General features: G+C 39.9%; 1 protein-coding gene across 5 annotated transcripts; it reads right to left on the reverse strand.

The window, feature by feature from the left end:
* Window positions 1-1960: 1960 nt before the first annotated feature.
* On the reverse strand, window positions 1961-55299 carry PKIB (cAMP-dependent protein kinase inhibitor beta). Of its 5 annotated transcripts, XM_021547108.2 has the most exons (4): window positions 54790-54906; window positions 54218-54287; window positions 6494-6668; window positions 1961-2800 (listed from the first exon to the last, which is right to left on the reverse strand). In XM_021547108.2, the coding sequence occupies exons 3-4, from the start codon at window positions 6639-6641 to the stop codon at window positions 2715-2717; spliced, it is 234 nt and encodes a 77-aa protein (XP_021402783.1). In that variant the 5' UTR covers window positions 6642-6668; window positions 54218-54287; window positions 54790-54906; the 3' UTR covers window positions 1961-2714. The 5 variants fall into 5 exon arrangements, with proteins under 5 accessions (XP_021402783.1, XP_021402782.1, XP_021402781.1 ...); XM_021547107.1 differs by lacking the exons at window positions 54218-54287; window positions 54790-54906 and adding an exon at window positions 55213-55299; XM_021547106.2 differs by lacking the exon at window positions 54218-54287 and having other exon boundaries at window positions 54790-54908.
* Between the last annotated feature and the right edge of the window lie 5726 nt (window positions 55300-61025).

The raw sequence follows: 61025 nt of genomic DNA on the forward strand, positions 1-61025 counted from the left end.
TTGGTACTAAAATGAAGTTCTTTGCTTTATAAAAGCATAGAAGTGCTGTAAGATGATAAAAAAGATGCTATTACATGTACCAAACTTGCTGGAATGGAAATTTGGATTTATGCATTATAATACCAGATTAGCCTTAATAGAAGTTTGCTGCTGTCATTTATCAAGGTAATTAAGTGTGTATCTAATTTTAGGCACCTAAGTAGTTCTATTGACTGCTGTGAAACACGTCTGCATTTAAAGTTAAGCATATTTTAAAATACCCAGTTGATTCAGGGCCATAACGTTGTGGCCATATGAGCCAAGAGAATGCACTGTTCTCAATTACCCATTAGTTGAACTAAGGGAGGGTGGTACAGCCCGCATGATGGTTGAAACTGGACAAACTGGCTCACTGACAAACATACTCAAAGCACTTCATTTGCTCTTTGCAGACTCAGACAAAGTTTAGTAGGACTATTATCTGTCTTCAGCACACCAACAAAATAATTAACCAAAGCTTCCCCAACTTCAGCTGTGCTTAAGACAGAAGCTCTGCCCAAGCCCCAGAGTACTGGACAGCATGGCACAAAGCCTTCCAGACAGCCTAAAGGGGTGAGTTCCCTTCTGCCTGAGTCAAGAATCATGCACAACTAATAAACTCTACTCCAAAGACCAGTTTATATGGTACAATGTCTCCCACATCAGTTTGTGAGTCAGTTTATACTCGTCAGAAACATGCATTTGACTCATAACTGGAGAAATTTGGTAAAATCCAGGCATAACTTAATATTCTTACTGCTATAACTAACTGGAAAAGAGATCTGTCTTGCAGTCTAGACTAATACTTATTTAGATACGAACCGTAAATGCACCGGGGTACCAGGGCACTTGCTCTGAAGTAGAAATAGCAAAGGCTTAAACTGTTCTGCCATCTAGTGGGGTTCTGAGCCTGCCAGGTAGGCTGTGCAAGGCAGTGGTGGGAGAAAATTTAAGAGACCTCAAAGTATCTATTCCTGTGACCCAAATTTCAGAGTCTGTATTGTATGAGAGAAGAAACTAAATATATCCAGTGCTGCAACTGTGAAAGAAGTGCAGAATTTTATATAGACCATGACCCAGAAGAACAAAACATATAAAGACTTATGTTTCAGTAATACTCATATACTTGATTTTGATGGGATAACCACAGCTTCTTCTAATTTACCATTTTTGGTAATGTGATGCTATAAAGGAGGCCAGTATAGGAGAATGGGACTACAACCCAGAACAAGAGTGTGTACCACAAATACAGTTACCTCCTAGTCCCTCTCTACTGTGGTTTTCAGCTCTTGTCCTCTAGTGTCAGCTAGTTCACTCTCTCAGAATTTCTTAAGCCACCTGTTTTGATTCAGTGGAGTAAGTTATTTCCAAATCTGAAAAAAAATTTAGATGTTGCACTTGTTAAATTAAAACAGATTTAAGAGGTGGGAACTAATTGTCAGTTCAGTTGAATTAAACTGAATCCTTTATTGAATGGTCCCCAAAAGCCAGGGTATGAGTAAATGCATAGTAGGAATGAAAGTTGTGCCTTGCAAGCTCTCTTGTGCTCTTACAAGCTCTCTGCCAGGTTTAGATTACACTAATATTTCATAGATGGAATGATGTCAGACACATGTGGGATGTACCCATCAGAGATGCTTCTGCTATATACATAAGTGGCTGCTGCCCAAGAAATCATGAAGGTTCATGTCTGTACCTGAATCTTAAGTCTCCTACAACAATGGAGTGAATACCAAGTATTTTCAGGAGCATGATCTCCAAAACAAAACAAGCCCTTTCAGTAGAGAAACAACTTTGTCTAAAATCTTTGCAAAAATCACAATGATTGAAACATCTTCACTGTCAGCAAACAACAAAGCAAAGCCCAGATGAAATAAAAGAAATATGTATTACTGGGCTTTAAATTTTGTCCTACAGGAGAAACAATAAGAAATCAACCAAAGACAGAAAAGATTATAGACATTTAATTTCCACAGTGAGATTAAACAATTTTCATCATATACAAACATACCTACTTTACTTTAGATACACATGAACAGCTACAATATTCAGCATGAAAAAGAATGGCTGAAGTGGCGAGACTGCTAAGAGTGGGATAATCAAATAGAGGTAAGGAGAGTCTGAAAATAAACACTGATGTTTAAGTAGTTTATAAAATCTTCTGGCGACAGGAGCAGGAGAAAATTTTATTTTATGTATTTTTTTTTTCTCACACTCATCTACATATGTCTAATGAGAACAAAAATCTCAGGAGATAAATTACAGATAATGTCTGTAATCTAATATATATCATGTTGTGGGGAGTGAACGCACCTCTGTGTCAGAGAGAAAAAAGCTGGTTTGGGAAATCAAGAAACAGGATTTTTATTTTGAAACAATGTTTAGTTCCTGGTAGACATATTAATTGGAACTGTCAAAGAAGATTAGTTAGGATGAATACTATAACCAAAACAAGAGAGAAAACTGAAAACAAAGAGATGCATTCTTTAGTTCTCTTCCTGTTTGGATATGTAGAACATTGCTTTTGAAGGATGACAGTGGAAAGAACTGTATGCCATCCACATAATCATCTAGGTACAACAGTGTTGCAAAGTCATGTCTGTGATGCTAAAGTTGCTACCACACTTCAGAAGGGGTGACACAGGGAAACTGGGAAGTCTGTTGATGCAATTCATTAACCCAGAAGTCCTTAGGTGTTAGGAATCATTGCGTTTTCCTTCTGCCTCTTGACTTTCCAGCAAGGCTTTGGATGATGACACTTCTCCACCCTCTGCTCCTGCATCTAAACAGAGACAGAATTAAACATTTACACCACACACATTCTTGCAGCTTTTTTTAATGCAACCAAGTATTTGGGTTCACTGATCATCTCTGTTTTGCCTAGTTCTTTACTACACAGTCATCGGTGCTTTAGAAAGAGAGATTAACTCAAGAGATAAAGAATTTTGAGAAGCATATTCTAAAAGCTGCTGCCTGTTGGTGTTGCTTTGCCTACTTCTTGCACAGGCTGATCAATGTGAATTTGGCTGTAAAAATAGATTGGAAATAACTTTGTATTACTGTTAGTATTTTTTTTCAAGTAAAAATGTTGCATTCCTTTGTGCATGGCTTATGGACATGCCAGTGTTCTGTGTGACCTTCTTTGACTAGAAATACCTACATGAATTTACCCTGTCTTCACAAGATGGGGGATTTTTTATTGCTCTGAGTTGGAAGTTCACTTTTCTACAGATTAGAGTAGAATGCTTACATGACTGGTGTAAATAAAAACTTCCCAGTATCTCTGGTCATTATATGTACTGTTCCATGTTGTTTCTTTTGATCAAGTTTACTCACTGAGAAGCAGAAACTCCTCTTTCCTTGATTTCCTTTTAAACCATAATAATAATTTTCATATTACCTTCAAGACCCACATGGTAACACCAGCAGTAATAGAAAACTCAAACCTATGGCAGTCCATAGCTTTTGGGGACAAGGAGAGGCCTGCTCAGCACATCTGGCTGTACAGTCCTTCATTTCATACTCCATCTCCTCCACAGTCATAATCTAAGGGGTATATTTTCTGACTTCCTATAAAATATCAAAAACACCCAAAATAGTTATATATCTTGGTCACTACATATCACAGCAAATATATAATGCTGTACACAATTCATCAGCTAAAGCACTTGGCAGAAACTGCTTGATGTTTTAAGTCTGCTCAGAGATTCAAAGGCCTTGGACTTCTACAGCAATAAAGAACTGAGTTACTTGACACCCTCCATCCTTATGTAACACACCACTATTGTGGAAAGGGTGACAGAGCAATCTCCTCTATTGGCTGTTTCTTTGCAGGTTGGACATCTAATATCAGTGGAGCCTTTCAGACAGGATAGAGGAAAACATTTTGTTAGAGGAAGTCTAATTTCATACTGGGGGACACTTAGGTGTGCAATAGGTGATAGTTAAGCTGCTGAATGTTATCAGGAGAATGATGCCCTAGCACAGGTTACCAAATGTGGAAGACCAATATAGCTTCTTGCTTTCAAACTTCTTGCAGCCTCCTCTTCAACCTTTGGATCATCAGTGACACCAATCAACTATTCAGTGTGGTTCCAGACAACCTGTGGAAAGTCTCAGCACTCCAAAACTTGCACACCACCAGAGGAGGATCAGATATAACACAGAGAGTCTGCATTTCAGAGTTAGGCTCCAAGATAAATAGCTGGTGTCAGAATATCTCCTGTTCATATCACATGAACATCAACTTCATGTGGCTTGCAGAGTACATGGACATTTTTATCATATAGGTACAGTCCTTGTGTATTCATTAAAAAAATAGAGCAGTCTCTTTTCTCTTCTAAACCAGCAAGTATTAGCACATCCTGTTCCTGACTTCTCACTATGACGGTAGCTGACAGCATTTTAGAAAGAGGAAATGTATGATCCAATGAGCATTAGCTAAATTTGAAACAAGATGGAAAGAGCCCTCACCATTTCCCATAATCTTCACTGAACCTGAATTTGAGAGTAGCAACAAAATAGGGCATACTTTATATAGCCACATGTCCAATCTTCTCCACTTCTCTCATTTATCTAATTTCTTCGTTCTGAGCTGCAAATTACTTTCCTTTTTTAACAACTTATTGTTAAAGTCAGAAATAGGCAAAAGAGATGTTTGTTAGAGCCCCTAATGTTTCACAAACAGGTTCCCTGCCACAGCATTTGAACTTCAAAACTGTCTCTCCGTTTTGATGAATCCTCCTTTGTTTGCTTGCTGTTTCATGAAAACTTTAACTTACCACACACTGAAGCTGAAATTCCCATCTGATACTTGTGGAATTCCCATCCCCAGAAAGCACCCAAGCTGTCAGAGTGGAGCTAACTGCATCCTGTTTATCCTTATTATCACCACTGTAAACTGATAACAGAATGTGCTGCCTTCCAACATGTTCTGGCACAGCTATATGTAAATTAAAAAAGCCAAGGACAATTCCATGTTCTTAATTGTTCTAGAAATCCTGGCAATGCTGGTCCTGTATATCTAAGAAAGCATCAGAACATTTTGCTAAAACTAACACAGCATAGTGTTTAATTTCTTCTTAATGAATTGGATGGAGACCAGGAGAGGAGGACTATTGTGTCATCTGGAGGGGCTAGATATTTACCTTATGCCATGCTGTAAGTTTTCTTATAAAAATATTTACACTCTTTTCTGTTTGTTTTGTAGGGACATAATTTTCACAGTCATAGGGAAAAATGTCTCCTCAAGACAAAATAATACCTTCTTCCAGAATCCATTCTGGATTCTTAGTCTTATTTTATTTTCTTATTTTCCTTGCTTCTCCAGGTTCAGGTCAGGATATGGTCATTCCACCCTTCTCACTCCTCCAGGAAATGCTCTTTCTACATGCTCATCTGTCCTTTGATAGGCCTATGTGGGGTTTAGATTACAGAACCCCAAACACATGACTATAAATTAAAGCACCAAAATAGTAACAATTTGAGAGCAAATAAATCCTTCCCCCTGGCCTTCATGGTGCTTTAGGAGGCTGTACACCTAGCATCCTGTAATTTCTCTGGGCAATGTAAAAGAAGACTATGCATCACTGGAAACTAGGAATCCCTTTAATGATCTACTTCAGTTCAGATTCATGGACTGTTCACACCTCAGCACAGGCTTGCCTTCCCCTTTGCTGCACTCACACCATCACTGCTCCAGGATGTGGGACCATCTGTTGTGGTGGCACCACAAAAACAGTGATGGGCATGAGAAAAAAAAGCTTTCTGAAAAGCATTCTGATTCAGATTAAAAAAAAGTAGGGACAGACCATGCTCAGGGCCAGTCTATATTTTTTGTTTCTTAAGCATTAGAAATCAGATTTTTATGAATCTGAAAATTCCGTGGAAGTCACTCCGAAAGTAAAAAAAACTCACAAAGCTGGTGTTGATTAAAGCTGTGCTAGATCAACAGAGCACCTTATCAAATTAAAGGACATGGCAAAATAGGCCACTGATCTCAGACAGCAAAGTTGAAAGCCTACTAAGCAGGAGTAAAATACTATGAACTCTACTCTTAAGGTATATGCCTGTATATTCTGAGAGCTGTCATTGTACTAAGAGCACAGCTTTGTTGTCTTATGCAAAGTTATCTCAGTGCAGTACTACAGGAATTTATAGCTGGAATGATGTGTTTTCCAAGTTGCCCGGACATACATATGTGTTTTCTCGCCCTTAAGGGAACTGGAATTCAGTTCCCAGCACTGAGCTGTTTCCCTAAGCTGCTAACACTGGATCTGTGGATGGATATGGGTTAATATTAACTTGTCAAATCAGGAGGCACAAGTGATAACTGCTTTGGAAGGTTGAATTTAATTCTAAATGATAAAAGAAATATTAGTATTCATATCAAAACTACATGGTGGTGGAAGTCTTAAAAAAAAAAAGCAAATGACTACTGCATATAAATGTCCTCTTCTGAATGCCCAGCCATTACCTTCTGAAACAGAGAGCTCAGCCAGTTTGTGTGGCAGGTCTGAAGTCCCAGCACCAGCAGGAGAGCCCAGGATATCTGGTAAGGCGTTTCGGCGGCCTGACCGTCCTGATGAGGCAAAATCTGTGACCACAGGCTCCACATCAGTCATTGCTGACTCTCTTCCTCATAGCAACATCTGTGTACAGAACAAACAGAAGAAGAAAACAACTGTAGCCTGATGGATGCTAGTCACCTGCTCAATGGTACAACAGCCAGAGGCTTTGCCCAATGGTTCTTTTATTATTAAAAAACATACATTTCAATATTTTGTGTTTAAGCTTTATTTCTGCCCCTGAAGAAAACAGAAGACTGTCTGTGCATGTCCTTACCGTGCCATTTGCACATCAACTTTGCACCAACAAGAAACCTGTGAATAAGGTCAGCAATAGGCCTCTCTGTCAGCTATCTGTATGTCCTTTTTTGACCTATTCCTTCTTTTTAAGCGGTTTTGCCATACAATCATTTGGAAGAGAACTTAAGCTCTGTTGTCATACAGTCTATGTGAAATGAAACATTGTTTTCCTTATTATGAATCTTGTTCAGATCCTTATTTAGAATCTTGTTAGAACAAACTCAGGAGCAAACTATATAAAATGACCTCTCAAAATACAAACTGAAACCCTTTGTAGAATTTCTTTATCCTTCACATATCAAATCACTTTGTTTTCCTCTGCTAGTGGTTAGCCTGGTTTAACCTTCACGTGAGCATGTGCCTTTTATCTAATAAATAACTGAATCCTGAAAATATTGGAATGAACCATATTCTGCTCCTGTGATCCCTGCCTCAAAGCCCATTGAACTGAATGGGAAAACTTCGGACTACAATGGGCTTTTGATCAGGCTTAGAGATGCTTGCATGATCACAATCAACAGATGAAGTGTAAACACCTAGAGCAGAAGGATACTTGGCTGCAAGTGGCACACAGAGACAGTGTGAAAACTGCCCTTAGCAGTCACAAAAGGCTATAATACAATAATTTACACAATAATGTGATAATTATCAGAGCAATTTATAATAATTAGGCATCCATTACTCAATTAAAAACAATAGTTACTTGCTCTATATGAATGAAGTTCTGTTTGCAATGTGGGAGCAGGAATGTTGTCTCTATGTAAATCTGGTCAGTGCTTTGTGTGGGAAGGGATACAGATGGTACTGGAGACCAATCTGACTGAAGGCTGTCAGCTTTTGGTTGACAACTGGCTGTATTTAGACTAAGAACTAGATATGGAAAGTGTCAATCATGTTAGTGTTGTTCATATAAGAAGCAGATCATCACAGTCCCCCTTTAAAAATTCTGCTAAGCTTGGAAAATATTACTACTTTCATTTCATGGGTAGAAAAAATTATAGAAATAGATACCAAACCTGACTTGCTCTGATGTGCAGGAAGGAAGAGGCAGAACTTTGATTACTGATGCTGACCTGCCATTCTACCACAAACATTTTCTTTTCTCCATCAAAGTGCCTTTCAGCTGTATCAATCCAAAACCAAGAAGAACTATTCTTAATCTTCTTTGTATCTCTAAGTACCTTGTAATAGAAGAAATTAATCCTTCTTGGCAAGAAAGAAAGGCACAAGTAGGACCACTAAGTCTGAAAGGTGACATAAACATGCAAATAAACTGCTTGCTTTAACCAAGGGCAGTAGGTAAATGGTCTCACCCGGAAATTCAGCAGAAGGTTTCTGTTCTGCAGGAAAACAGGTTGAATACAAATGAAATTATTCCATCAGTAGCAAAAAGTTGAAACTACACATGGACATTTGAGAGTGACATTTTTCAGAAAACACATACAAATCATGGAGTCATCAAGGTTGGAAGAGACCTTTAAGATGATCCAGTTCAATGGTCAAACATGCCTTGGCATTCTCAGTTAGATTTAGAATTGTACTATCAGAGGGTGAGATCAGCACTTGGAATGAAATATGAAAAGAAGGAGAATGAATCCATGTTTATATACACAGTCTCATGGCTTTTTGAGGGTGTTCATATTTATTAAACTCTAGATGTCCTAATTGCTTTTCCTCATATGTTCACCACAGTGAGTAAGGAGACTGTAAATTACACTTCAGAACAGAAAACGTTTGGGGTCTTCTTTTGTTTAGTAACATTGTTAAAATTAATCTCAATGCCAAAATACCAGCATGCTTGCATTTCTGCCCATTTCATTTCAGCCATTAATATGGTGGAGCCAGAAGTACTGTTGTGAGTAAACTGTTGTTCATGTAAGATCTACAGAATCTCAAGCTTGTCTTGGGACTTTTCCCCTCCCTCCTTTTCTCTCTTGCATGGATGTTTTGGCCCCTAAATGGTTACTTTTTAAATGGAGAAAATCTGGTCTACAACTCATGCCATATGAAGCTACTCTCTTCTGTAGTACAGTTTTCACTTTTGCACTTGTTTTAAAGCCTTCCCTTTCCTCTCTAGCACACCTCTTTCTCCTCTGATGTAATCTCCCTTCACTGCATAATACTAGACAACCCAGGAAGATGATGAAGGACACAGTCTGATGTGCCTCTATGTAAGTGAATTTTGATTTATGCACTTGATTTAAAAAGTATGCAAATCTAGACAAATCTAGAACATCTCTGTCAGACAGCAAATCAGCTGATCATTATCCATCTGTCTGGTGGCCATAATTCAAATTTGGCTATCTAAAAATAGATCCTTTATATGCATAACATTTACCATTAAGAGTTTTACCTTTGTTTTTTTCTATCTACACTGCACTAGCACAGCATGTTCTCTAAGTACATTTGAAAGATGAGGAACTACCCCAAAAGGCTTAGAATTAACACTACAAAATGTAAGTCCATTTATAGGTACATATAACCCAAAACTTAAGCTCAACTCCCAACATATGACAGACATTATTCAAAATAGCTTGCAGCTGTACTTGAGATAAATGCCATTTTGTTTGTTAATGTTCTAAGGGATTTCTTCCATTTCATTCTGAGGCTCTCTTTTATCAGTATTTTCTAAGGCCTGTCACCGCAGGCCCCCAGCCAGGTAATAATTAGTATTGACTCCATGATTGCAGAAGGATGATCAATTGCTTTATTATACTATTAACTACTTTATTATACTATCATACTCATCTTATTCTATATTACACTATACTTATTAAGAAACTTAGTAACCCTTACAGCCAGACCTAATTGGTCAATCCATCCAAACACCATCCAGTGACCAATTAAGAAATCACCCTTTGGTAAACAAATCTCCATGACACATTCCACATGTGCACAACAGCAGGTGCAAGTGGAAATAAGAATTGTTTCTCATTCTTTTTTCTGATCTTTTCACAGCCTTCTCTGGGAAAGTCTGTGCCTGCTCTTTGTGGCCAGAGAGCTGCAGCCACAAAGGCCTACGTCCAAGTAAGGATACAGAGTTTCTCTGCTCTTCATCTGTTTCTACTTTTACATTTTTTAACACATTCATTGGAAAATATCTACCTTTCTGGAATCTCCTTCCATCTGTTAAGCTCAGTCTTATTCATGCCTCCTCACAGAGTAAACAGTAATTACAATGTGCACAGCATCTATTTTTCTCAAATCCACTCCTCCTTCTGCTGCCAACATCTTCTTCCACTTCACTGAACTCATTTTGCTCTAGCCTGATTCAAGATAAAGATACTCACGTGTTGCAAACACCTGTGTGCAGTTGCTTCTGAGTTTCCAAATTACTGTTGTCATTTCTCTCCTGTGTGACTCCTCAGCAGACTAATGGAGCACAGTTCCAAAAGAACAGTGCCAGATTTCCAAATCACAAAGTTCTGTACTACCCCAGTTCTCTTTTTGCCACAGCAAAAGCCCAGTCCACCCAAAAGTATAAGGTGATTGGGTAGAAGAGTTGGGCAGGGATGGAGGCTGTCTGCAAAGGATCAGTAGTAGGAAGGCAGTGTATGTCCCAGGAGGGCTCACCTACCAGTTAAGAGACTGAAGGCTATGGTTAGCAGCCCAGCTAGCACTTCATCACCAGGACTAACTTTGCAGCTCACTACTGGGCCAAGACAGTGTTAAGTAGGCTTTGGGAGTATTAGATGAATCCTCTCATATATGCCTCTGACATGCCTGCAGGATCGCCCAGAGTGCACAACAGACAACTCAGGTGTGCATGGGGGAAGGAAACATTCTGCTTGTGAAAACTGACTACAGTCAAAAGCAAAACTCAATTAATGATCTATCAGATATTCAGGTAAGTGTCCCAAGACAAAACAATGGCAAGTAAACTACCAATGGCATTTTCTCTAAAAGACAACTAGTTTGTTAATCTTTGAGTCTTCTTTTGCTGACAGCATAACCATTCCTTTGGGGGAAAATGAGTCACAGAATCTGGTGAGAATTTCTTTAAGTAAATGACAGGAAAATAACAAATAATTCTTCTGAAACAATTTGTGTTGAGAATCAAGGGAAATAATCCTTCAAGGTGCTCAGTTGTAGCAGGTGCCACAGTCCACATTTAATGTCAGTGTTGTCACTTCTTCACTCTTATCTGTTAGAAAATAGATAAATCACCACCTTAAGTATTTGTGAAACCTAATTTTGCTTCTGATCTTTCTACTGTCTAACACAGACAAAACACCAGATTTGTTCTGCTTGGAAGGACAAACTATTCCTCAATAAATATCAAAAGGTTCCCAACATTGGCACTGTGGCAACTCCACTCCATGCAGGAGCCTGAAAGACCAAACAGACCCTGCTATTCAGGCACTTTTGTCAAAAACATATGAATAGTGTCTGCTTGTGCTGTCAGAGAAAGCTACATTTCCCAAACACTGTTTGTTCTGAATGCCCTTTAGCAGAAACAAACTGGAAAGCATGAAATCCTCTCACAAAACAAATGAAAAATTCAATACCCAAGTAGCACTTTCAGAACCAGACTGACGGATTCTTTGTCTTGCAGGTCTATTATTGTAAGATGCATTTCAGCATCTTAATATATTCAGAAAAAACTTTAGTCCTTCGAGTGGTGTTTAGTTTGTCTTTATTTACTTGTAATGAGTTTTCTCCATCTACCTCTACCCCAGAATCCTGTAGGTTCAAAACTTTCTAAGTAAGAACAGAACATATTGAAGGATGTGCTTCCTACTGTGCAACTGAGATGAAAACCACGTCTTCTTGCTGTGCAGTGGTCATGCTTTCATATCCACTTCTGCTGCAGCTGCATCCTCATGTCTTTGTCTCCTCTTACCAAAGGTCTCAAAATAGGAACATTCTCATTATACATGCTTACATAATCATTATGCTTTATCCTGAGTCATTTCTGGACCACAGAAAAGAAAGACCTAGGAACATCCATGCTTTTAAGGAAGACAGCCTAGAGATTATGATGATGACTAACAGTAACCTGGGCACTCACATAAATTTTATGAGAAAAATTTATCTTATGCAGTTTTTTTACATCAGGAGCATTTGTTACACACTGGCAATCCTACTGCTGAGAAGCATACAGAAAGATAAGCAATTGTTCTTCACTAATATACCTTTGCCATATGTATATCCAAACACAGGGGTCTTGATTCTGTTTAAGGCTTAGGACAAGAAATCACACATTTCTGAGTACACAGAAACACTATAATAACTATATGAAAGTTAGAAGTGATCCACTAATGAAAAAAAGTAAATTTGTTATTTTCCAGGTTTTTTAATGTATCAATAAACTAGAAACAAGAGTACTTTTTGTTATATCATGTTAGAAAGATGATTTGGGTTTCCTGTACCAACAGTGTTGACTTTTCTAAAAAAAAGTTCTCAGAAAATTTTTTTGTTTTTCTATGCAGGGAAAATACTTATATCCCATCTCAGTAAATCTCCAGTGAAGAAGCATGTTCTTCTACATCTGTTTCAGTCTGTTGCAGCCCATATAACACATGATATTTTTGGGATGATATTTGAAAGTTCGGTATATTGTATAACAGGTTTTCCCTTTTGCTTCTTTGCAGTGTACACAGCTGTACAGACATTTTACACAAAGGTCTTGTGTATTACTTTTGCTCTGGGTACATGATATCCTCTACACTCTTGCACCAGAATCAACATCCTTATCAATAGTAAAACCAGCTTCCATATATGGTCAGACTGGGACCATTCCTCCAATTCCTGCTCTCAGAAGCACTGAATGAATACCCAAGATCTTGATCTTTTTTTTCAGAAGTCCCATCATTTTAGCACACAGAATCTGAAAAACTTAGCCAAAGCTGTAAGACTGTTTCTTCCTCAGAATTGAACTTTGAAACTTTCAGTTAAATTTTCTGATAATTTCCATGAAGAAAACATTATCCTCATGGGAAAGACAAGTGGGGGAAAAAAGGAACATAAGATTGATCCTGCTGCCTTTAAGCTTCTGGAGAATGTGCATATACCAATGGTGCAGTTCAACCAACAACACATACAGAGGAGAAAGCTTGACTGTGAGCTGTGTCTGACCCTGGGGTATGCAGTGCTCTCATGCACAGGAGAACACATTACAGAACTAATAGCAGCTCTAAATAATGGCACAAGTTTCTCTTTGTGAAAGAAAATAAGGGAGAGAGGAGAAGGGGTCATGATACTGACAACTGAATCAGAAGTTATCTGCAGTGAATAATAAATGAAGTGACATTAGCTGAAGGCAGTCAATACCAGACAACCAAGCATGTCACTTTCCAAATGCCTGTGAGTGACCAAGAGCAATGAAAAATAAATGTTAGTCAACTTAATGGGAAACACAGTTCAATTCTAACTCATCAGCCATGCTGGGAAGAAATCAAACACATTCCCTACTATGGAATGAGAAATTAAGCTCAGTGGTAACAAAACAATTGACCAACCTAATTCTTCCTCTTATATTTTGTCCATCCATCCCCACTGAGTTTCCATTTCCTGTTGCAAATGCACATATCACTTTCTGAGTTCAGCCACACAGTTCCAACCTGCTAAATCCTCTCTTAGAATCTGCATCTGGCCTGAAATTCAAGAGAATTTTTCCCCCTTTCAGGAATATGTATGAAAAGTAATTTCAGAATTAGAAATAATTTTTACAGTTAGTCTTGCCTTGCTGAGTCCCTGAAACTACAACATTGCAGCTCAATTTTATTTATGACCTTTTCCACTGCCAAGGTCACACAAGGAAATGAGTATCCCCAAACCTCTTCAATCTCCTTTCTCCTCAGCCATTCAACTGGGAATTCCTCAAGGAAGCATCAAGCAAGATTTCCCCTCTGCTTTGGTATCTGCTGCCCCGACATCCCACAAACACTTCTGTATCACAACTCTTCTACATAAACCAGCATATGTACATCAATCTGTATTCTTTGTTAGAAGAAGCAAGGGATTTGGCTCTTTACTTGCCAGCTCTGTGGAAGAAAACTATTCTGACAAAACCATAGGAAAACTGAGGCAAACAAAGAACTTGAGGCATACTGAAGTCCACTTACACAGTGCACTCCAGTAAAGGAATCAGCCCAGTGAAATGTAAAATGCTTTTGTGAGAAGAGGAATTTATAATTTAGCAAATATATGAGAATGGAACAATCCCATGCACATAACCAACGTGACCATGTGCCTAAAGTCTCTCACTGGAGGGGGGAAGGCCCAAATCTCCTTGAGATACTACTGACATGAATGAGGGATATTTCCATCTCACTCAGTGAATCCAAGTGTACCTGTACATACAGTATGTTCCCAGGAAGGGAAGTCCTTGTGGAAGGGCTTACAGAAGAGGAGTTGTGAAGCAAGAGGAATTTCCTGGTAGCAACACGTGGGCACAAAGGGTTGAAAGCTGGGAGCACAAGGCTGACAGAGAAGTAAAAACCACAGGGAACTGTAACTGTGCTTCTACATAGAGAAGAGAGATTGCCTGAGGGTTTGTGTGACACAAAGAAATTGCACGTGAAGCTAAAGGGACACAGGAAGAAAGGAGAACTCTGGAACCTTACTGAGGAAGAGGAATGAAATCAGTAGTGAGGAGTTTCTTTGGAAGGCAAGCGAGATTGGAATAAGAAGCTTGTTCAGTTCTGGGGAACACTGCAGGAGACCAGCTCTGGTGCAGGATGAGCAGAGAGATGGGCACAATGGAGACCCTACACTTAGCAGCAGATGAGCTAGATAACAGTATAACAAGTTTGTTTAATTTTTTAACTTAAAAAATGTTTACAACACCAAGGATCTTTCTTTTCAGGTTTTTTTTTTTTTTTTAAAGGGGGATAAATTATTGCATTAATATGACATGTGCTACAACACCTTGGCCACCACATATGTAGTATTTGTGACAACCTTTACAGACTGATATTGTTTGGAGCCCTCAAAAGAACAAGCAGCTCAGAGAAGTGCATTTTCTTTGCCCTGCAGGCAGCACCCCTCCTAGGAGAAAAGTCCCTGTTTATTTCATATTGAGACCTCCAGAGTGTCCCTTGGAGGTAGAAGTGGGTTTGATGAAAGGGTTACCTTTCCATTATGAAATTGGTGAGGCACAGAATCTTGTGCTTCTTTCCATTCAGCAGCTGGGTGATGATAACAGGCTGGCAGCAAGCAGGAATTGCAGTGTGAATAGCTGCAGGCACCTTGCTAAGCTCATAAGCCTTCAAAGCATGGGACTGAGACCATCTCCATTAAAAAGCAAAGACAAGCTCTTAGAAGTACTTTATTGATTTAGCTATGCAAATAAGCTAGGTAACATTCTATAATTATATATAAAGCCAGTTTAATTTTATTTTATTTTATGATTATTCCTTCTTCACACCTACAAGCTGTATTTTTTTAGCCTGGATCAGACCAGGAGACCATCCCATCCTCTTCATGGACTACTTCCCTGCTCATCTCAGTTTCACCTGACTGATGTGGAAATATTTGGGTTTAGCCAGTTTTGCAGCCACATCCCCCATCATTTCTTCACCTGAGCATAGAAGAGGATACTCTCTATCTTATAATGATATAGTTTCTGTCTGATGAAAACTTCAGAAAAGCTAAAGCCCAACCAAATCCATGCACCATTCTTTTCCTTGAGTAAAACCTTCCTATATAAGTTTTTAATTTCTGCCTTCTGGTTTCATAGTGCAAGCACACACATGGTGGAGTAATGATTTCCAGAACAAGAATTACTCATAGCAGTATGTTCTAATAAACAAACAAACAAACAAACAAACAAACAAATGTCAACCCAAAACAAACAAACAAACAAACAAAAAACCCCAAAAAACCCAAAAACAAACCACAGCAAAAATCCCAACACAAACCAAACCAAAATAAATTAAGTGAAACTTAGTATTAAATTTCTACTTAATCATAGAGGACTGGAAACAGCATTTAAAACAAAGTAAGCTTAAATCTATTCTTTATGGAGTACTAAAAGCACTAACATACTAATAAAGGCTAATTTCATTTTCTTTACCATGGAAAGCTGCAATAAACCTGCTTATCTTTGTCATAAGCAAGTCTGTAAATCTAACACTCCAAGTTTTTTATTATTCTGTTTGCTTCTTTAAGCACCAGCCTGACAGATAAAGCAGTTGACAACTTCAGCTGTTTCAGTAGTGCTTATTGCTGATGGGAACACCTCTATCACTCTCTTCAGCAAATATCAGTCAGAGCCACTCAGATGTCTTGCAGACATTACCCCAACACTTCTCTCAAACACTGTTCTTGGGGTCTCAGTGCTCTTTGCTTTTGCCATGAAACTGCATAACTATTTCCCCCATAATTATTCATCTATTTCTCACTTCAGTTGTGTCTCATACTCCTCAAATGATCTGGGCTTCCTGATCTATTCTTCTGGTTCATCTAAGAATACTCCTGGAAATCCATTCCAAAATACCTAATTTGCCATTCTTCACTGAACAGGATAGTGGAAAGAAAATAATATTTGCTCAATTCAATAAATACTTAAATAGTTAATAAATTATTATTTTATTAACTCAGTTCAAGGGCAGTAAAAAGTCTTTGATTTTGCTTCTATAAGTGAACTATTGCAAGATAATTCTATAAAGGTCTCTCTGCTGATCTACTCAAAGCTTTTTCCAATTACATTTTTGTAACTAATAAAAGATAATTTTTTTCTCTAAAAATTTTGTCTTGACCATATTCCTTAGACCACCACATGTGCTTGAAAATTCTCCAAAATCATTCTGGTTCAATTTGCCCTCAGGGGAAGATGAACCAACAGAGAAGAGAACACTGTGCAGTGCAGACTTAATCTGGTGACTGTTAAAGTAAGTGATCCCAGGCAGGAAACAGCCATTTGGCAAGTGAAGTCTAATACAAGGAAAATGGAGCTAACCTCCAACTGCAAGTCAACTGGTGCCCTGAAACAGCCTTTAATGAGTTACTTAAGTTTCCTACTGCTCTCCTTGACATGTCAATGACTTTAACATTCACAAAGATGAAAAATCAATAGGACATATGGATACATTTTGAGAAGTTATATGACTTTGCTGTACTGTCTTCAACAATTGCATTTTAAATGAGGACCCTTAGTTCCTTGCTTGGTATGTTCCATTTATACTATATTTATGCTTTAACATAATTTTTTTTTTGCCTCAGAAATAGTATTTATTCAATATTCAATGAATAATCCTTCATTTTAATTTCATTCTCCAGCATACATCATGCTTACTCTAACAGAATGTCACTGACATCACAGTTTACCTGTTCAATCTTCGCAGTGGCCCTATTTACTGATTTTAATTAAATTACAGCTAGGAAAATTTGCCTCCTCTCATGATGACTCATCAAGAAAATAGACTGAGATTTGAGAAATCCATCTTCTTTTAGGTGTATAATTTAAGTTAAATAATGACCTTGATTCACAAGACTTTCTCAAATATATTTACAACAGACTTTAAATTGCAAGAAAAAAAAATAAATTGAATCAATTACAATCCACTGAGACATATCCTGGTAGCACAGGTTTACAATTTGACTCTGCAGTTCCCCACATACTTCATCTAATTGCAAGGCTTGTGTTGCTTTCACTGAAATTTGATAATACAGCCAGGACACGGTACTAAGAATGAGTGCTTTGACATTCAAGAGCAGATCACTGAGTCAGATTTGGCCCACTCAGATTTGGTGATTGGAGTCATCTCCAGGGGATAGGACACCTGATGATACAAAGGATCAGAAGAACAAAACCCTTGGACTTAATCTCTGCCAGAATGCTCAGACTGGGGGAAAAGCTTTTTCCACAGAATAAGGAATATAAAGGCATAGGTATTTGAGAGCATCTTGTTCTTAAATTTTCTGGACATGAGCCAGCTATGCACTGCTCCAGATTATCACCAATGAAAGAAACTAAATAAATCAAAAATCCACAATCCCACAATCTCTTGAGGAGTAATGAAGGAAACAAATATGATTATCCAAAACATGCATTAGGAATGTTTTCCTTAGAACTTATTTTGGATTAATTTTATACTTCAGGTGAAGGGTTTAGCTGCAGTACTATACTTGCTTCCCCCTTCCTACTTTTAGATTACTCTATTTGTTACCTCTGCATGTCTGCTGAAAGGATACCATAGATCACAGCAATTTATAAACCTCCCTGACTTTCATGCTGTTTCAGAGTGTCTCTTTTTCCTAGGAGAATAAGTCTAATAGGTAAAATTCATAGTAGTTACAAGCCTAAACAAGTCAGTAAAATACACATGGGATTAATTTGGTTTAATTTCTTTAGCCTTGCAATATACTTCTATTTTATGAAAGTATGAATCATCCCTATTACCCTCTAATGACCTTAGCCTGGGATACTAAACCAGCCTTCCTATCTTAGAGCTTCACAGTTATAGACTAGTTTCATAAATAAGAATATATATTTCTATCAAAATTCTACTAAAATATGCTAAGGAAATTATTTCATGGTCTCAGCAAACTTGGCAATTAAGAAGAATTATTGTTTCTCAAAAAATCTATGCCCTAAAAGCAAATCCCCACCTTCAATTATTATAGCCTACCATCTTTTGAATAACAAGAACCAAATAGACCTTTCCAAGGCATATATGAGGCTGGCAGACAGGTCATTTCCACACAGTTGAATTAATGTATTTTAAATTAATTCAATTAAAATCATCTCTAATTAAGGCAAATGGCTTTCAAAGAACCCTTTCCATTTGATAAATAATCCTTCAGTAAACATGCCCTGCTATTGAAACACCTGGATTAAGTGCTTTAAATAGGGACCAAAAAAAGATGTATTTATATCTCAATTGATAAGGAGACTGTGAAGATCACCAAGATTTAAAAGATGACAGTAGAAGGTTTAAGTGTGCTTTTTATAAATTATTTGAATGAAATACTCAGACTTTCAGTACTGAAAGGGGGCCTAGAATAAAAACTTTTAGCAGGGCCTGTTGTGACAGGACAAGAGATAATGGTTTTAAACAGAAGGAGGATCGATTTAGATTAGACATAAGGAAGAAGTTTTTTACAGGAGGTGGTTAAACACTGGCACAGGTTTCCCAGAGAGATGGTGGATGCCCCATCACTCAAAACATTCAAGGTCAGGTTGGATGGGGCTCTGAACAACTTGATCTTGTTGCTGGTGTCCCTGCCATTGGCAGGCGCATTGGACTAAATGACCCCTGAAGATCCCTCCCAACCCAAACCATTCTATGATTCTAAGTATGGCTGGACCCTTAAGCTATTTTAGCTGGGATACCATGATCCACTCTTAATCTGCATGGACCATTGACCCATGGGCTCTCATGGACTTAAGGAAAGTGAAGGAATGAAAACCAAAATATAAACAAGCAATCAAGTGTTTTTCCTATTCATTATACAAACAATATTAAGTGGAAGTTCCACATATTGAATCCTTTGGATTTAAAAGTTTAACAATCAGCTTGCTTTCTCCTCATCTTTTTTAGTTTTAATTTAACATTCAGTCTGCCATATTCTGAGTGAGAGGTGGGTTTAATTTTGACATGTTAGAGCAATGCCGTTCTTCCACAAGAGTAGCAGAAGCAACAAGCAAGGAGCTTGTCTAAGCAAACATTGCTTCCGTTTGGAGCAGATAGGATTTTCATCTTGAAAACTCAGAGGAAAAGGTGAATCTGCACTTCCACTGTGCAGGGATGGTGCCATGTAATTCCTGAATCACATCATTTTAATGAAACTTTTTTACTGGGTCCAGACAAGAGAGAGAGCTCTGACTGCTCCTGAAGAGTTCTTGCCAGTATTCAGGGTTTGGCACAGGGTGGGAGGACAGTCAGCTCTGTTGCTATGGATATGGCGACTACTTTAATCACCAGGTTCTTTGACCCCCCTGAAATTTTCACTTTGTGGTTTCACCCCTGGAGGCCCACAAACACAACTTCACTGAGTTTTGTTGCTCTGGAAAGAGGCCATACACAGCCCCAGTAATACAGCACATTTCCTTCTGCCCCACAGAAGAACCACAGCAAAAGGCTCCACCACGCCTGCAAAGGCTCTTCCCCAGGCAGCACCACAGGTGAATCTCCCCACAGAAAGACACAAGAATGAGCAACACAACCTGCAGAGGGGGAGTCACACGTACCATTTGGAGTTACTCACACCTGCCATTTCAATCCCTTGCTGAAGGCACTCTGCTGCAGGGGAATGAAGAGCCCAAAAGGACTCATTTTCCTTTGTATAAAGATTACTACTCAGCACTGACATTCTGTAGCCTTCAGATTTTATGTTTAACTGGAAATAACAGTCCCCTGGCAAGCTCCTCTTTAGGTTTTGCAGCCTACACGGCATTTGGTCAGAGCATGTACCTGTGTAATGTGTGAATTCAGGGGCTGCAGAATGCTCAGAAACAAATTTTTCCCATCTACTAAGCTAATGACCTCTCCTTAAATGCCTATGAGCTCTGAACATTTCCTTTTTAGTTTTGTCATCATAATCATATTACAGCCTGACACCTGACAGTGTAAATTAATCAGTCTTCTTTTATTTTTTTTTTTTGTTTTCCATGCAGATTCTTCAGAAGTCTTTTTCCCCCTATTTTATCTTATTAAGCACAGAAAAAGAGAAAAGGCAAAAAATATATAGGCATTATAACTCAGTGACTCCTTTTGCAAGCTGATACTTCTGTTTCTAGATAGATTGAAACCAACACCAAGACCACTTTAGAGGACATACTCTGCAAATATATGTCTTTCCCAGAAACACACAGACCTAAGTGCATTCCTTAATGGAAATTCCATAGGAGGCTTTATTGGGCTTTTTTGGTGGAAGTATGAGTTGAACAGTTCTAAAGAAAGCCTGGAAGTGATACTGACAAGTGTAGATCATTGATGTTGTAGTACTCAAAAGACTTACTCCTTGGTTCACATACTGGGATTTAGTTCTACATTAAGACCTATATATTCAAAAGGTCAAAAATATGAAGCTGCTTGTCACGGTCTCCCAATGAGTGCATATCCTTAGAGATGATGGATTCTCTTATTCTAAACTTCACTCAGGAGATGAAGAGAGCCTACATCTCCTCTCTAGAGCCTTGCATGAATTTGGGTGGAAAACTGCAGATGGGGAGATTTCAAGAGACCCTTTCTGCAGATGACCTCTTGTTCTTGAAGAGCTGCCACAGATTACAGGCATGATAACATTTTTCTCTGGTCTTCCCTGCTACATCTTTATGTCTCACTTCAAAATGAGCAGATGAAAGGTTTGTTGTATTTCTAACTTGTGTTTTTCTTTAAAAGAAGTGCAGAAATAGTTCTGCGTTTTCTTGATTGCAGATGAACAGGCACAGCCTTTCACTGAACAGCACCTGGATGCTAGTCTCTTTTTAAAACCGTGGGTCACATTCTGTTCCTTGCGACATCAACTAAACCACTACAGCTTTGTTCAGTGAAATGCAGGAACAGAAGAACACTGTCAGAAAAGAAATCCCTGCAGATACCCTCCACAAATTGCTCATGTATGCTAATAGAGGGGAAAAACTAAGAGCAGCATTTGCTCCGCCTGAGAAGTTTCAGCACTTCTCCCTCAACTGCAGTCCCTCAGATTTCTGATGACTGTGTGAAGGCCAAGGGCAAGCAAAAACAGCTATTCTTGCTCAGTTCAGAGCTCTTTGTGTCCAGCACTCCATCTCAGACTCTTCATGGTCACAAACAGCTCCAGAAACCTGGCTCTGATACAGATGTCTCTTCAGGGCTGACCTGGCAGTCTGCATTTTAAGGGCCAAATAAATAGCTTCACTCAATGAATTCCTCTTCCCCTCTGAAGGAGGAAAAGATGCACCCACAGAAACTGAACTCATCTCTGTACTTCTCAACAGGGAACTCCCTAAAACACTGATAGTCACAGCCAAGAACATAATTTTAACTTATAATATGGAGGGTTTTTGGCTTTTAATCAAACCACATTTATTATACCAAACAACAAGCTAGCTCTAGCATTTCAAAGGAGAGCCTAGAAAGACAAAGATGACTCCCACAGCGTGTAAAATCCAGCAGCAGAAAAACACTGGCAAGGCTATGAACATTTAAAAAAGGGGGAAGTTCTCTGTTTACTTAGTCTGTTCAAAGCAGTAAGGAAAAAAGCATAACTCATTAACTAAAGTTCTGCAGGAATGGCAGATGCTAATAAAACCCTGCCAAAATGTTTTAAAAACAGCTCAAAAGAGGCACAGAATATAATACAGCAAATGAGAACATAAGAGAAAAGCTACTTACAGGACAGCAAAAAGAGGCTGATGAATACCAGAAACACCCAGAAACAACTGGAAAGTGATCTCAATGTCTGTCTTCTCAGCTGACTACAGCAAAACACCAAGGGAAAGCTGAACTGTTGCCAAGAAGGAAGATAAACTTGCATACATTTAAAATAAATGAACAGATTACAAATTCACATACAGAGAGAATGCCATACAGGAGGACTTCAGGACTTCAGCCTTTTCATTCAGGGCACTTCTGGTACAAAAGTAAATCCTTAACAACAGTGCCATTAATAAAGGAATTCTCCATCCTCTCATAATGGAAGGCAAATCCCTCTGCACCAGCAGTGCTGTTACGTTCACCCCAAAGGTGGCAACTGCTGCCTGGACACCGTGTAAGCAACAAGCCGTGGCTGTTCTGTGGCATCCTGCTATCCAAACAGAGAACACATAACTGTGGCATAAAAACTGCTTTCACACTGCTCTAAGATAATATTTTGCCAACATATTTTCAGCAAATACCTAAACTTAAAAGAGTTCATATTTCAGCATCTAAACACGGAGAGTTTCACAGCAGACAAGGAAGCTATCTGGCAATAACCACATTGCCTAATGTTGTATTAGCTATCTGTTGATTTGGATGAAGAATCAAGAAGCCTGCAAGAGAGGAGTCATTAGCAAGGCTTCCTGGCAATCTGCACAATTCTGCCCCTCAGAATGCTAAATACCTTAAATGTTCATGGTTCAGGTATGCCTTCAGCCCTACAGCATGGCTTCAAGAGGGGCCGGCATGAGCTACAGAAGAGAGCCACTACTCAAGCTGTGCCAGCCCTCCAGATTCCACTGTCTCCACAAAAATAACCTGCCATCACATAAGTACAAGAGAAGCAAGTTGCCACTGGAAAAGCCTCTGTGCTTGTAAAAATCAGAAAGGCTGCATCAATTTGAAGACACAAACATCTTATGAGCCATGTACGTCAGCAGCGAAAAAAAAGGCAAAGAAACAATCAAGAAAAATTAACTTCTTGGTTGAGGAAATGATTCAATGTTCTGTACCAAGTCAAGATTGCTCCATCTACAAATGGGGGGGGGGGTCTGAGATGGGGGAGCCTGAGGGGGAGGAGGGGGTTTATTTTCCACTGAATAGGTTTCTTCCAACAAAGAAGACCCAAGATGAATAAAATTCAGCTGCTGTAAATCTAAAGCAATCTCACAGGAGTTATGTTTCTCTAGATGTGAACTGGCACTACTGAGATAGGGGTCTTAACACAAATTGCTCACATCAGTTGATTACTTATCTACCAGAGTGAAAAAGGGATATTTCAATGGATGTCAGTGGACACATAGTTAGGTAGCAGAAAAGAAAATAATTTGCCTACATACATATTCCTTTTTTCGACAGCATCATGTCTATTTCTAATATTTAACCTAGACAGGAAAAAAAAGTTAAAAAAAATAAACTATTTGTTTAAATGGCAATTTATTTAGCCTTCAAACAACTTATGCTTTAATTTGGGTACAATATGAAACCACCCTAAAGTCTCTACCAATGTATTCAACAATGCAACTCTTGGCAAGTATAACCTTTTCTTCCCCAGATTCTGTCTTGGATGAACAACCTTTTCACTGCACTATGTTGAGAAATAATGAAATCACTTGATGAAACACAGTACAAACTTTGTGAAGGGCTAAGAGAACTCCTGCCTGTTTCACAGCTACTAGTTATAAAAATGCTGCTCCAGAAAGTTATTAGAATATTAACAAAGGTCAGCATTTTGAAGTAGAAATGGTTACATCACAGAGATTACTGGATTCCAGAATACTTCAAAATAAGTAGTGCTACTTTTCAGCTTCCACCTCAACATTTTTGCCACAGTTGCTAATACAATAAAGAGAGCATAAATTTACAGGAAAACCACAATCTTGCCTGAAGCTTTTAGCACTCTGTAAAATTAGTTTTCTTCTTGTGCATATCAGTTATGCCTATTTTATTGGTTTTGCTCAATTAACACCATCCAGAAGAAAATTCACTGATGTATCTTTCTTTGGCCACTAGTTACAAAATATGCTCCATTTATTTTATTATAGATGGCAAGGCAAAGCAAGAACAGGTTTTTAATTAAGAACCAGGATCTGGAGAGAGTAATGTGAATAGAGTGAGACATAAAATGTATCAGAGTCACACTACCTGTTCTACAGAGGCAGAAAGAAGGTATGTTGTTGATACCATGCTGATACTCACACAAAGCCTAGCTGGTGATAATGCAATGGTAACAGTACCATTAGCCCTTTTCCCAAGCTGTTGTCTTCCCTTCCATTCCCCCTTCCTTCAGAAATCATGCCTGGTTTTAGCAGGGAAGAATCAAATTGTGACTGTTATCTCAAGTTAAAATGCTGTCTTGTTCCAAGTCTGTTGCTCACCTGAAGACCAAACCCCATGCTTTTACTACATTACTGGACAAATTGATAGTACAGTCAGTGTTTTGAACCACACGCTCAGCCCAAAATGCTTTCTTTGCTCACATGCCCTTTCAAACCTGGCATTTTGTGTATTGATTTTGGCTGCTTTAGAGGTACCTAAGTGCTGAGGAGAGGAAGAAAACTCCATTCACATACAAAAGGTCTGTTGATGCGTTCTCTCTATTCTATTTTGAAGAACAAAAGCATGTCTATTACACATATTTGCAGCTCTTCAGGGATTCTACCAGCTAAAGGCTAGATTTTTCTGAACAGTTACTGCAGCTTCCAAAACTGTGACTTAGAAACAAAACTTTCACACTTGGAAGTTTACTAAGTGGCTTGGTGCCAGATAAAATAATGATCTAAGAGCTTCCTAATATGCAGCAGGATGCTTTAATGAAAGTTTGCCCATTACATATGCAAGGACAGGTTATTTACTGTAAACTCAGATAAACTTTGTTGGTCTTGCAGTAATGAGTGCATTCAGAGTCTCCCAAACAATATACTTGGGTTGTGTAAAGTCCACCCTGGCACATCATCATTTATAAAACCACTTTTGCATTTCAATAAATTTATTTTTCAGATAACATGTCTGAGACTCTTACTTGTTGACTTTTTCTACAATAAGTTCTACTTATTAATTTGCTAACATATGGACAAAGTATTCTGAACTTGAACTTAATGCATTTGAGAAGCTCAGTTAAGTCTTTTTAAAGGTCAACCAAGTTATCTTGTATGAAATTTTTTAAGAAATCAAAATTAGACCATGAAACATATTAATGGATTGATGTCCATAATGTTCTTAGGTTTATAAAACACATATAAAGGCATTTCAGCTTATTTGTAACATGCATTTATTTTGTATTATTAGGTGTGGACATCCCTACACTGATGTCTGAGAAGATGTGTCATCCAAATTCTTTTATTTATGAATGCTCTTGCCATAGCCATTAAGGTGGGGTAACTAGGGATAAGAAGAACTTCTCTGAATTTCATTGGATATAAAACTGTTTGGGGTTATCCTAAAACTAATAAATCAACACCTTTGTCTAAAGTGAATAAAGGTGGGGCTAAGCTCAGTGCAAGTAGTCACTTGCAAAGTAAATAATTCTTGGACTGTTGTGATGAAGGCCCACTACTGTCCCTGGAACTGATCATGCCTTTTTTTTTCATTTCACACACCAAAATTCTTCACAGCATCTGGGTTTTATTCACAGCATCATGATTTTCTTCATTCTTCAGCCAAGAACATGTATATGTATGAGAGGTGCTGTGTCACCTTTGCTTGAGGTAGCAGATCTGCAAAGTACAGAGAAGCCAAACTGCGGAACTAGATGCCAACGCTTTTTCTCCCAAACTGGATGCTTCAGAAAATTATTTCAATCTACAAATTTCATATATGAAGGAAGAGCCACCTGGAACTAAGCAACAGGTAACACCTAGGAGAAGGGCCTGCTTAGGGATCCCACCCATCACAGACTTTACCCTGCTCTGGGTTGCCAGGCAGCACCTGCGTCTACTCACTGCTCCCTTCTGCCAATAAAGAAATCATCACCTCTGCAATGACTCCCTCAAACCACCAGCAATGGCTCATTCTTTCTTTTGAAAACATGCACAGAGGAATACCTTGGGATTTGAAGAAAAACTGCCTAGAGCTGTTTTCTCCTAGGTGAGTGCTTTGATCCCCAGAGAAGAAATTAAGCTGAGCAATTGCACTTTCCACTGTGCAGAAGTATTGTAACTGAAATTCTGGTTTTTTTATGTCAACTCAAGGTTTGCCCTAGTCTTCACACTTTAAGGCAATGCTTTTATTGAGTGAAAAAAAAAAAAACAACCCAACAAAAAAACAAACTATGTCACAAAATTTGGGGGTCAGGACTGGCATTTGTCAGGCCACCACCTGAAATACAAAGGAAAAATATTATTCTTGTAACCTAAATAAACCTGCTTCTGTAATTTATGCAGTTACTATTTCTTATACAATAAGAGTCCTTGGAACCAGACCAACATTCATAACTTTCACATTTCCAGCAGAGCACTGTAATAACTGTGCTTGTTTTCTCCTCACAAGCCATGAATTCTTACCTGTCCTTTTCTTCAATTAGCTCCTAGCTAAAAACTGGAAGTTAAAAATTGTAAGAAGCATAGAGCTTTTAGAAAGAGCTACACCAAACATGAGCTAAACCAAAACAAAATCAAACCAAAGCACTGTCTATTTATTTAAGTAAGATTTGACAGTAATAACATTGACTATACTGCAAGGAACTGCTGAATGTTTCTCTGAAGGAATATTTTCCTTGTATTGCCAATATTACATTACCAAAATACGGACAAAAGACTAAAAAAGACCTCAACAAGACACTTCTCTTGGGGACAAGAGTTGTAAAGCACCTTATGACATTTCTTAAAATGCTTTACCCCTCTTTACTTCTTGCAACTGGAAGTAAATTAGGTAAATTACAACACAGACCTACTGATCTGATGACAGGACAGTTGTAATTGCCTGTCTTTACATGCTATGTTGACTCGCCACACTTAATTGTTTTTCTGATCTCCCTGGGGGAATGGTTATTGGAATTTCTCCTTGCCAATGAGGAATTACTATACCTATAAAGAAAGTAACAGCATTGAAAGAAAGCTGAAGAATCATCTGTCAATTGTTTATATTATTTGCATGTATCAAACTCAAACAGTGATTATTTACACTGGAGAGAGTTATTTGACAGTTTTAATACAACTATACTCAGGGGAAAAACCTTATGCCTCTTGCCAGCCTTTGGTAAAGTTTAAGTGCATGGCATACATTAGTTTGTGAGGAATACTGGAGTTAGAATCCTGAAAATAGTAAAGAAGATCAGTGTAGGCTGTTAGAGACACACAGTTCTAGAGATAAAGAGACCACAAACATGTCCAAAATAAGCAGAAGTTATTTATCCAATTATTTTGGATCCTCTGGGCATCAATTTTTGTGTTTGTTGCATGACTCCTACAGTCACCTCAATCCCAAAAAAAATGACAGGTTGCACCCAGTTCAGGACCTGGATCATCACACAGTGAGGCCTGAACTGATGACAGCCCATTTTTCATCACACATCACAAAATGCCCCTTGTTTTGTTCCCCTCACCAAATAGAAAGCTGATTTGCCCAAGTTCTGAAAAGCCTTGCTCACATGGCTTTTTTGGAGAGAAATTTTCAGGCACATCCCAAGTTAATAACTGAGTTTGACGTCAGTGAATTCTGCAACTGCTAAGAAAAAAACAATAATCAATTCTCAAGGTGGCATAACTGGATGAAATGAAGTGACCTTTGATAAGCAAACTTTTCATTCCACCTCTCTGTCAACCCAAGATTCTGTATTTTTCAGGAGAGACTCTTTGTTCTCCTTATAAGTCAATCTAGCAAGTTTCCTCTTCAAAGTAACATTTTTAGGGAAAAAATGTAATACAAAGCATTCAATAGTGGCCAAAAAAAAAAAGAGTGTTCTTGTTATATTCTTCAACACAATTTTAGAAATTTTACACTCATTAGTCCACATGAGAAATTTGCAGTCCCTTCAATTTTAGGAAAGAAAATAAATTCAGGAATTTTCCTAACATTATTTCAGACTTACTATTAAGTCATTATTTCAGACTATTCATAGGCACAATTTGGACGATGTCTTTGTATCTGCCCATCCTATATGAAGTCTGACTCTGCTGCTGAAGAAAAGCATGAGCTTGCTGAGCTTTTCTCAAAGTCAGCTGTGGAGGAGAAGGGAACAAGTAATATACTTAGGAAGAGTACAAAGTAGTTCAACTTTATTCTGTTTAGTCTTCTAAAAAACGCTCTGCATATAAAAGGGAATCAGGGTCACTGCTTCTGGGACAACTAAAAAAAAACCTATTTAAATCAAAGCAAGGAATCCTGCTTGACTTTACTGAATACTTTCTGGGCAGATGGGGTGTAAGAGACATAAAGAAAGTTCGGGGAGGAAGCAGACTCTGGTGGCTTCTCAGAGGATACAATCCACTGATTTTTGCTTCAGGATTTCAACACCCATGAATTTAAGAATACACTAAAATGTCTGTATCCTGGGGAAAAAACAAAAAAACAAAAAACAATCAACTCTTTCATAGTGAAAACAAGCTAACAAAACAAAGTTCTTCTGTTCAGATGGGAGTAAATGGATGAGGCAGTCAGGTAGAAATCAGTAGCTTAAACTTCAGCATTGGTCATAACCATCTTCTTCCCCAAGCACATTTACAAGGCCACAGGGACAGGCTGGCATAGGTTTGAACTCTGGCACAGAATCAGTCAAGGTGTTGACTAGGTGTGAAACATGTTTTACACTTTTCTCATGCAAGAAGTCATTCACTCCCTTGCCAATGACACTTGGTTTTGATGCATGTGGTTTAAAATTTTTTTTCCCATGTGTCTTTTTGCCTAAATGAAAATGTATCCACTGTCGTTGGCTCATTTCCTGCTCCTGCTCCCAGAAATTCCTCCACTTTATTTTGGACCCTGAATACAAGTTCTTTGAACTTGCTTGAGGCTGGAACTCTAGACAGTATTACTTATTCATTTGCTGAAGCAGAAAAAAACCCTTCATTTTTGCAATACTAAAATACCTCTAATACCAGCTAAGTGTTGGTTGGAATTCTGTTCTGCCTTCCTGCTAATTACTACTATGGCTTCTTGCCAACCACCATTTTGAAGTCAAATATCAGCTTCCAGATGAACAGCAATGTGAAAGACAACGAAGAATCATTCTAAATAAAATATATGGCAGAATGAAAGGAAAGCAAACAATTTCTTGTGGAGACAGCTGTCTAAAAGTCCTGGCTAAGCAGCTGTCCTAGAAGACAAGGTAGGATTTTGTCAAAATGGGAGTTTGTCCAGATCTCAAAACCAGCACACTTTTCATTATGTCACCAAGGCTCTCTTGGTGGATAACAGCAGTGCTACCCTGCATTGCATGTAAGTCTCTGAGAGCAGGACAGGAGGAGGTGACTGGGAAAGAACCAGAAGTAGAGGATATATCAAGGCTGAAAACTCATTGTTATAAAATCACAGAATAATTCAGGTTGGAAAAGACCTCAGGTCATCTACTCCAACCTCCTACTCAAAGAAGAGTCAATAACTAATTCAGATCACACTTACCACAGATTTGTCCTTTCAGCTATTGAATATTTTCAAGGATAGAAATCCAAAACCTCTCTGTGCCAGGGTTTTACTGTCTTCATGAAGAAACAGCTCTTCCTTACCTCAGGTCTGAATCTGCCGTCATAGTCTCTTGCTCTCCTGCTGTGCAACTCTGTAAAGAGACCAGCTCCACCTTCTCAGCAATATAGGAGAAGGCTGGTCATAGGTCCCCCAGGTGTTCTCCAAGCTGAACAGGAGCCTGTTCCTCATCATCTCCTTAAGTGCTCCTCCCTGACCAACTCCAGCTCCAGTTTATCAACATCCTTCTGGTAAGGCAGAAGCAAAACTGGACAGTCTTCTATACATGGTTTAATGAGTGCTGCCCAAGATGTTGTTATGCCTTCCTTGGTGAGTAAAGTTTAGTTTACTGTGGGCAATGCACAGAGCAGGGTAAGAGTTTTCAGCTTGAGCTGCTCACCCCAACAGGTGTGAAAAAGATAGGGAACTATCCCCTGATACAGCAGGAATCTGTATTCTAAGAGTTTCCATGTTTTGGAAACTGGGCATGGTGACAGATTTCCATCTTGGCTGTGAGACATACAGAACAGAGCATGTGGTACTCCAAATCAGGCATCAAAAATCAGCTTTTTTATTCTCAATAGGGCTGGCACCGAGTCCAGTTTCCAGATGGTTTTCTGTTGCATGTTTCTCTTGCTTAGAGGAACACAGCAAAAGCAGAAGGGGAAGCCCTTCCCCACAAAGAAGGAAGGAATCAGAGAAACAAAAGTAAAAACATGAAGAATGAGTCAATAATTAGTAAATTACATCAATTTCCGCGTACCTTTTCTCCACTAAGGAACCAGCCATGGAAGCTCTCTCTTTTATGCCAAAAATTCAGTGTTTGATTGTGCTGTAGTAGCTTTGGCTGGCATTTTCCAATCTTATTTACACAGTTAGATGCAAAGCAACCCATTAAAACACTAGTTATTTATTAATAAAAGTGATGCTTGAAAGGACAGATGCTCTTGTTTACCATCCTCTCAGATATCAGTCAGTTTTCATGTCATGCTCTACATTATATAAAGTCTGACTTCTTTTGTTCTTTATCTGCTTTTGATATTTAATTCAAACTGCTAGATGACTGCATTATGGTCTGGTTTAGTTGTTTCCATTAAACAGCTCACTGGTTGCACATTCATTTTTTAACCTAATTAAAAGCCAATGGGAAATTTCAGTTTAAGCATTTGAATCCTGGAGTAGCTGTGGCTTCTAAAAGATGCCCAGCACAGCTGTAGGGCATGTACTTAATACAGTGGGGACATGACAAATTTGACCTAAAGGACTGCTAATTGCACTCACCTTCAACTATGTGTAGGTGTTCCATTTATGTGTGGTATTAGAGCCCACTTAATACCTAGCAAAAGACAACTCAAATACAACAGAGGATAATGTAAAATCAATAAACTGAAGCATACTATACAATCAAAAGTAATTTGAAATCCAAGCTGTAGCGCTACACACCATTGTACTGCACAGCTCCACTACATACGAGCACTCGACTGCATGTCTGGTTTTCACAGCTACATCCTTTAAAAAAAACTCTTAAGCACTCAGTACAACTGGGGCCATAAATATTTATTTAATCTTATTTTCTAATATTGTCTTTCAAAATAGCAGTTGGAGGCTTAAGAGAGACTACCATGACACAAAAGGTCCAAGTGGTCAACTTTCTGTTCTTAACTCTGCAGAGTACTGAGCACTGCTGATGTCTACAGTTCTCTACCTCTGCTGGGGAGACATAAAAGCTATTTAGCAACTTAAAGGATCGAGCCCTATTAAAATTAAAGAAATGTGAAAGACTTCATCAGAAAGGTTTATTTAATTGGGAAATTTTCTGTTCTAACAGTAAGACCTTTCCCTGCTATCCAATCTGCAACAGATCGGGCTGTTCTTGTAGGGCTATTTTGCTGCTGTGGTCTTGAATCCAGGCCCTCTGAGGAGACCAACAGAGCAAAGATACAGCCAGTTATAAAAAACATGGTTCCCAGGATGTCATCCTGCCTAAGGGATCCATAGGATCCTGAGCCTGGGGCTTTTGGCTGCTGCTGAGAAACAGTAGCTGAGATATAGAGGAATTGGGGCAGGATGCACAATAGCCTCTAAATCTACTGCTCTTTCAGCTTTCGCCTCTTGATATTCAACCTGTCCTTATAATTTCCTCACTCTTTACCAACTTTTCTCTTTACCTTCCATCATACTTATGCAGAATTCAAGGTAATAAATAAGCATTGCAATCAATGACTTTTTTTGTGCCAACTACAACTTACTTGGCCTGAAGCAGAAATGCAGGCATCTACAGACTGTGGCAGGCAAAATGGCAAACTACCTTTGCACAGACATAAGCAGCATGTGGAAAGAGGGGCACCTGTGTCCCTAATCCTGAAGAACCTAAGGAACAAGTGTAGCACTGCTGCCAGCTGCACTGTAAAAAGGCAAATGTGTGGTTGCAGCACTAGGTTCCATGAAATATAAGGTCAGCATGCAGCATTTTGAAGGGTAATGCATTTTTAATCCCTGGTCAGAGATTTGCCAAAGGCAGAGGAGGCATTTTGGGATTGCCACTGTCTGGAGTACAGCCACACAGATGCCAGTGTATCAGTAAAACACCTTTTTTTACACACCCTAGCAGAAGGCAGACACAAGCAGAGCCACATAGTCACAGCAGAGCTCCAACCTGCTTTATCTCCTGGCCTGATACCAGAAAGAGCCACAGACTCAAATGGGGCTGGGGACGAAGTGTGGCTAAAATAATTTAATTTTTCCCATTATATTGTAGAGCCTATTGTGCCTCTTTGTCACACAGAAAAGGAGGGAGGGAATATCCCCCCAGACATCAGTATACAATCTTCTGTGGCTTGCAGTCACAAATCAGCAAATTCAGAGACAGACCTGTGTCTGAGCAAGGCCACATCTTATTTCCGTGCAGGTTATCATACTGCGCACTGGATTTTTAAAGCACAATTATAGCCTCTGACAGCCTACCTAGAGGAGTGGAGTGGTCACCATGGTAACACCTGCATCAAATGGCAGTGAACACCTGATACCTATCAATCTTGAAAACATCTTTTTAAAGAAACAGCTTCCTGGAAAACTGCAGATGGAGATTTCTTTCTGAAACTAAGAAGATGCTCTCTGTCACAAAAATGAAAGTTTTACTTTACCATCTTTTCATCTGACTCTCCCTCCATACAATCCTATTGTGTATAAGTTTATAAAAGTGATAAAAAATAAAAAAGGCAATGGTGCTGTGTTGAGAAGGGTGACAAGCACTGTAGTACAGCTGGCATGTAAATGATACTTTGCATTTTTCCCCCAGAGCATGAACTGTGGCTTCTGAGAATATGTCCATGCTCTGGTTGCTAAAACAAAATAGAAATACCTACCGTAGTGCCCCCCTCACCTTCCCAGGACAATGGATTTCCCTCAAATGTTAAAATACCCTAGACATGTCATCAGCTTCTTTCTCCCTTTTTGCTTTCCAAAACTGCAATTTAATTTCATTGATTAGAGTTGTATTCCCTCATGGGGGTACAAGAAGAAAAATATATTTAAGGAAGTGATATTTGCACTCAGCTTGGCACTGTGGGTTTCTGAAGTACATTCTGCCACCAGCCCTCCAGACACATCCAGCAGCCAAAGAGCAGATGTAGTTGCTAAAGTCTCTGTGGTTTTTTTGGTGGGTTGTTTTTTTTTTCTTTCCAGCTCGGTTCCAGCCCAACAGCCATTGGGTTCTCTGTGCTGTGACTGCTTTTCTGCCTCTTTCATCAGTCTGCTGCCTCCTCTTATCCCAGTAAGGATAAACAATCCCAGAAAATACCTCACGCAAAAAGTTCAAGAGCCCCAGCAGTATTTCCAACATAGTCTTATTATTTCCTATTTAGTTCTATCTCAAGTTATTGCTATTTTCATTAATTGAAAGTCTGCTTCTTAATTTTCCTTTGAAAAAGGCTTTCTTTTCAGATGGCATCTTCCATTTCCTCTACATTCCCTTTTCCAAGTAATTCAGAGCGATAATCATCTGTTCTGATAGTGCCTCTCCTTTACTGAGTAAGATTTCAGAACAGGAGAGCCACTGAATCTGCAAATACCATAGACTGACAAAAGCTGGATATCCAACCACCATAGAACTGATAACAAATCTGCACAGAAACTCCTACAGCATCCTGGAGATGTGTGGAAAAACTGCCTGAGTCCAAGGAGGCAACGAGGCACGCTTTAAGCTCACTGAAGTCACTGGAACAGGCCCCCCCTCTGCCATGCCCTCCTCACTGCTGAGCAACCACAGCAGATTATGTGCACAGGAACTGCTGCCACGGGTGGTTTGAGCTCATGTCTACACTGTACACAAAAGCTGATTAGGAAAATGCTTCAAACTTATTTCCAGAGTTCTGGTTATATCCAAAAGTAACTGCTTAAGTCATCAAATGGCCACTTAAAAAAATGATGTGATTATTGCTGTTCAAGAAGAGTGCTATCAGGATTTTTCTGAGAAAGAAAGTGCAGTAACTGGGTGGTTATTATATATATACACACACTCATCACTTTGCATGTATCCAACTGAAATGTCAAATTGTACTTGTTTAGCTCAGGCAGGTAAAAAAACCCAGCTGTCTCCTGTTTTAGTATAATACTGGCCTCTACCTACAGGTGTGTTTCAGCAGAAAAGCAAGGCATGTTGCTTTGAAGCTAGAAAAATAGAGGGAATTGATGATATGTAAAATTTTTGGCAGTTGTTCTCCGCCCTCAATATGTTATGCAAATTAACTCCCAGCAGCTGTACCAGGTATTTATACTGTCTGTGATGTTCTACAAGTCAGCACTAGTTGTCACACAGTCTTGTTATATATGAGGAAGTCCAGCTTTAAATCTGCTTTCATAGTGTGGAAGTTGCATTTATTCAGCTGTGGTTCTGACGTGTGTCTCACAGTAAATGGCATTATTGCTTAACAGGGCAACAGACTCCAACAATAGAAATATAAAGCTCCAAAATCAAAATGAAGACATCTATAACAGTGCATTGGGTTTTAATCTGTGGCAGGGCCCAATTAAGATTTTCAATCCGCAATTGATTTTCAATTGATTTTCAATCAATAACAGAAGAGATCCATTGATTCCATTGATTTTGGCTGGGATCAGAAACCATACTTCAACTATGTCCAATATCTTTTGCAAAGGCAAGTGGCAAGGGAATATCAGGCAACTGCAAGAGAGTAGTTGCAGGATTTGCGAAAGCTCTTCTGGCTTCCTGTGCTTTATAAGCCTGTTAAACAATACTCAAAACCTGCCCTTCCCAAATTCTTGGTTTAAAGACAACATAATCTATGCAGTGGAACACACACATGCAGTCTACCCTCACTTGGAAAGAGCATTGTCGTCAATAAGTAATTAACTATGCACTTCAGCCTGGAAGTGAACCTTATACTTGCCACCACAAAATGATGATTCATTTGTTTCCCATATCCATTTAAAAATGAAGGGTCAGCACAAAAAAAATAGCAGTGAGGGTCAAAACTGCCATGAATATTTTCATTAGCTTCTCTATCAGGTCTACATAATGCTTTTGTTGACAGGAAGATCAGAAATCTTTCACCTCTATGCAGCCAACTCATCAATGCTGTAGGAGCTGTCAGTACTGCAAGTTTTGAAATAAATGCTAAACTGACACTTTCTGATAAGGCTGCTACTGTCCTTATGTGTATGAACTTCAAATACAAAATTCTAGATACTGGACATAGCATCTGCCTTTTAGGCTGGTGTTCATTTGTAGTGCTCCCTTATGAATACAATCTTTGTGTAGGCGCATCTACACTGGGAGTCTTTTTTATCCCTTGATGCCGTGTAGTAGCAATAACTAATAAATGGCTTGCTAAAGAGTTATTTATACAAGTACAAACACAAACCCACTGGATTTAATAATATATTTTCTTTTTGCACTTGTGTAAGTTAGTAGTGAAATAAATACAACTTGGTAAAAATTTGGTCCATAAAGAGAAAACAGGATCAGAACAGCAGACCCTTCCAGCAAAACATGTCAGACAGTCTGCCTTTCAAGTTTCCCTTTCAGATTCATGGTTCCATTCCTGGCACCTATGGTAAAGTTTTTTCCCCTAGTCCAGTCACAATTTCTGAGTTTCAGTACTATCACTCAGACACATCTGATGTCTTTTTTTTTCTCCTTCTTTTAGTGTCTCAAAAAGCAAAAGGCAAAGATAAAGTCTGGATTCTCTGACAGGGCTTTTCTTCACACTGTGATTAATGAGGTTAATGTGCTTAACTGAATTTTCACTCGCAAACATCAAAACCAACATTCCTCTGAAGCAGTGTAGAAGAAGGGCACAAATTCACCTCCTTGCTGATGGCAGCATGGCCTGAAATTGCTTAAAAATACACTTGGAGATAGACAGTCTATGCTACTCCTTGTATTTCCCTATGAAATCCTTTAGACATAAACCATTGACCAAGACAGGGACTAAGATTTGACTCAGCTGCACCAACACTCCAATAGGAATTTAGAAAGCAAGGGGAATACCCATGTCTCACTGGGATCATCTCCCTTACCTTTTAGATCTTTATCATTTTTCATCCTTGTTCTCCACGTCAATCACCTAAAATTTGGTTCTAATCCAAGTTTGTTCTGTATGCTTTGTCTGTGTATCCAGTCATTGAATGAAACTTGCCACTGATTTTTGTCAAGATGCACCTTCCCAAATTCAGATTAAACCTGCTGCTGCTATTACCTTTGGCAGTGACTCCTTAAGTGACCTAAACCACTCATCTGTGAGTCTCCTAAGAGAGAATTCATGGTAACTGTGGCCTCATTCTGCCTTCAGCTTAGTTTTCATTTATGTTAGGAGCAGCCTCCTAAGTGCTGATTGCTACTAAAAGGCATTTTATGCCAGTTTTTGAGAGGCACAAGATTGATGGCTGAACTCAGCTCAACTGCAGGGGAAGGACCAAATTTCAGCCTACACAAACCCTTCTCCTTCATGCTTCTTGTTTCCATTACTGTAATTACAGCATCTTATAGACTGTAAGAGGCAAACTTGCTCTTTCTTCTGAAATACACAAATATGGTACCAATTTAGATTGTGCACTGTGTGATTGTATTGATCTGTTTTCCCACTTCAGCGTGGTACCCAGTCTCTGGAGGATTTGAAGTAAAAAAAGGTGTCTAAGTTGAATAAAGATGGAATGTTAAGGTGGATTGAATACTTTATCCAACTCACATTTATGTAAATGGGAGCATTTTCAGGATCTCAAATGTAGGACAGGGGTCAAAGAGGGGGATTTTGTACTGGTTTGGACTAGCAGCAAGTAATTCTGCCTCCTGTGAAGCATCTTTGAAACCTGAGAGGATGCACAATGACTTAATCCTCCTCACACAGCCTCTGCTGAACATGAAAGATATTGGCAGGCATAATTTCCACATTGTAAACCCATATTTGAAGAGTTTATCTTTCAAAAAATGGATGGAGCTTATCAATTTGCACATTTTTGCAGTTCCGATACACAGAAGGGCTCTACATCTGAACAGATACTGGAGGTTAATTCAATTTCTGAACCCATCATTACAACTATTAAGCTAAACAACTTATGCCATAAGCATCATCAGCAGTGACATATGTAAAATAATGACATTTCATGAATTCTTTTATCAATGTTGAAAAAGTCTATAGCTACTTGGTAGGTTATCTTACGCTTAAGCCAAATTTGCTTAGAGAGCAGTTCTTCCCTCTACCAGCAACTTGAATAAGGACATCCTCTTACTTTCAGAAGAAATTTTACCGATGCAGGGAAAAAAACCCAAAACTTTTCACATACAGTGTTATTAATATTTATTGATAAGCATTTAAAACTTTAAGTCTGTTCTAAACATTCAGGAATGAGCAATAAATGAAGATTGTTTTGAGCAGCACAATTTTTTTTTTTAAACAGAACTGTCTGTATTAATGAGGCTTAATTAAGCAACATTTCCTTAACAGTCCTGACTGTAAGTACATACTGAATTACTTACTCATTTGCAGAACTGCTCGGTATCTGCACTTCTCATGTGGAATCTCTAAGAATTTAAGTTAAATGATAGAGTGTAAAAATGATCTGCTATAATATTAGGCTTTAAGTATTAATTACACAAGTTCAGATGTTTTGTTAACATACATTTTCTTCAGATCTTCAAATACAACGAGTAACTGTTCTCTTCAACAGAGCAGAGTTCCTATTTCTTCTAGAGCTGTAAATGCTTCCTGTTTAATTATTTTCTTCTGGGACATCACAATGTAAACAATTGGTATAATCAATAGATAGGTTATCTGAGGGGTGTTCACTGCACATGCACCACTTCTCACCTACACTATTTATGTGAGTGTTTAATGCTTTTGCCTTCAAAACTGTTCAGCCTGCAATACCAATACATTGGCAACATCTCTACATACCTGAAGTGGACAAGAAAACAATGGCACCAGATGTGGTCAGGACAAGGAGAGAATCCCACCAGCTTGCAGAGGGTGATGATGAGACAACAGTAACATCCAAAAAAGAGGTGAAATGTGGCAGCAATGAGGCTTGGCTTTGGGAAGATTGTGCTATCATTCCAAATGTCCTGCCACTTGGCCAGGATGTCTGTCGGAAACCAACACTCTGCAAATTCATACACCTCCACAGATTTACGGATTGCTTTCTGTTACACATAATCTCACTATTTCAAATATTCACAGAATTAAGAGGCAACAAATAACAATTGTTTCCAAGACACCCGCTTGATGTCAGGAAGGTGGCTTCTGGGAGCAATTTCTGGATGTCTGTGGCAAATCTCCCCTGGATTTGAAAACTGCATTAAATCTAAAGAGTTGAGTGGGAGGTTCAGGAGGTAATCGATAATGTTGAGGAGGTGATAAAAAACCTGAAGAAAGAAAAATCTATCAAAAGCTATTAAAATATTATGTCTTACACAAGTAGCCCATGAGCTTCTGAGCACAGGACACATATACAGAGACTATACAACAGGAAGCACCTTCATGTGTTCATAGTGCTTTCCCTTATTTTTGACCTCTTCCATCAACAAGACACTACAGAGTAGGTACCCACTTGATAAGAACCAGCTCAACTGTTCACAACTGCTCTGGACAAAAGCATAGGAACAAAAACTCCCCAAAAGAAATCCCCATTATGTCAGTTTTAATCAAAAGAACAAATTGCTTTCCATACCAAAAAGAAGTCCAAGTCATTTACTCAAAACCAGTTTCAGAAAATCTATTCCTTTATGTGACAAGGCAGAACATCAAATTTCTAACAACAAGAAGACTACAAAAATATTTTCAGTTTTGATTTGAGCCTCCAGATCTGGTGTGTAAGATAACCTCCAACTAGCCCCACAATAATCTCCTGCAAAGGGAAAGGACTACTCTTTCCTATGGCAAGAAGTCTACTGTGTCTGCTGATTTTCAAGAGGTAGAAAGCAGAGTTTGAAAGTGGAAAATTACAAGGGTATTTTGTGCTAATAAGACATCATCCTTCTGATGAAAATGGAAAAGGATCTTATTAACTGCTCATTCACTTTAGTTTTTTTTTTACTTCAAAGCAGCATTAGACAATGACAAAGCACTCTAAAGACTGAAAGAGCTCAATCAGAAAAGAATCTAATATTATCAATTTTATCTTCCTATTGAAATAGCGCTACCCTTTCACTTGGGCTAAACACTGGTTGAATGGTAAAATGGAAGTTTCACAGTGCACAGAGATGAAAAATACAGATTTTTCCATACTGATAATCCTGTAAACCCAGCAACTCTGGGCTGGTGGCTGCAGAGGCAGCCCTGCAGTGCTGCCCTTCGAAAAGGGCACCAAAACAAATAACCAAATCTTGTAACAGTGCCCTTAAAAGCAAGGTGATGATGAGGAAATTTAAAAGCCAAAAGTCCCAAAGAATCAACACCTGCTTTCCTGTTTACAAAGACATCTCCAGAGACATCTCTGACATTGGGCAGTCAAGAGCAGGAGATGACAATTTATGTGATGGCTCTACCATTCATAAAGCCATCAGCATAGATGTGAGAGCTGAAGTTAGCAGTTCCAACACTAAATCCCTCTTTAAAACCTATGATGAGAAAAAAAAGAGGTCAGAAGCCCAGACTGATCCCAGATGCAGGATGTGATCACTTGCCAATGCTTAAGTAAAGCAATCTGCTCTCACATGGGGGTTCTCTGAGGGCTGAATGGCATTTGTAGGTGAGGGGAAGGCAGTGCCAGGGAAGGCAATGAATCATATCTGATCCCTAAAGAGATGCAGAGGGACAGCGGAAGTGGAAAAGGGGCTTCTTCAGTCTTTATTCTTGCATTGTGCAGGCCAGACACAGCTGCAGCCCAAGGGGTTCCCTAGCACTTCTTGGAAAAACAACATCTCTGCAAAGAGCAGGAGAGGAAAAGCAGGAATCATTAAACCCCAGCCCTAACTTCTGCATATGCAATTATGGCTTCATTCAATAAACAGGATTTTTACAAGTGTTTTGCAATCCTCCCTGCAAGATTCCTTGCTGCTATCAGTAGGGGAATGCAATTTTACATGTCCTGAAAACACAATATTTATATCTGCATGTAGCAAATAACGAGAGTAAGATACTGATATCAGATAACTGATATTAAAGGCAGAACAATTAGCCTGAAGCCTGGATGAAAAGCCTCAAGAGAAGTGTCCTCAAACACTGCCTCCCTCTCTATTTTCATGTCCCATTGTCACTGCACCTTCTCCTGCCCTGCCCCCACACAGAGTCCTGCATGAGAATACCCATGTCTGTCAGCACAAGGGTATCCACCAGACAGGAACTGTAACTGCATTTATTAATGCTTCTTTTGACCTCACGGGCTGTGACTGACCACCTGATATTCCACTTCTGGTGTCACAGAGATCAAACCTGAAAAAAACAATCGAAGAAAGCCTTGGCACGCGGGGTATCACATGGATGAGAACTGAAGGTCACCTGCAGACTCAGGTGACACCAAACATCAGGCAATGTGGTGCTGTTCTTGCTCTTCTCTCTGCTGTGTATGTACACCATGAAATGGTGGGAGACCACCTGTGCAGCTTTTAGCAGCCTGTAAGAGCACGTAGTTCTGATATTAATTCACCAGGTATTTTTCCTAGTCCATCTCTCTGTCAGGTATGCACAGCAACAACATTCCCTCTGTTCATTCCAGGAGCAAATTCTTCCCTTCACCTATAGTGAAGAAAAGGATGAATGCACTTTTGCTTATTCTGAACACAGTTCACATGTCAATGCTCTACATAAGCATATGGCCAGGTCACACATCAATTAATTAACCATGCAATTTTACAGTGACAAGCAGGCAGATCTATAGATTTTTTATTTGCCCTTGGTATGGAGGACATCGCCTAAAAAAAAGCAGGACCAGGGTACCACTGTGCTTCAGAGATCCATCTGAGAGGCTACTGTAGCCAGGCAGGATTTGTAACAGATGTTCTGATATACATCAGAAGCCAAATTTACCCTCATTTACCTTCAGCTTCCACAAGGCAGAGAGGTACCAACACAAAACTCTATCCTTCAAGTCCTGGGTGGGGCATTCCTTGGGTCTTGATGAGTTGTGGGTCTAAGCTGGCTAAAAATACCCTGTGAGGCAGGAAATTGTTCTTCCAAGAGCTGTTAAACAGTTCTTCTAAGGATGCACTGTTTCCAAACAAATGCATAAAACCCCCTTGAAACAGGAATAGGGCAGGATACATCTCACAGAAAGGAGGAGACACGTGGCATAGAGCCTTAAGATTCCCTATATTCAGCCAAGTTAACTTCAGAGTTTTATTCAGTATCATAAAAATATTCGTGCATAGCAATTGAAGCACATCCATTCCCACTGAAGGATGTCCAGGCTCTACTGTCAAATTATCATACAGTGCTCTGAGTTTTTTCTATTTTCCCTTAGTAATGTTTTACTTCTCCAAAGAATCCTCAGGGCAGCAAGAAGGAGAGGAGAGACCAGGTATTTAGCAGAACTATCATGTCTGTTAGTAGCAAAAAAGTGACTCTGGCCCAAATACTGTCAGTCAGGGGTTTGTGCCTGACCCTCTTCCTGCCACATGCTCTTAGGATCTACCAGTTAACAAGTCCTACAGCATCCTTTCAGTTTTCATGGTCACTGAATTTCACTTGTCTCTTCAGAGATCTGTACTTTGATCACATCTGGGAGTTGATTGTCATAATACTCGATATTTATATGAAAATTGTATCTATGTGAAGAAAAAGGAAGCAACTTCCTTTTACTCTCCTGAAATTTTGATCTTTCAGATACAGAACCAAAGTCTGAAAAACAGATATTGCAGATATTGCAGATATCAGATATTGCAAACTAACACAGATAAAATAACCTAATCAAAAGAGAGTGAGCTGCAGGTACACACTAAGTCTTTTACTAATGCAAGTGGCAATTTTATCTGAAATTGTAAACGACTATAAAAAGAAAAATCAAAGTCAGGATTTACTAATAGCCTTTCTGAGATTTCATGCAACAAGGAAATGTGCTGAGCCTACATATCCAGGTAAGCTGTATTTAGTAGAGGGTGGTTGCAGATTGCTTACAAAGTGACCCGAAATAGTTGAATCGACCTGGAGTCGGGCTGTAGGGAAAAACAAATTGAGTGAGAAAACATTGCCCAGTGTGTGCAGTGGCAGAACCCTTGCTTTGTGCAGCATGTCAGCACATGTTTCTAGGATCATAAACATTTCACAATTAATTTCTATTATCACATGGTAGGCACAGCTAAATCCAGGGCACATCACTCATTTGCCTCACTAGAGGACACAAACAGCTCAGCCTTTCAAGAAGCCTGCCTGGTGACACAGTTGTCTATTCTGTGCTTTGAAGGCTTCATCTCACGACTCTGAAGGTAATGTTTTCCCACTTTAGCTGGGGCAAGCTAGAGATTCATGAGAAAACCTGCCCCTACATCAAAGATCTCCAATGGAAGGATGGCCTCCAGCCACAAAAGAACATTTCCAATGCAGGATGCCCCACAACCATCCATGTCACCAAACCACATGCTGGAGGGGATCTTTCAGGTGCCACAGTCTAGACTGTGGCACAATACAACTCTGACAGCAAGATGTGGCTCATCATCAGGCTGAAGTAAAGCCTGAAGATAAGCAGAAATTGTGGCCACAAATAGTGACAAATCCAGGAAGCCGAGGTGGAGGTGTGAGGCCAAAGCCAGTGGTGTTTATATCCTTGGATAAGGTGGCACTTTCTATGCTGCCTGGAGGTACTGTGAGCCCACACATGTAGGCTTTGTTGAAGCTCATTCTGGATTAACTGGACAGCTGCCCTCACCACTCAGTCCCAGGCGAAAAAAACACAGTGTAGAAAAAAATCAGGGTTACATGGTAAAAATGTTTCTTCAAGATCAACTTATGAAAAATAAGAATGGCTTAAAAGAATTTCTGAATTAGAAGTAATCAATTCGTTGGTATAATAGAAAAGCTCTTTTGATCTGTTTGGCTTTTTTGTTTCTTGGTTTTGTTTTTTTTTTTAATTTTGAACCATCCATCCCTCTAAAGCTCTGAACAATTCCTGCATTATCTCAGTAGGCACTGCTGATTCAAAGCAAGGATTAGTCACAAATCTGTGCCACCCCAGAGCCATTAAATCAGCAAGCTGGTGGATGGGAGAAGGGCATATGCATCTGATAACTAAGAAGACCTTTCCTATAGATATTCGTGTTTGATTACCAGTATCTTTTCTGGATATATAGTTTCAGCAGTACACTGTAACATCCCAGTTCTTCCTAAATTGTGGAGACAAAAATAAGACAATCTTTACCACACCACAACAGTGCTGCTTATGCAGTGCAAAATCCTGCAAAATCACCGGAACAATTTTATTCTTTTCAATAACAAAGATACTTTAATAAACTCTATTAAACTCAAGCATCAGTACCAGCCCCAGCATTAAATTGTTGAATACAGAGCACTTTTCCTATGGGAAATTTATGACCAAAGGAAATATTCTAGACTTGGTATTTTTATAGCATCCATTAATTTTTAAGTGGAGGATGGAGCTACCCAAGGCTTAAAATGGTATTCAAAGTGTCCTCTACCTTGAAGAAGAAAAGTAACCTGCATTGTAATACCATGCCACAGCCCCCAAAAGATGAGGTGACACTGGGGTACAACTGCTGTTACTGAAGTACATCATTTAGTCAGACACCATTCTCCTCAACAGACATCCTGCCTGTTTTGGTTACAAAACAAAACCATCCTGACCTTTTATCTCACTCATCTGCACAGTAGCATTGATGTCCATTGTCACAGTGTATAGACAGGGGTCCTCAAGCCCTTTGCATGTGTCACAGACCTTGCTCCCTGAGCTCTCACTGCTCTGTCACCTCAGCTCTGCTCCTGTCTCCCACTGGTGGCTGCCTTTCCCAAGGCTTCCAAGTAAACATCCTGTAAACTCAACACCCAAGACAAGAAGCACAGACAGTTCATGAGCTGTTTACCAGTAACTTATTACCAAGTGCAGCATGACCTGAGGGGGGAAAAAAAAAATTATCTATTATTTTTGTTCCTCTAATTTAGAAAATGAGGGCACAATTTTCTCCAGAAAGCAGATGCCACAGAATTATTAGTGAGTGCTTCCTGGTATTTTGTTCACAGTTTAAACATTCAAATTGGAGTTGCAATAAGTGTTTGCTGAAATTTTAGCACAGTCAAGCTCTATTTTTCTCTAGAGAAGTATAATTTCAGATGTTACAGTTCACCAACAAATTCTGAATACCATATTTGTTCAGAGTGGCATTTCTCCTAGGATCTACAACTCCAGAGCTACACTGAAACATAATTAACAATATAACACATCACTGCAGTGCCTCTGCATCTTCCACTTGCAAACAAACCAGTGCTAAACTCTGTCATATCCCAGCAGCACTGTCTTCTCAGCCTCCCTTCCTCTTCATCCTCCCCCTCTAAATTCAGAGACACAAATCTACAGAAAACATGCCAAGATACTTTCTGAAGAGATGTAAAAAGGAGAACAGCATCATATATATTCCTCACCCAAAATAAGCTTATGTGCCTTTTATACAGTCCATATGCTTATTTTCTTAACAATTTTTGAAACTCCCATGCTGATACCAGACACGAACAAGCCATAATATTCCTTCCTCAGTTTCAGGGCTATTACCCCCTGAGGATTTCGCTCCTCTGAACATTTCCAGAACATCTCCAGCCTCTCCCAAGTTCAGCAGTGACTGTGCTGGCACTGTGCAAACACAGCTCACAACACCACTGAGCTGTTTTTAGCTCCCATGCTGCCTAAGGCTGAGCATCTTCCCCCTCATCACATCCCATTTAGTGATGAGCCATCTATCCTCAAACTTCTGAATGCCACATTCTCACTTAGGAGATGGAGCCTTAGAAAGACACGCTCCAACAAAAGAGCATGTCTCTATGTGTTCTGCTGTCGAGGCCTTTGCCCCAAGACCAGAACAAGGTCTTACCCTGCACCACTTTTGCTCAGTTGTATAAATAGGCTGGACCTGCTGTCTTGCTGGAGCAGCTCAGAGTGGCACAGGAGGAGTGAAGCCAGATCCCCTTGCCAGCTCCTGGTAAGACATCTGAACAAATATCCCCATTTTGGGAACAGCTTAACTTCAGATGGGAATTACGTTCCACCTTTGAGGGGCTCCTGCTTTTCTAAGCCTGGGCTGCCTACCCTGCCCCAGCCCCAGCCAGGGATCCGCTGCCATCCGCACATCAAATGTGACTCCTGTCAGATGGCAGCTCGGGCTGTCAGCCTCGCCTCTCCTCCTCCGTGGAGCGCCGACGCTGGAAAGCCTGAACCAGGAAACTGGGATTGCAGGAGACATCCTTTGCCCCGAGACAGCACTGCCAGCTCTTATCTCTGCTCTCCAGCTCTCAACCAGGAGTAGAGCAGTAACAAATGCACTCAATCCTACCCTGGAAGACAGCCGTACAGAAAGGCCTGGGCTAGAAATCCCAGCTTTTTGATGGCTATGATCAAATGCAACAGCACTGGGAGGAGAGGTGAGAGTGGGGCTGAGGAGGTACTGAGCCATTCAAATTAAAATTGACCTTTTTTAATTTGCTTTGATTCGCCTCTAATCTTACGTGCTTTTTCCTACATTCTGAAAAGGTACAGAAATGAGGCCAAGATACAGATAAAAAAAAAAAATTACCATTCCCTCTCAAAATATACGCCTAGAAAAAATTAATATTTAATATTTATAGTAAGGATTAATCAAGCCATTAAGCCATAAAAAGCTTCATTAAAAAAAAAAAAAGATGCATATCTAAATTTCATCTTTCAGATCTTCCAGAGTACTTATTTAATTTTAAGTAACAGAACTTCAGGTTCTAGGTTTTACAAAAATTTAAGAGCAAGCAACTTTTAAAATCATTAAGGTGTGAAGTTTTAATTGACTTTTTTGGTTGTCAGAATAATGAGGCAGATATAACTCCATGTGGATGTTCAGAATTGATCAGCTGGATAAATTTGTTCAGCGTTTTTCTATGTTCTGTAGACCACCAGCTGGTACTAAAGAGGTCTCCAGCTTTCTTCATTCTCCCTTTATATGACAAAATTTAACTCTCTACAATGGCTGGATTGTTAACCAGTCACTTAATTAACACAATGAATATACAGCTGAATGTCTCATTGCATCTCTTCAAGATAACTAAGTTTCTGTAACAACATTCAATTTCCATGCTAAGATGTGTGAATATTATAGTTGACTCAACCCAAGAAATTGCATCTCCTTAAACGAGATTACAGCAAGTAGGTTTCCATTTAGAATTATTTTAATAGTCAGTAAAGCTAAATGAATCAGTATAATAATAATAATAGCATCATAATAATCTTAATTTTTTTTCTAGCTTAAAAACTTGCTAGAACAGAACACACAGTCTCTTGGGAAATCTGTTTGAGAAACACACCATCCAATTTATTCTGTTTTACTTTGGAGTGTTACTTCCAGTTACCTGTAACTAATGAGAATCCAGAAGGAGAGAAGGAACATAAAAGTGAGTTACTCATTAATAAAAGGAACTGTGTGGACAGCATGTACTCTCTCTTCAAACTATAAATAATAAAACTACCAATTCAGAAGAGAAAAAGCATTGCCTGTCTTTTCAGTGATACTTTTTCCTAAAAGCATCATGCCTTATGATAAACACCTTCTATGTTCAAGTGGAGGCCTTCCAATCACACCAATAATAGGTTGTTTCCATGAGAAGCTGGCTGAGAATTATTTTTATTCAATTTATTCCTTCCACAATTGTAGCTTTTCCAGCAAACAAATGCAAGTTCACAGAGAATGAAAACAAATATTCCTCCAACCCTCACACACTCACCTTTTTAATCTTTTTTAAGCTCTCTGAGGTAAACAGCAAGCACTTTTAGTGACAGTTTCTGAGTAATGATGGGGAAGAGAGGGGAAGTGGTTGAAAGTACCACTGGCTTCTTAATGCCAACTCTTTTATGTTACTCAGGGAACACATGTTCAATCACTGCTTATGAAACAGCTTTGACAACATGGAGAGGAGCTTTTTGCTTGATGTTTGCTTAAATGAAACTCCATCTATTGTAGAAGCAATTGCTTATAGTTTACTTTTTGGTGTGGTTCTTTAGTATTTTTTTCTGTTAAACAGAAGCAACTCACAGTCTTAATAATAGATTAGTCAGTGGCTGTCTTCTCTGGAGGCTTTGTCACCAAGAGGTTTCACTGCAATCCAGCTCTTCCAAGAAGAAATTTATAGAAAATATCAGAAGAGTGGTAACAACAGAATTTCTAACACCTGACCTTTCCAAGAAGAAAAACAAGCAAGACACATTAGAAGACGCCATCACCACTTAGGGACCTTTCTTTTAAAGGTTGCACATGATTCCTACTTCCAAGAAAGCAGTAGGCTGTTTCATTTTTGAACACAGAACATAACTATCACATTAAAGCTTTAGCAAAACATGTTTACAGAAGTCCCTGCATTTTTATTATACTGTATTGTGCCTTGGAGAAAGCTTTTCTTAAGTGAACAAAAGCTGCAGCAGACTGAATTAGATTTGAAGCCTGAAACAGATCACATGTTGTACACTTAGAAATTGTTTTACAACACTGAATTTAACCTTATCTAAGGCAGACTATATTAGCAAGATATTTTAAGACAAGGAATGCAAACCACTGTGCATCTATTTGTTATTTCTTATTAAAGGTACAGTCAACCGGCCTTTTTTCAGTCTGTTAAATAAGGTTCCTCTTCCCTGTTATGTTTTTCATGCACAGATGGTGAACAAAGGCTTCACGACAACTTTTTGGAGGTTCAGCTTTGAGCTTGGAATGACAGGGCCACAGGACAGCTCAGGCTGGATGGGGCTCAGGATTCCCTGGTCCAGCACCAAGGTCAGATGAGGCTGATCACTGCTGTGCTCCCTTGGGGCTGGAACTCCCCAGAGCAGAACTGGCACAGCCACTGTGGGCAGCCCACACCTCTTCCTCCTTGGACTCTTTTCCTTGTGCACCATCTGAACCTCTCTGGCTTGGTCCAGATAATGCCCCCTGTATCTTTGGCTCTCTCTTTTTGACCACTTCCCTTCCCATGGTACCAGGGGCTGCTGTCAGCACCTTCAGAGCCATTTTCTTCCTGACTGCGCCAGCCGATCCCTCAGCCTCTCCTCATGGGGCAACTGCTCCAGCCATGAGCATCATGCTTTTGATACTCTAGAAAATGGCTCCTTCCCTGGAGGAGAGTGCATCCTGGCAAGGAAACAAGAAAGGTGAACTACACTGACACACTCCACAGCATTATCTGACTCCCTGGAACCACAAGCCTGTGTCCAAGCCCGGCTCTGCTACAAGCAAGATTGAAGCTAAATCAGCATCTTCTCATCACAAGTTGTCTCTGTGGCAGCATCCCATCCATCTTCTGGAAGAAATGGCAACAATTGCAGAGCTCTGCCCTGCTCCTCAGTTCCAGGTTGCCTTTCCTTTTTTTTTTTTTTTTTTTTTTCCCAGAGCAGCTTATAAAGCCAGTCCTCAAAATTTCTATTCATACAAACAGCAGAAAAACTTCAGCACTCCCACAGTATTGTGGACTTAAATCAAGATGAAGTGCCATATGATCACTTAACACTTTTTGTGTCATCTGCCAAAGCAAACAATGCTATTCACAACTGCCTAAGCCCTGAGAAATACGTATACTTCAGGCAAACTGTATTCTTCTACTTGGTACTATGGGGGAAATTCTAATTCAAACACTGTTTTCAGAACTGCTTGTCCGCTCACAGACAGAATTTCTAGGCATCATCTTCTCAGCTTCTGTTTCCTTTTGTCTTTTTACCCAACCAAATCTCGTCCACAACAGACGGAAGAGACATACCAAGGTCTCCACATATATACTTCTAGGACAAATTATACCAACACTATTTAATGGAAACCCTCTTAATTAAGGACTATAAAATCCACCTTTGTAGATAAAACTGCTTATGAAAAAGCATACCATGTATTGCCCAGGAACTAAAGCTATTTTTGATGAGACATAGGAAGGGTACAGAATCATCTCAATGACAATCTCTATGTTATCACTCTGTGAAATACCAGAGAGCACTTTCATCAGTTAGTATGAAATATTTAAGAGCTGCCAATGCCTCTGCATCTGTCTGAGCAAGGCCAAGGTACCTTGTAATAAAGAAGATACAAAATATTGATGGGTCAAGGCGCTCAGCTAAAGGATACAAATGACACAAGATTCCAAAGTAGGCAAAACAAACTTTAAAAGCGATGTTGAACCTGAGCAAAGGGCAGTACTTTATACAGACAGAATACCAAGTTGTGTGGTGTTGAATGCTGCACATCTTCCAAGGGCATTTCAACAATTCCAAAGCTGCATTACTAATCACAGTTCCAGGTTGCTCAGGAGCCTATGGACAAACTTCTGCATTTCCAACCTTTGCAATTGAAAAAGGCTAAAATAAATGGCTACCCATTTGTCCATGGGGGCTGGAAAGCTGTTCTGCCTCAGCAGGTGTTCAGAACTGCAAGCATGAACATCACTGTGTACTGTAAACCCAGTTCACCTTCCTCTGTTGGATGGAATATGTGGGCAGGATGGGGAAAGACAACAGAGATAGTTTTGCTATTATTATATATGTAGTAAATGATGCTAAATCTGTAGATTAAAAGAAGAAGCAAGAAAAGGAAAAAAGCAAGTGCTCCCTGATCCGCAGCTGTTTTTCTGGGATCTTCCTAGGGACGCAGAAAATGGAATATTTTTGATTCAGAGCTGCATCCTTGCAGCACAACCCAGCACAGAAACTGCCTCTGCCTCTGGGTTCAGCATGGAAAGATGTCACATACCAAAGCAAAGACATGCAGAAAACCTCTGCTGCATATATTCAGTGCTTTTTGTGCTCTGGGAAGCCAGCTGAAATCCTTCTGTCAAAATATTTCAGCCTGGGTGCACCTGGCCAGAGCTCCACACCCCAAGACTGCTCAAGGTCTGTCTCAGAGCAAACCTGACCCCAGTCAAATCATCACCTCCCTTTGCTGACAGTGTCTTTTTTGGCTGTAGTCAGATGCGCTGCCTCAGCCACAGCTAAACCCTGTGAAGGACTCCTGCTGCCAGCCCACCCCAGCCCTCCCCCTGCTCTCTGGGCAGAGGCCACGCTCCCTCTCTGCAGTATGTGACTGTCCTTCTCTGCCCTGCCAAGGTAAGGGCACACGTTTAATGTCCTACCCAATCTTTCACCACAGCACAAGTTAAACACTTCCACTGGCAGGGTTTTCAGATCCATCCCTTGGATGCATTTGAACTGAAGCAGACTGGGTAGCACCTACCTACAATGCTACTTCCCACGGTGCTGGGAGCGATGCAACCACTGGTGAGAAACTGCTGTGGGAGTTGTCTCTGACACCAGCTGGGAGGCACCCAGCCCAGGCTGCGGGGTGGCAGCCACCTGGAGCACAGGGAGAGCCATGTGGGGCTGCCAGGAGGCCAGGTCCTTGCAGCAGGGAAGGATGCTTGGCTCCATCCAAGTGCAAGAGGATGAGGCAGGGCATGACCCCATATAAGCATTTGTGCTTGTACCCAGAAAAAAAGACATCACTGTGTACTTCGTCTGTCCTCTTGCTAATATCAAACAAGAGAATAAAGTCAAATGGAATTGCTATACAAGTGTATACAAGAATGAATAAAGGCTTTAATGTATATAAATGACTTAAAAGATATAGAGGAGAGCTTTGTGCAATGTAAATGCAGAAAAATATTTTCAAAGAAATCAACATTATGCAGTGAGCACTTTATTATTTATATATGTACATTCATGCCCAGAGACCAAGGCCAGCTGATACAATTTCTACAAAAACTAGCAAATCAACTTAATACATTATAAAATCTTTCTAAAGAAAAAAAAAAAATCAACCAAATCCAACCACCTCAAAAAAACCTACCCACAGTAATTTTATAGGGAGATAATGAAAGAGAAAAGACACACAAGTATTGTGATGCTATTAATGTTGGCAAGACAAGAAAGGAGAAAATGGGCAATTACCCGTAAACACAGCTCCTCAGCTGTGTAACAGAACAAATAATCAGAACAAAAACCACCACCTAAAAGTCAATAAAAGCACATGTATTCATAAAGGTCTTGCTAGATAAACTCTCAACACCTTTTCATATTTCTCCTCCATTATCCTTCTCATGACATGGGGAAAATGTTACAGCATCCTGCTGTGCAGAAAAAGCAGAAGAGGACGTTCAGATGTAGCCTTAACCAGAAGAAACAGCAGTGGCAGTAGGAAGCAAATTAAAGTCAAATCAAAAACTTGTAAGCAATTGAGAGAAACTGATTATGTAAGAAGGTAGGTTTTATTGTGACCACAGTAATCAAGTGTTTGCACTGAGTCAAGAAAACAAAGAAAATTATTGCACCACTGGCTAAGAAGCATTAAGTTATGGACCAGGAAAGCAACACATCAGCTTATGAAGTTGAGGAATGAGAGTTTGTATTCATAGTTCATTATCAGAAACATCTCAGACTATTGAGCTTATTTTGAGAGGGCTATGGAGAAAAAAAAAAAACTATCAAAACTTCCAATACTGTGCTTTGCCATGGAGCAAAGAAATTGAAAAATATAATCACCAAGCCTTGAGCAGCGGAAGTTATAAAGCTCAGCATCGTATGTATCACCCGCACAAATTTTCAGATATCTATTAAGTTGAATGCTTGCTATAGTGCTTCCTTCAGTGAGGGCATCAACTGCATCTCCCTCATCTCACTGGCCAGAAGCCTTGAGGTTTGTAAAATTTCATCACTTTGAAATCTTCTCTCATCTGTTTATATTGGCAGAAATTAATCCCCAAGGGTAAAAAAAATACACCAAGGCAATGAGGGGAGCTATCAGTCAGACAGCATTATTATTATTTCAGCTTCATCTCCTTAGGAAACCAGGCTGAAATTAATATAGTCAGGGCAGAAGGGAAGAAATAACAAACATAAATCTAAAATGGGAAAAACTTCTAAAACCAGATTTTTTAAGCCAAGTACAGAAGACATTATTTCACGTGAAGAAAGCCAGATTTGGGAGATTTTCACAAACAGATCACCATTTCTGACTTTCTAGGATTTCTGCTAAGCCACACTCTTAGGCTGCAATGAAAATCTGGATGATCCCCTCATAAAAACGCAAACACCAGAATCTTAATCCATTCTAACACAGATGTTTGACTGTCTAAATACTTCTACCAGACAAGATCACTTGGATTTATTTTTGTAATTCTCCCCTTTCAGTGGTGGGGTTGATCCCATGGGTCTGATTGGCCAGTCCAGATGCCACAGAGTGCAAAAAATCAATCCAACATCCTGAACTGTTCCACTGCTCACAAAACTATTTGAGAGAACGAGGTGCGCCCTAGGGAGAAGCTGCAATGCACAGAGGCTCTTTGGACACCAAGAAGTGGAGAGAACACACCAATTTCACTCACTTTCCCTGCAAAGCCATTCAAAAGGAAGGTACACCCAGAGAACTGAGTGTGCTCCTGAGGCATCTTCACCAGGAGGAGAAATCAACAAATCCCAGCAAAAAGGCCAGCAGGAGTTCAGGGAACGTATGATCTTGAGCTGGTGGTGATAAATACACAAATGATTCCTCGCAGATTTTCCACCTCAGGTTTTAGAAACTGAAGGAAAGAGTGACATTCTGAAAGGCTCATTAAAAGCCCTCCTCAGTATACTAACAGAAAATATTATTTGTTGACAGGATAGTCAGATGGACACAAGAGAACAGTTTTGTACTTTCAGACAGATTAACAATATGACCTGAGTTTCTCTGCATTTCATGATTTGCATCAATATTTTTAAAATTTGTAGTGAAGTTCATGCATATTTTCATAGCATACTGATGTGTTATGCTGTTTTACCTTAATTTGTAACTGTCACAACACATATAATTAAAAAAAAAAAAAAAAAAAAAAAAGAGACTGGTCTCTGTTCCAACAGGATGTATTACAAAGGTACAGAACTAAATCTCCACTCTAACAGAACACTAAAGTGTGTGCTTTTAGAAGTTATGTGATTATTTATAGTTAAGTTTCAAATTACCTTACTTAAATTTGTAAGTATTTGCTATCAAACACAATGTAATATTTCAAAACCATCATGGCATGCACATTCAAGTTCAAAACTTCAAAGAGAATTTTGTAAGTTGAAATAAAAATCTCGATAACTCAAACCATTCTCATCCCTGTGACTTCTTCAGTCAGAAAAGGTAAACAAAGTGTCATTGTCTTTCCTTCAGCTGTTTTTAAGATCTCTGTTTTGATAGAATTTTTCATAATGAATTCTTTTTCCTAGATATAGAAGGTGATGAAGTTATACTGTGTAAGACAATATGCCATGTGTATTTCCACATTAACCAATCCTAACCACAATGCCCCCAAAGGTACACAGTAATTTTATCCATTGCTTCAGGAATTTTTAATACTCTTTTACTTCTCTCTTTGCTGAAAACGCTTGCCTGCTCTGCAGAGTCCACAAATAACTTCAACAACTGCTAAGAAGCATCATTTATAACTGGATAAAGGAACAATTCTCCTGCTGCCAAGATTCTGTGGCAATCAGAAAAAAAAAATCCTGCCTCGCATGTGATCTAAGTACAAGGACATTCCTTGCAAACACAGAAAGCTGAAAGTCAGTGATGTATTTTATCTGGTTCTCTAGAAAAATACTTTACATCCACAAGCTGAATGTTAGTTGTTCATTATCTTGTCCGTGCAACTTAAATTATGGACGTCATGCACAAGGGTTATGTTTCAAATAGATGTTGTAATATACCTAAGCAGTAAATTACTCTCTAGCCTCCGTGTTGTCACCACTGATTAATTTGACTATATAAACATAATTTCAGGAAGGAGACGTGCTTAAAAATCACACCTGCCGCACTTCTGATTGCTTTTCTGCCGAAGAAAAAGTCATTTCACTTTCCTTCCCGATGAGAGGCACCCTGTGTATGACAGCGATTAGTGGCTTCCCCTAAAGGTAAACAATACCTGTCGCTAAGAAACATTAAACCTGGTCAGTCCGGAAGCATCCAGGGCAGGGAGGCAAAAGCAGATGGCCCGTGACCCATCCCGAAGAACGCCCGGGACGCGGCGGCCGGGCACGGGACACCGTATCCCCAGGACCGCCCTGCCCGGCAGCTTCACCGCTCCTCGCCCGGAGCTGCCGGGCCGCCCGCCCTCTGCTCCAAACTTCTCCCCGTTCCCTTCGCTGCCCGAAGGCTGCCCAGGGCCGGGCGGGACGCGCACGGTACCCGGGCACTCCGCGCCGCCGGGAACGCTCCGGTTTGCGGGCGCACGGCGGGCGGCTCCTCCCGCCACCCCGCCGCTCCTGCGGGATGTTCCCGGCCGGCAGCCGGCCCCGGCAGCCACGGCCCGGGCGGAGCGGGACCCCCCCGCGCCTCTCGCCCCCCGCCCGGCCCGGCTGCCCGCCCGCCGCCGCCTCACCCGGCGCCGCAGGTCGCTGCCCTCGGATGGCGCTGCGCCGGGAGCCGCGGGCTGCCCGGGGCCGGCGGGATGCCGCGGGATGCGGTGCCGGGGAGCCGCGCCGGGAGGCGCCGGGATGCCGTGCCCGCCCCCCCGGCGGCCCGGCCCCGCAGCCCGTCCCGGCGGGAGCGGCGTGGGAGGGCCGCGCCCCTGGGGCTGCCAGGGCTGGAGGCGGCCGGCGTGGGGCCCCGGTCCCCGGAACACCGAGCGCCGGCCGGCTCAGGCTGCCGCTGCCGCCGGGAGAGGGGACCTGGCTGGGACACCCCTCCCCGGTAGCCAGCGCGGAGGGACGCAGCTGCGAGGGTCCCTGTCCCGCTGCAAACTGATGTGGGGGGAAAGAGCAGGTCCTGGTGCCCTAAAAACAATAGGGAAAGCAGCTCTTACCTGGAGCTTTGCTGACTTTACTCCCTTTTCTTTCTCCTCTTTTTGGCTGCAGTCCCTCAAACTGCACCAGCAAAATGACACAGGACATCCTCCCACTCCTGCCCGACGCAAGCAGCGAGCGTGTGACAAAAAGTTGGCACCTGGATGTAGCCAGATGTGACCCTTTTTGGCTCCGAGCCTTGTTAACTTGCAGTCGCACAGGGAGAGGCCGTGGTGCAGCTGCACACCTCTGTCAAGGCTGCTGGCCTCTGGGACATGGGGCTTCATGCAGGAGTTTGGAAAAATCCAGCCTTGGCCTGGAATCAGCAGTCTTTGCCGTTTTCTGCTTAAAATGGTGCCCTGTGAAGAGCTCTGCAAGTTCTCTATCGTAAAGACTGTTCAGTGGAAACATAAAATTAACATCTTCAGGCATATTCTACTACATTATACCAAACTGGCTTTGAAAGCTTTTTAAAAGACCTAGACATTTTGAGCGTAGCATAGATTTGTTGGTTGTTTTTTATATTTTTAATTGTACCAAAAGGACTCTCTCTATTTTGAAATCTCTTTAAACAGTTTTGAAAATCACACTACAATCTATATATTTATATACATATATATGAGACTTCATCCAGCCATTTCCCTATATCCAGTCAGAGCCAAATGAAAAGGGAATCTGCACAGAGGTTTCCCATTTATACTCAGAAACTTTCCATTCATATTCTGAGAACTGGACAAATGCAGACAAAGGTGGGTATTTTACCTGTGCTTTTTCAGTGTTTACACTACAAACCATGTCAAACTTATTATAATATTTATTTATGATAACAAATGAAGAGAAACAGCGGATTAGAATTTTATTCCATTTTGAAAATGAGGTTGGCTTTCATGAGCCTAAAATCCCTTGGTTTTATTTCTTGCATATTTCTGGCATGACCTAGAATACTTAGGATTTATTTTTAACATTATTTAAGCCATGTTGTTAAAGTAATCCTATTTACAATGGGAACTTTAAACACCAAATAACTCAGGTGATGGCTTAGAATTGGTTGAATGCTGCATTTTTATTAGAGCTTTCCAAATGTCCTCTCAAAGTACAAGAGCTGTGGTTTGGAGTCCTGCCAATACTCCCTCTAAAATATTTTTCTTAGAATATAATTTGCTCTATCTTCTTTAGTGATTAGTTTCTTTGCAATTTATTTAATTTTTTGTGCAGATGGCTTGATTTCTCAAAAAATTATCTTATGACTACTATTTTTAGCTTAATGACAAAAATAACTAGTAGGTGTCTTTCCTTTTCCAGGTTACAAGGAAGAATGATTCTGCAGTTATTCTCTCACAAAGTTAGCATTTGCACTATAGATTTACATTCAGCAGAAACTGAAATTCAGTGTGCTGGTCACCTTCGGGGCTTTGTTTGTGTGAGAACACATGAGCTAAGGAGAATACATGGGTATTAGTGCCAAGGTCCTGTCCTGGACTTAGCTGGGTAACGTGAAGGCCTTGACATCCTTCCAGCTCACCTGTATGTCTTCTGAGGAAGAGCCCAACCTGTGTGTTCTTTCAGGCTGAGGCAGTGGCAGGAGTTCTGAGCTAGTAGGAGATGTTCCTCAGCTTTCCTGATGCAGCTGGCATGTGCCATGTGCAGGTGGGACTTCATGTGTGGGGTTTGGAGTGGAGCACTGCCGACACCTGCTCTGAATCAGATCCAGCGTGGACGCCTGGAGGAACCACTGCTGCCTATGAGTGAGATGATTACTCCATGACAACGAGTTCTTCAGGGACGTGTGTGTTCCCAATGTGGCACTGAAAGAAAAATCCTTTCTGCAAGGAGTGAATCAGATACCTTAATGGTGTTCAGCAATGGAAAACTGCTTTGAAGCAGCTGGGATCAACTGCTGTGGGCATACCTTGACAGAAATGTGGAGTTTCCCTACTCAGAGCCACAACTTGGTTTCTCTTTCATTTATTTATTAAAAACTGCTATTTCTTTATTTCAATTTCCCCTTTCTTGTACTTGAAAAAGAGATTTTGTATTTGTAAGTCTTGCTGGGAATATTTTCATGTTGTAGCTCTGTTCAGTTCTTATATTTTCAAATATCTGGAGGATTAGGAAAAAGTTGTAGTCTACTTTAATACTATTCATGCCAAACCTGTCTTTCTTTATATTTTATTGTACGTATTGCTGGGAGTTTCAGACTCCCAAAGAGGCTTCTAATGAGATCAAATGCTGTCACAGGAAACAAGCCAGTGAGGAAAATACTGTAGATTACTACTTTTGAATTCCAGTTGTGAAATTTATGAAGGAAATTATGGTTTACTGTGGTGCCAAGGAGACAGGGAATGAAGTCAGTGCCCCAGAACTTGCTAGTCCTGTGACCATGTTCCATGTTCCACTTGGCATCTAAAATTTTAAAGATAAACAGGACATAAACAGAGTAAAAATTAAACAAAGACAAAATTCAAACTTTTATGACTGTTTTGCTCTCTGCAGCAAGCACTGGCGGTACTGCCAGGAGGGGAAGGGTTTTACAGGGGGGGAGCAGTGGGGAGCTGCAGGAGCACCATCCTTCTCTGTAGGCTGCCTCACTGGGTAGGGCATTCCTGCCAATGGCCCTTCCCTGGGGATAGAGCTTTGCCGAGCTGGGTTTTCATAGGATCTGAGCAGCTGTGGTACTGGATGAAGCAATGCATCAGAGGCTGAGGCTGCCTTTTAAGCTGGAGGCAGAATCTTGCAACAGTAAAGGCATCTGAACTCTCTCTCTTCTGCTAGAGTACTGATTTTAGAAAGCTGACATTTTGGACTCCTTAAAAGCATCAACTTAAGAGGTGCAAAAAATCAGTATTCCTTGGTAAAAGAAAAAAAATAAGATTCTTAGACAAATAAGATTTTAAATAAAAGAGATTTTAAATAGAAGAGATCTTATCTGCAGATAAAAGATATTTTTCCAGAAGCAGAAGTTATGTGCAAACAAGGGAGCTTACACAGATCTAAAACTTAAACAAATTAGACTTAAAAATATAAATGAAGAATTTGTAGAACAGCTTGTTAAAGGCAAGTATAAAAGTTACTTATAAAACCTTAGACCACAAGAACTAGGAAGCAAAGCCAAGGTATTATCAAGGAGTAGGAGGATCACAAAAAAGTTCATGAAAGAGATGCTAATGCAACTCTTTCCTTGCAATTTCTCTACCAAAGAGCTTGGAGACATTCATATCCATCCATTTTCTTTACAAAATCAGATCTGCAGAGTTATTCCATAATGAATAATTGGAAGGAGGGAAAAAAGCTCATTTAAGGAAAATGGATAATAAAATCAGCTTGCCTGAGTCCTATTCACCTTGAAGCATATTGAGAGGTCAGGCATTGAACAACTGTCCCACTAAGTTTAAGGTAAATTTGCCATTCAAATACTTTTTGAACTCAGCCAAATAGACAAGTAGAAAATCTTGAGAAGATCTCCAGACAAAATCTTGAGAAGTGCTCCAGACAATCCACTTAAAAATAACCTAAAAACCAGTATCACTTGGCATATGAATAACACTGAATTAATACCATCCAAGCCTGTGTCAGCAGTAGTGTGGCCAGCAGCACCAAGGTTGTATCCCTGTGCTCAGCACTGGTGAGGTCACACCTCCAATTCTGTGTTCAGTTTTGGGCCCCTCACTACAAGAAAACATTGAGGTGCTAGAGTGTGTCCAGAGAAGGGCAATGGAGCTGGTAAAGATCTGGAGCACGTATCCTATGAGGAGCAGCTGAAGGAGCTGGAGTTGTTCAGCTTGGAGAAAAAGAGGCTTAGGGGGACCTTATAATTCTCTACAGCTACCTGAAAAGAGGGTGTGGCCAGATGGAGTTTGATCTGTTCTCCCAGGTAACAAGCAGTAGGATGAGAGGAAATGGTCCCAAGCTGCACCAGTAAGATTTAGATTAGATATCAGGAAAACTTCCTTCACCAAAAGGGTTGTTCAGCATTGGAAGATGCTGCCCATGGAAGTGGCTGTGTCCCCATCCCTTGGAGGTGTTTAAAAAATGTGTAGATGTGGTGCTTATGGACACAGTTTAGTGGTGCACATGGCAGGGCTGGGTTAATGGCTGACTTGATGATATCAATGGTCTTTTACAACCTAAATGATTCTGTGATCCTGTATGATTCCATTGTATAATTGTATGATTCTATTGTATATTTGTATGATTCTTATGTATATTGTATATTTCTTATGAGGAAGCTGTGCCTCTTCCCATCTCCTGGAGGCTTCATCAAGCTCCTTCATATGTAAACGATCCATTTTATATAAACTTTTATATTTCATTAATACTTCTGTCTAGGTCTTTCTGGAAAGAACTGTGAAGACCTTTATAAGGAGTCTCAACTATCTTGAGATTAAAAGGATTAATAACTACTTAAAGGCCCATCACAGAATATTAAGGAAAGTCATCCAGATTCAACTTCTGTCTCACAAAACAAGAAAAGAGTCACTGAATGAAATCCTTAGTCACTGTTTGAAACAAATAAAAAGAAGTACTTGTTCTATGCCACTCATTACTAAATGACACTTTGCCCACATAATCAGAGAATAATGTAGAAACAAACATCATAAATGGGTAAAAAAGTGCAAATGGCGGGAGAAAGATTTATCAGGTGCAATTAAACACAAAAATTGACATTCCTAGTTCTTCATATATATGAGGCCTCTAATAAATGACAAGGCTTATAATAGGGTACAGAAACAGAAAAGCAAGTGCATCGCCTGTGTCTCAGCTTCTTGCAGCTTTAATACCTGTGGTTTTTTCTTGAGGAAAGCTCAGACTCTGGAGACATTCAGAAATCTTCTCAGAGAGAATGTTAGTTGAGAAAGGTGTTCACTAGGAATACTAGTTTGTTTTTTTTTTTAACTCATTTACTAATATTTGCATTAAAATGCTTGCAGCAAGAGCACTGCATGGAGCCCTCCCTAATTTGCATAGCACAATTACTCTAAATGACAGGATCTTGTTCTTGTTACCATCATACCCCCACATTGATCCAAAGCAGGACAGGGCCTCCAACATGCTGGCCTCTGAATTAGCACAAAGCAAGAGTGAGCTCCACAGAAGCTGAAAGGAACAGTGAAGTGGTTCTGATCAAGCTTCTGACTCATGAGATTGATTACATGCATGCATCCAAATACATGGGAACTGTCGGCTGTGATACGGCATTAAGCGCCATGCCTTGCTGCGACCTCAAGCAGAACTGACGGCTCTAAGGACAAGGGAGATTGCATCGCCCAAAGGATCTGCAGCTGAAATGCGTGTTCGTATCGGAATGACAAAGCCAGGGTTTGAACAGAGATGCTGCTTTTTCAGCCCGGAGTTGGCTCTGGCAGGTTACATGTGTGATGTGCCTTGCAGATATCCAGCTTCTGTCTCCTGCCCCTCCTCATGTCCAGGCTCGCACATGAATTCATAAAAGCCTTAGAGGATTTAAATAGCCTGGTTACAAAATTGTATTGAAACACAGATACTGATGCAAATTGTACAGTCTGTTGGCACTGCATGAATCACGCCAGGCCTAGAAAGAGTCTACATTAATTCCAAGTGTGCTGGATTTCCATTTCCAAACTGTTCTCTTTTCATATTCATATTGTGTGTTGCCTTCATTTAGATTATTTAATTTTTTTTTAGTTTTCTTTTGCATCTGTTAATGCTTTTGCCAAGTCTCTGTATACATAGCTAATTTCCAAAGCTTCCCTCATCCAGTTCTGTGTTTGATCTCCAGTTTTTCCAAAGAAATATATACAATGGCAATCAGAAATTGAGCTAAAGAAAGAAGCATCTCTTGAACTAGTTGTTACAA

Source organism: Lonchura striata, chromosome 3 (assembly GCF_046129695.1).
Source record: "Lonchura striata isolate bLonStr1 chromosome 3, bLonStr1.mat, whole genome shotgun sequence".
In the NCBI taxonomy this organism is placed as follows: domain Eukaryota; kingdom Metazoa; phylum Chordata; class Aves; order Passeriformes; family Estrildidae; genus Lonchura; species Lonchura striata.

Excerpts from the sequence above, each read along its gene's own strand:
- PKIB (XM_021547107.1), bottom strand. The coding sequence starts at position 6,641 with ATGACTGATGTGGAGCCTGTGGTCACAGATTTTGCCTCATCAGGACGG. Across the intron at positions 2,801-6,493 it reads TGAGCTCTCTGTTTCAGAAG|ATGCAGGAGCAGAGGGTGGA; the intron begins GTAATGGCTGGG and ends GTCTCTGTTTAG.